The sequence below is a fragment of the Artibeus jamaicensis genome, unplaced genomic scaffold (genome assembly GCF_021234435.1).
Source record: "Artibeus jamaicensis isolate MK-2021 breed Jamaican fruit bat unplaced genomic scaffold, CSHL_Jam_final contig_240, whole genome shotgun sequence".
NCBI classification, from domain to species: domain Eukaryota; kingdom Metazoa; phylum Chordata; class Mammalia; order Chiroptera; family Phyllostomidae; genus Artibeus; species Artibeus jamaicensis.
In genome coordinates, this window is record NW_026521506.1 from 10,037,691 (window position 1) to 10,109,779 (window position 72,089).

General features: G+C 38.8%; 2 protein-coding genes and 1 pseudogene across 4 annotated transcripts; 2 read left to right on the forward strand and 1 right to left on the reverse strand.

Moving 5' to 3' along the window:
• Positions 1-5,246: 5,246 nt before the first annotated feature.
• ZDHHC9 (zinc finger DHHC-type palmitoyltransferase 9) lies at positions 5,247-41,193 on the reverse strand. 3 transcript variants are annotated; one of them, XM_053662329.1, is made up of 9 exons: positions 40,999-41,193; positions 39,121-39,421; positions 28,690-28,850; positions 24,222-24,380; positions 16,307-16,444; positions 14,255-14,349; positions 13,094-13,197; positions 12,603-12,699; positions 5,247-6,231 (listed from the first exon to the last, which is right to left on the reverse strand). In XM_053662329.1, the coding sequence occupies exons 2-9, from the start codon at positions 39,285-39,287 to the stop codon at positions 6,115-6,117; spliced, it is 1,038 nt and encodes a 345-aa protein (XP_053518304.1). In that variant the 5' UTR covers positions 39,288-39,421; positions 40,999-41,193; the 3' UTR covers positions 5,247-6,114. The 3 variants fall into 3 exon arrangements, with proteins under 3 accessions (XP_053518304.1, XP_037003018.1, XP_037003017.1); XM_037147123.2 differs by lacking the exon at positions 14,255-14,349 and adding an exon at positions 15,327-15,391; XM_037147122.2 differs by lacking the exon at positions 40,999-41,193 and adding an exon at positions 15,343-15,391 and having other exon boundaries at positions 14,255-14,357; positions 39,121-39,315.
• A 2,832-nt stretch (positions 41,194-44,025) lies between these two features.
• LOC119050696 (40S ribosomal protein S2-like) lies at positions 44,026-44,846 on the forward strand (annotated as a pseudogene).
• A 17,173-nt stretch (positions 44,847-62,019) lies between these two features.
• On the forward strand, positions 62,020-62,673 carry LOC119047539 (coiled-coil domain-containing protein 169-like; the record flags this gene model as incomplete). The annotated part of the gene is given in 1 exon segment (XM_037142982.2): positions 62,020-62,673. A coding segment is annotated over 1 exon segment (654 nt), but the record flags the coding sequence as incomplete, so codon positions are not given.
• Between the last annotated feature and the right edge of the window lie 9,416 nt (positions 62,674-72,089).

The following is a 72,089-nucleotide window of genomic DNA, read 5'->3' on the forward strand; positions in this document are numbered from 1 at the left end:
GTTTACAACTATCACATTACAGAATGTTTAAATGAGGTGTGTTTAAATGTTTAAGTGTTTCAATGAGACATGAAGCAAGCTCTATGAGACACTACTTGGCAGTACAAAGTGGGACAGTCTTCCTGTGAAGGAATTTGGCCATAGTTGTCAAAAGCCTTCCAAAGAACATCCCATTTGATTCAGTAACTCCACTTTTAGGAATCTATCCTAAGGAAATAATCACAGGCCCATAGATATAAAAGTTCATCACAACACTATTTACAATAATAAGAAATTGAGTACACAGGGCATGAAGTGGATTTATTAGTCTGGTACATAAAAATTTAAAACCCACTCAGGTAAGAACACTCACATGGAAGTTTTCAAGCATGAAAATTGTTCTTTGAAACTATCATCATTTTTCCTCTTTATAGAAGGCTGTTAATTGCATTTTGGTAGTTCTTACCTCAAGAGAACTTGAATTATTTGGGGGAAAGTGAATGCAAAAGAAAACATCTTTCATATTCAGGTTCAGAACCCAGCAACCTGGAGTACAATTTTCAGTATTTTAACTACCTCAATAATACTGTGAATGTAAGATATTGGGATGGAGATCCCAACTTGAAACAACAACTGGTGCCTATGGTAATTTAATGTATTGTCAAATGCTTTTATTGATTGGTTTAAATGTCACTCTTGTTACAGAATATGCCTTTTTAAAAAGTTTATAATAGTACTTTCCCAGTTTATATTTTTAAAAGCTATAGAACACTGAATTAGTTTTGGAGGGGGGTAAAATAAAACAATTAGTTACTATTGCTGCATTGCTGCATACCCAAGGTGGGGTGGGATGAGGTGTTTGGAGAACCAGAACTATTTTTTAAACATTAGTTCTTTGTATAAATACAACTCACAACTGCTAGCTTTGGGGGAGGCAAGTCGGGGGAGTTAATTCAAGTTTCATTTTATTTCATTTATTGATTAGTCTTTAAAGTAGGTCTTTTTTTTCTGAGATTGTGGGACCATCATTAAATGTGTACTGTGAAGAGATTAATCATATGTATAAAGGGCTTTACCAAAGTCCACTAACTAAACACTACTCAAATACAGACTGAAAACCAAACTGTATCTGTTACAACATTAATTGCAGATGGTGAGTAATGGCACTAAAGTCTACACCAATGCAATTAGATGAGTGCTATGCATTTAATTTTAAAATAAAACTAGTTTTCAGTAAAAATATAATAAATTGAAAACTTCAAAATGTCTGACAAGAGGGGAAGGGTTTTATACACATATTATGGAATCATTAAGAAATATTTTGAAATAATTTCTAGTGATATGAAAAATACTAAGTATAGAAGCCATATTATGAAACTATATTCATAGTTAAGTTCCAATTATGTTTAAAATATATACATGCACCAAAAAAGACAAGAAAGAAATATACCAAAACATTAGCCATGATTATTATACCTTACTAATGTGTTTATGGGTGATTTTTAAAGATTTTATTATTTTCCCAATTTTCAATAATAGGAATGTGTTACTTTTTAAAAGCACATTAAGGATGTGAAGAGAGGAAGAGGTTTGTTTATTTTATAAGTTTTCCAAATATTTAGAAGTAGAAAAGAATATTTGAGATAATCCAGTCCAATGGTTCTCAACTCTATCAGCCCAACCCTTAATGGGTATATGCAATATTTTGTAATGCACCCTTTGACACCCTAAAAGGAAATTCATAGTTAATATAACCTGCATATACATTTAATTTCCAGAAAAGCAATATAATACATTGATGATAATATAAAAAAGAAATAAATGGAAAGTGGTTTATAATAAAATAATATATATTTCAATATGTAAATGCTTGAGCAAGACTATACTTATAGATATAAGAAAGCAGTCAGATGTTTCCACTTATATATGTAGATTCACTGTGAATTCAACTGCTACCAAAAGAAGATTGATACAGGTACTATGTTGTACTGGCAACTTAAAAACCCATGAATGGCATTCCTATTGGTGACATGATATTCAAAAGTCACAACTCTTGGTAAAGTTTTGAACAAAATAAAGTACAATCGGCCCTCAATTTACCCAAAGATTGCATTCCTGGAAATTCGGTGTATAATTAAAACTGCAAAAATATAGTTTGTGTTTATCTGTGTAATAATTAGGCCCAGTTAATTACACTAGTTTTTTCCACTTACAATGATGCCTTATATGCCATTCAAAAGTTTACAGATACATATTTCCAGTTCCCATTCCTCTTTCATGTTTATTCAAAACATGAAATGTACAATTTCTTTTGTTGTGAGATGAGCTTGCATCCTTTAAAATTAATGATATTCACAGTATTAGTGTTTGATACTATTTGTAAAACCTATCACTTAAGAACAAGCAGACCTGGCTGGTGTGGCTCAGTGGATCGAATGCTGGCCTGCGAACCGAAGGGTCGCTGGTTCAATTCCTGGTCAGGGCACCATGCCTGGGCTGTGGACTGGGTCCCTGGTTGGGGGTGTGTGAGAGGCAGCCAATCAGTGTATCTCTAACACATCAATGTTTCTTTCCCTTTCTTTCTCCCTTCCCCTCTCTCTAAAAATAAATAAATAAAATCTTTTAAAAAGAAGAACAAGCAATTCTTAGAATGTAGTCTCAAAACTGACACAAGTGCTTTTTGAATGATTAGAAACATTGCTCTTCTTTAATAGCACCAAGGCATGGGAGCAAATTATCATTTTTAAACACCACTTACTGTGATCCCTTGATGATTTTCTCTCACCTGGCTCCAGCCTCAGGGGTATAAAATCAACTGAGCTGGAAGAAAAGGACTAACAGGGCCAGGCCATGGGGAGAGGAATGGGGGCTTGGCTGCTAGGTTACCCTTTGAGCCAATCCAAATGGTCCCAGAGGGGCACCAGATATAGGATAGGGCCTTCTCTCTGCCCCACTAGGCTGAGGGCCCTCTCAAAGTAAGGGGGTCAAAAGGTAGAGGACAGGGCCAGTCACTCATGCTAGGCACAAGTAAAGAAATGAGGCAGAAGCACAAAGAAGCAGACATCCCTGTATTTCTAAAACCATTCAAGTCTCCTTCGTTAATTGGTTCCCCCCCAAAAGAAAGATTTCTTTATTAGGAAATACCAGAGAGTGAAAAACCCACCACACATACATATTTGTAGGCTCACACATAAGTGCAGAGATTTACATATTAAATTGCATTTTAAGTTAGAAAATAGATTTAAAAACAAAATATTTTTTCTTTCTCCATCAAGGTAAAGCAATTTGGTCAATAGGAAAAGAGATTTAGGGGTAATGGCAGGAAGTTTAGGGCAGGAAGAATGGAATTTAGCTGCTATAGAATTAGAACCCACCACTTGCCACTGGGGGATAAAAGCAAAGGGGGATTGGATGCTGTCTGTTAGGGCGAGGAGGGCCCCAAAGCCAAATGGACATGAAGAAATAGCCATAAATAGCCAAAGCCCACCAACCCCCAGAGGCTTTGAACCTGTGCCAACCATCCATGAATGGGGAAGTAGAGAACTTAAGGAATGCAAAGGAAGGGAAGAGGTGGAGAGAATGTATGCCATTGAAAGGACCAATTCTCCAATCTCCCCTCTGATCAGAACTCAGATGAAGGACAGTCCAGGAGGGCCCACAGTATGAATGGAATAGATCTTCAGGCCAAGGTCTTAAATATAGAAGATTTATACAGGTAAAGAAAGAGGGCACGGAGTATAAAGCAGAAACCTAAAAAACATTATTTCTTACTAGAGATATGAGATTTGCATGTTGACCTTCACCTTAGGAAGAGAAAGCTTCTCTGACTGACCTAAGGGTCAGCAGAAGAGTGTTTGAGGTAAAGTAAGGGAGTAGAGAAATCCATCCTAATCCAGAAGAAGAGATGGGCTAAGAAGTGACAGAAAAGGGATTCATCTCAGTGATGGGTTAACTGGAAAAATCTAATAGCTTCCAAACTCTCCAGGCTCGGCCTTATTTTGAACTAACTAAAATGTAACTACAAGGACAAATTGAGAGAGCCAGAAATAGAATTTCTGGTAAAGTAGAGGCAGAGAAGAGAGGAATCCAAGTCAGAGTCGGTCTGTTTCTGTCTCTGTCTCTATATCTCTTTCAATTGCTAAACTCAAACTCTGCTATAAGGAAAATAGAAAGATGTAGAGAAAAATCTGGAAGCAGCCAAATTTCATTAATTCTGATTAACTGGAAAGAGTAAGAAATGGATTTGTAAGAAGTCTTGATTACAGACCATTTAAAATGAAATATATACAATCACTTATAAAAGATCACTAACAAAGTATTTCCCAGGGGAGGTCCTGATAAGCCTGCTTTAATAACCAAGATGTCTACAATTAACAGCATCCATCTGTATAACACAGTATCTCAATAAACAACTTGTTCTCTTAAGTTAATATATCTCCCAACACTCCCCATCTTGCTAACACTGTATATTGCCTTAAAGCCCTTTCTTTATAGTCCAGTATAAGGTAAAGCTTTGGCCCAGAATGTAGTAGTGATCAGTGGAGAGTTTGGGAGCTATTGGTCCAACCCAAGGGTCCTCCAGAAAAATGAAAGTATAGGTAGTAACTAGCAATCCCTTCAACCCCCACCCAACCCCACCATACCACACAAAGATACACACCCCTATGATGATTCTTGAAATATAAAGGGGAAGGAGGAGGCAGGCAGTTTACATTAGACACAGTTTAATCAACTTCAAATAGGTGAAAAGTTCTGATTTACACTTCTCCCTCCCCATAAGTCATCCAGACAGGACCCTGACTTAGAAAGAGAAAAACACAGGTGCTCTAGGAAATATAGCCACATATAATACATAAATCTTCTTCCCTGAAATAGAGCAGGTCCTGAGCAGAGCTGATGGGGGCAGTTCATAGAACACCCCCAGGGTGAAGTGGCTCTGGGACTCTGCAGGTGGAAGTGCTGGAAGAGTGAAGCTTGGCAGAAGCCCCCAGTGTGGTTATCAAGCCCGAGGTGGGCCAAGGCCTTGGAGTGGGTTACCCAGGAGGGCAACAGTGCTGGGCTTTCCCTCCTCACTCAGCCAAGGCCTAATGGAAGTACTAGTTGCCTTTTTGTTTTCTTTTTTGAGTGGACAGAGGGAGAGGAGAGGAGAGGAGAGCCTCTCTGTGCCTTGGTTTCCCCTTTTGTGCATTCAGGGCCTCTCCAGGCCTTACACAGGGAATCTAGAGGGGAGGGGTAGTGTTTAAATGAGCACTCGGAATCCCTCTGAGGAAAAGAATGGCCAAAGTGCAGACTTTTATTACTGCCATTCTTGCTCTTAATGGGAGCAAGAGTCAGAAGAAAAAAATGAAAAGGGGCTAATGAGAAAGGAGGAGCGATGAGACAGAGAGTGCAAAGGGTGATGCTGTTGGCAACTCATAAATTCTTATTGAAAATGGTACAGGTATTAAAAAGTTTCAGGGTAGTCTACAAGAAATGTAAATTGTTATCCATACTGCAAATACTTACATATATCTAATTGGGGAAGAGTGGGGCTTGGGAGTTAGAGAGTGGACAGGGGAAAAAGAAGAAACTACATGAATAAATACAAGTGGAAGCTACCTGATCCACTTCTAAAAGAATTTGTTGGCAATGGTGGCACTTTGTAGCCAGGAGAATCCTCCAGCCCTACTCACTATCCTCTTCAATTCTGAAGATTTCAAGAATCCAGTTAGGATTCCCTTGCCAGAGTTCTCTGTGATCACCTCCCGACTTATGTCATGCAGCAGCTGAAGAGGACTGAGTCAGCCTCAAGAGCCTTTAACCCCAGAATTGGACCAACCACCCCAAGCAGGAGAGCTAAGATCTGGAGGGAAGAAAGGGGAGTTCAAGGAGATTCCGTGGCTGAGGCTGTGAAAAACCAGTGTCAGGGCCCAAGAGACCCATCTGTCCAGTTACCAAGGTCACTGACATCTTCTGTGACTGCCTTGAGCTCATAATAATAAAAAAAAACTTGCAGCAAGAAAATGCCAGTGTTCCATTGGGTGATAAAGACCAAAGAAAAACACCTTACTTGTTCTCTGTCTCAGGTTTATCTTCTCCCTTTAAATCTCTCACAGCCCTAATTAAACACAAACAAAAGTCTGTTCCATAGACAGGCTACTTCTCAGCTTTAGCCACCTCTTGTGGTGGCTCTGGGGGTTCTGGGGGTGGCATCTCTTCAGGTGTGCTGGTGTCCTCCAGCATCTCATTTGAACTCAGATGTTCTGTTAGGGCCTGAGAAGTAAAAGACATCAAATTCAATATAAAGCTCATCCTCAAAATTCAAATAGAGATAATCAGTAGACACTGAGCCCTTCCTCTGAACCTATCAACCCACACTGATATTATAGGTATGCAACCACCAACACCAAACTCAGAACCAAGACCTGAATATTGATGTCTTCTCAGCAGAGTGCAACTGATGTTTGAGTTCTTAACTGTTGTGGAGAGATGCTTCCATTATTATTCATAATAATAACAATGACCACAAATAATTACACAAGCACTTCTCCTTCACAACAGAATGTTATAATGTACCACACTTGCCTAACAAGACCTGACCCAGTGGCTCTTAATTTTGTTTCTGCCCTAACACTCAGTTCTCTAGAACAGTAATTCTAAATCAAAGAGGGTAGAGTGGCAAATTTTTCAAAACATATATGTTATTTTAAAATGCCCCCAGAGTGACTCTAAAGTATCATCCTTCCCCACATTCAACTGAGAATCACTAATCTAAATTATGATAAGACCAGACTTATCAGAAACATGATATTCAAAATGAATATAATAATGTACAAAAATGGGTTTGCTGTAATTCAAAAAATAAAATTGAAAATTAGGAAAAGCACAGTAGAGAACAATTATCTACCTTACAAAAAGCACTCACTTAATGGCAAATATGAACCTAGAAGGGATTATGCTAACTGAAATAAGTCACACAGAGAAAAACATATATCATATGATTTCACTTACATGTGGAATCTAAAGAACAAAATAAACTAACAAAACAGAAACAGACTCATAGATACAGAGAACAGAACAATGGTTGCCAGAAGGAAGGGGTATTGGGGACTGTATGAAAAAGATGAAGTGATTACTAGGCACAAATTGTTAGTCACAAAAACTCACAGGGATGTAAAGTACAGCACTGGGAATATAGTAGTAATATTTAATAACTATGTACAGTGCTAGGTGGGTATTTGAAATATAGGGAGGATCACTTCATAAAGTATATGATTGTCTAATTACTATGTTGTACACCTGAAACCAATACAAAATAATAATGAATGTAAACTGTAATTGAGAAACAAAATAAAATTTTTCCCAGCTTTTGGTATTCAATAACTATGTTTAAAAAAACACTCACTTAAAAGTAAGATTCTTCTTTCTTTCTTTCTTTCATTTATTTATTTATTGAATGCATTGAGGAGACATTGGTTCACAAAACCATTCAGGTTGCAAGTGTACAACTCAAGAAAACATCATGTACACACTGCATTGTGCACCCATCACCCCAAGCAAAGTCTCTTTCCATTCCTATTTTCCCCCTTTTTGCCCACCTCCACCTACCCACAATCCGTCTTTTCCTCTGGTATCACCACACTGTTGTCTGTGTCACCACATCGTTTTCTGTGTCTATATGTTTATACACACACACACACACACACACACACACACACACACAGTCCAGCCACTGTTGATATAATGAGAATGGTTTGTGCAACACTGATGTACCCTGGCAGCCAAGGAGAGTGGACAGGAATGAGCCTGCATGAACAATGACAACTTCACTGTACTAGTCAGTGGGGGCAATAGATGCCGTTGGGTGAGCATATGTACTATGTGGTCATCATATTCACAATGACTAACTGAGTGCAGCAATGAATCTGCATCAAATTTTGTGTTAAGCTTGAATATTACTCCATAGAAACTATTTGGATGATTCAGAAGACCACAGCTATGGGCAACTGTTGATTGGCAGCTTTATCATGACAACATGCCTGCTCGTGCATCACGTCTCATGCAGAGTGTTTTGGCAAAACATCAAATCTCCCAGGTGATTTAGCCCCACTACAGTCCAGATTTGGTGCCCTGTGACTTCTGGCTTTTCCCAAAACTAAAGTCACCTTTGAAAGGGAAGAGATTTCAGACTGTCAATGAGATTCAGGAAAATATGACAGGGCAGTTGATGGTGATTGGGAGAACTGTGTGAGGTTCCAAGGTGCCTAGTTTGAAGGGGACTGAGGCATCATTGTCCTAATTGTCATATGTATAATGTTTCTTATATCTTCTTCAAATAAATGTCTCTATTTTTCATATTATATGGATGGGTACTTAACAGACTATATATATAAACTATATATAAGATATATATATATATATATATATATATATATATATAGTTTTTGCTTAATCCCTTCACCTTCTTTCACCCAATTCTTCAACCTCTCTGCCTTCTGACAGCTGTCAGTCTGTTCCATGTATCCACATCTCTGTTTCTATTTTGTTCATCAGCTTATTTTGTTCATTAGCTTCCACATATAAGTGAGATCATATGCTACTTGTCTTTCTCTGACTGGCTTATTTTACTTAACTTAATAATCTCCAGGTCCATTCATGTTGTTGTAACAAATAAGAGTTCCTTCTTTTTTATGAGCAAGTAGTATTCCATTATCTAAATGTGCCATTGCTTTTTTATCCACTCAGCTACTAATGGGCACTTGGGTTGTTATCACATATTGGCTATTGAAAATAATGCTGCAATGAACATAAGCATGCATATATTCTTTTGAATGAGTGTTTTGGGTTTCTTAGGATATATTCCCAGAATTGGGATCACTGGGTCAAAAGCCAGTTCCATTTTCAATTTTCTGAGGAAACTCTATACTGTTTTCCACAGTGGCTGCACCAGTCTGCATTCCTTCCAACAATGCAAAAGGGTTCCCTTTTCTCCGCATCCTTGCCAGCACTTGTTGATTTATTGATGGTAGCCATTCTGGCAGGGGTAAAGTGATATCTCATCATGGTTTTAATCTGCATTTCTCTAATAATTAGTCACAGTGAGAATTTTTTTCATATGTCTATGGATCATCTGTATGTCTTCTTCGGAGAAGTGCCTATTCAGGTCGTTTGCCCATTTTATTTTTTTATTTTTATTTTTTGGATAAGATTTGCATTTTTATTTATTTATTTTTTAAAATTTTATTTAGTTATTTTTCAAGTACAGTTTTTTTGTCTATTTCTCCCATCCCAGCCTCCTCCGCCCCCATTTTATTTTTTTAACTATTTTATTTATTTATTTTTAGAGAGAGGGAAAGGGAGGGAGGAAAGAGAGAGAAACATCAACTTATGGTTGCCTCTCACACACACCCTACTGGAGACCTGGCCCATAACCCAGTCATGTGCCTTGACTAGGAACTGAAGTAGTGACTCTTTGGTTCACAGGCCAGCACTCAGTCCACTGAGCCACACCGACAGGGGCTGAATGAATGAAGAATAAAGTTAGAGAACTCACAATTCTTAATTTCAAAACTGACCACAACACTATAATAACAAAGACAGCTTGGTACTGGCATAAGAATAGACATATTGATCAATGGAGTAAGATTAAGAGTCCAGAAACAAACTCACATTTACGGTCAATTGATTTTTGACAAGGGTGTCATGACAATTCATTGGAGAAAGAATAGTCTTTTCAGCAAATGGTGCTGAGACAACTGGATAGCCATATGCAAAGGAAAGAATTTGGATCCCCTTTCTCTCATCATATATAAAAATTAACTCAAAATGGATCAAAGATCTAAATGAAAAAGCTAAAACTATAAAACTTTTAGAAAAAAACAGAGGCATAAATCTTCAAGACCTTGGATTAGGCAACTTGTCTCTTAGATCTGACCCCCAAAGCATAGTAACAACAGTAAAAAAGAGAAATTGGACATCAAAATGTAAATCTTTTTTAAAAGATTTTATTTATCTTTAGAGAAAGACGAAGGTGATGTGGACACTGGCCCACAATGTCCGCAGCGTTATGGATGAAATGAGACAAATTCACACAGACTACCAAGTCCTGTGGAGGAAAAGGGATGGCACGGCCACTCTCTCAAACGGACAGCACTGACCCTTGCCTTGACAAGCTTTTATTGGCTTTCTAGTAGCATACATCAAAAAAGGTTTTCATTCATTATACTTAGGTTTACTTTAGATAATTAGTTTTTACAGATAGCAATAGAAACGATGTTACTGATTACTTCTTGCAGATTAACAAGGAAAAAATGTTGCAAATGCAAGGTAATGATAAGAGTAATTGGTCTGGTTACACTTTAGTCCTTGGGAGAATTAGCACAGACTTCAGGTTACTTTAAAGATATGCAGCAAGCATTTTCTGCCTCAACTCAGGGTGAGGACGTTTTAGCAAGAGCAAGTAATGAAGCAGCCTAGGTATAATGCAGGCCTAATTTCCCATAGGAGAACTGATCCATGGGCTTGGCTCCTGCATGCCACAACATGCCTATTGGGCTTTTCAATAGGGCTGAGCTACAATTGCCATTGCCAGACAGATTGGTTCCCTACAGGAAGGGAAGCAGAAAGAGAGGAAAACATCAATGAGTGGTTGCTTCTCATGCGCCCCTTACTGGGGACCTGGCCCACAACCCAGGCATGTGCCCTACCTGGGAATCGAAAATCAAACCCGCGACTCTTTTCATCATAGTCTGGCACTCAATCTACTGAGCCACACCAGCCAAGGCAAAATTTAAACCTTTTAAAGGGCACCATCCAAAAAGTGAACAGACAACCCACAGAATGGGAGAAAATATTTGCAAGTCATATATCTCATAAAAGACTTGTGTATAAAATATACAGTGTATTCTTACCATTCAATAATATAAAAAAACCCAAGCAACCCAAATGGACAAAGGATCTGAATAGACGCTTCTCCAAAGAAGATATATAAATGACTAATATGCTCATGGTAAGATATTCAACATCATTAGTCATCAGGGAAATGCAAATTAAAACCACTATGATATACTACTTCACACCCACTGAGATGGCTAAATGTCAGAAAATAAGTGATACCAAGGATATGGAAAATTTAACTTTCTTTTTTTTATTTTATTGTTCATATACAGTTGTCTGCATTTTTCCTCTAACACTCCCCTCACCCCAGCCATCTCAACCTCTCTCCCCTGATTCCAGCCCCCTTTGGTTTTGTCCATGTGTCCTTTATAGTTGTTCCTGAAATTAGAACCCTAATACACTACTGATGGGCATGTAAAATGATGCAGTCACTTTGGAAAAACAGTCTAGCAGTGCCTCAAAAGGTTAAACAGAGTCATCATATGGCCCAGTAATTGCACTCCCATGTGTATAGCAAAATGAAATGAAAGTATACATTTCTATGCAAAAACTTGCATGTGAATGGTCACAGCAGCATTATTCATAACAACTGAAAAGTCTGTATATTGGTGAATGGATAGATACAATGTATTCTATTCATATGATGAAATATTATTCAGACAGAGAGGTGGAAGTAGGCAAAGTGGGAATAAATGGAGATAGAAAGAGACTTGACTTAGGGTCGTGAGCTCATGATACAGTATGAAGATGGTGTTTCATTGATTTGTACAGTTGAAACCTGTATGGTTTTATTAACCAATGTCACCCCATTAAATTCAATAAAAAATATTATTCAGCTATATAAAATAATGAAGTACTGCTACATGCTACAACATGGATGAACCTTGAAAATATTATGCTAAATTAAAGAAACCAGTCATAAAGGACCACATGTTATGTGATTCCATTTTTACAAAATTTACAGAAGAGGTTAATTTACAGCAAAAAAAAAAAAAAAAGGAGATTAGTAGTTGCCCAGAGATGGGGCTAAGTGAACTAGGGGGAAAGAGAGAGTAACCGCTATTGGATACAGGGTTTTTTGAGGGGCTAATGAAATGTTTCTAAAATTAATTGTTGACATAACTGTATAACTATAAATATACTACAAACCAGTGAATCATACAGTTTAAATAGGGAATTTATGGTACATGAATTATATTTCAATAAAACTATTATTTAAATAGAGTTCAAATAATAAACTTTTACGAACATACTTTATTAAGTACATCTTGAGCAGGACAGCTGGGAGAGTTCCCACAACATTCTCATATTCCAGTAAGGAAGCCCACTTCTACCAGGGTATCTATACCACTAACTCCAGCCCGCTCCCCAACCCCTATCTTTTCTCTTATAGCATTTTATGCTTCCCTCATTAAGGCACTTTTCACAACATGGAGCAACAGCCTGTTCTGGCTCTCCTGTCCCTACTAAACAATGAGTTCCTTGAGAGCAGGGACATGGTTTGCCTTATGCACTGGCATATCCCACATCTAGCACAGTGACTGGCACAGAATGTCAAAGAAATAACTAAGTTCTAATCTACCTCAAGGGCACAAAGATGTGAGGCAATGTCAGAGTAGAAGCAGAGACAGGGAAGCTGGAGCGATTGAACACGAAACTGCCTAATTATATCTCTTCTAAGGTGTAAATTTAGCCTGTACCCTCCATCACCAGCTTAATCTTAAATTCTTCAAGTCAGGAACACTTACTGGGCTCTGTGGCAAGAGGCTGCTACTGGTCTCTTGAGTACTAGGAGGTCGACTTCCACTTTCCTCCAGTGGCAAAATACCCCTTCGATCCAGTACACTGAAGGAGATAGGACAGTTAATGAAACATTTCACATTCATCCCTCCAGCCACCAACCCACAGAACATTGCTGTGGTACTGGAAAACATAAACCTGCCCTTTGTCAATCTAGCCTGATCCTAGCACTTGGAAGATAGGAGTATCTTCCACAAATCAGGGAACATAAACAGGGGGTAGGGAAGGCAAATGAAATAAAAATGAAAGGTCATCCCTTCAAAACAACCAGCCTGTGGTCTATGCATGGTCCATGTAGATATAGCGTGAAGGGACAATCCCTGGGAAGACTGATTTGACACCAGGAGGTCATATTCAGAATAAGGCATCAAACCAGGTAAAAGGATTGGGTTGAGCTGCTTGTCCCAAGAGTGCCAGGACCTTCTAGTCCCCTGAGTACCTGGGAGGCAAGGGGCCACACAGCACTTCACAGCAGTTCTTCACAATGTTGCCATGGCTGTAAGGATTCTGGACACGATTCTTCCCTGTCCATGAGCCTTTGATCTGCAAGATAAAAGCCAAGGTTTACATTAAAAATTGTTGAAGAAATACATGCAGCATGGGAAGATGAAACAGTTCTAGAGATAGATGATGGTGATGGTTGCACAACATCATGAATGCACTTAATGCCCCTGAATTATAGACTTAAAAGTGGTTAAGATGGTACATTTTATATAATGAGTATCTTGCCACAATCTAAAAAAAAATACAATGTAGAGCCATGAGAAAATGTCCATAATAGAATGAAAAAAGCAGATAATTCATTTTCATTTAAAAATATGAAATATATTGATGAATAAAATAGGAAGAAAGTCATGGATACATGGAACAGACAGGCAACTGTCAGAGGGGAGAGGGGAGGGGAAAGGGGATGAAAGAAGGTGAAAAGATTGACCAAAGAACATATATGCATGACCCAGGGACACACACAATAGTGTGATGGTGGCTAAAGGGGGTGGGGCAAGGGCTGGGTGGAGCTGAGCAAGGGAAATGGGGAATGGGGATATCTGTAATAGTGTAAACAATAAAAATAAAGTAAAAATAATTAAAATATAAAAGATATATATATATCCACATAAACAAACATGGGAATAAGTCTAGAAGACTATAAATCATACCATTAACAATGGTGATGTATAGGAGGTAAAGTTACAGGGACTTATTTGCTATTTTTTACTTATCTGTATTTTCTGATTTTCTTCAGTGAACATGGATTAATTGGTAACTTTTAAAAAACAAGGATTAATTCAGTGTACCTGTTCTTGTCAATTTCAAATCCAGGGACATAAACTAGCCTTTAAAGATCTATTAATAGCTGAAGACTTTGTACCCCCTCCTCCCAACCATTCAACCTCTTCTTCATAATGCTCTACATGCACTCAGCTCCAAACAAAGCAGTCTACTTTCTCATCCACACACCAGATTTAACAATCTCCCACACCAGGTTTCTGCCTGCCTTGACCTCCTAGTCTTCAGAGACTCAGTTCTCTAGCAGGCAACAAGAGAATAGGTTTTGGGGGAAAGAAGAATATGTGATGAGGAGATGGGAAAGTTGACTCACGTCTTCATTGGTTGTCTGGTTGAGAGCCACAAGGAAAGTGTGAAATCCAGTCAGTCCCACGACGGACCAGAGTGTGAAGAAGCAAATGAGTACTTCTAGAACAGTGAGGTGATGTTAAGGAATGTTGAAGAAGCCACACAAGCAGACTCAATGCTTCAGCCCTTCTCATGGCATCTATCATACCATCTTTTCCTCTCAAAACATATATTACAAATGGCCAAGTATCCATATATAACAGATGAATTTTTAAAAATATTTTATTTATTTAATTTTTAGAGAGAAGGGAAGGGAGGGAGAGAAGGAGAGACATCAATGTGTGGTTGCCTCTCACATGTCCCCTACTGGGGACCTGGTCCACAACCCAGGCATGTGCCCTGACCAGGAATTGGACCAGCAATCCTTTGGTTCCCAGGCCGGTACTCAATCCACTAAGTCACACCAGCCAGGGCCTATAACAAGTGAGTTCTACACCCACTGAATACATCCCTTATGACAGGTAAAGGACTTCTGTCTATTCACTATGAGTAACTCTCTAACATCTCTAGTGTATTTAAGTGTTTCTTTGTTTTTTCATCATTAGCTTTTTCAAGGGGATGTTTAGGAGAGGGCCAAAGCTAAATGATGGCTGTCACTGTCAATGGTAAATGCATCAAAAAATAAACTTTATAAATGAAAACTTGGTGGGAAAAACAGGATGTGATTCATAGAAATCTCATCTGAATCTCCTTTTCAGAAATGCAACTGCTGTACAAAATAAGCCTTAGCTGTAACATGAAGGTAGACTTCCAGCAAGTTACATAAGAGGTATATTGAGGCAAAGACAGCACCCTAGATGAGGCAAGGCTGAGCATGGGATCGGAAGGAATTGGAAGGGAGGCAGTAGAGAATCTGGTAATAAAAGGTCTGCCCTTTAAGTCCTGGCCATCTTCCATTCTGGTTGTTACCACTAAGGCTACATTTTTTTAAATTTTAGGCTTTGCCACTCTCTGACATTTGAAAAATGAGATGATGGGAGAACTGCAGAGAGAAAGCATGCTGGAAAATAGGTTAAGAGGGATTTACAGGGACATACTGCCAGGGGAGGATATGTTCCAGGAGTTTCTTTCAACGTCTCCAGAAAGCCAATTTTCAAAGATTCTATGAAATTGGGAGGAGGAGTAGAGAAAAAAATTAGTGACTTTAGTTTTTTAAAAATGCACACTTATCCTAGTCTTTACTCACTTCCTTTCTTCCCTATCCCTTGTTACAAGCTAACAAGAGATAAGCCCTCATTCAGACAAAGGACTCACATTCCCAAGCAGGTTGTCTCTTGACTAAAGGAAGGGTTCACATCTCCAATGCAGGACTTGGCACTGGTCTAGACATTTGGGCAGGAACCAAGCATCTGGCTCCCCTCCCTTTTCCTTAGCTTGCAACCATGGGCATGGAGGGAGATATACATTCATACATGAAATAAATCAGAAATATCCAAGAAAAATCCTCTCTCCTCACTGATCCGTGTCCTCTCTTGTTCAAAAGTCAGCTGAGACCTCATCTCTTCCCAGGAAGCTGTATTGATCAAGACCACTTCTTTTATTCCACACCCTATCTGCCCTTATTTGTTATCTGCTTATTTTTGTGTGTTTACGTATGTGTGTGCACATGCACACACATGGGTGTGCATTTTCTGTCTCCCAAAGTAAACCATAAACTACTAAAAGGCATTTCTCTGGTATAAACTTCTACCACCTAGCACAGGGCAGGTTTTACAAGGCAGAAGAAGAGAGGATGCTGACAGCTGAAATACACCCCTAACCTTTGGGATCACCTCAAAAATGTTCAGTATTCTTGGTGTAGACCAGTTATTATGGTCCCGTTCCCCAGCAGAGATCCAGTAAGAAGGCCAAGATTACTCAGTAAATAATGACTGATGTGAACAGACGGTAGTGCTCATTTCTAGCTGGCCCGAAGGCACCTTTGCAATGGTAAACCCAACCACTCCCCTATGCTGTCTTCAAGTTTTCTCCCATGCCACCCGCCACTCCAACAACAGCCACTACCCTGCATACTCACTGAGAGCCACATAGACGATGTTGAAGGCGAAGACATAGATGGTGAGAAGGGAGAGAGAAAGGATGAAGAGGTAGAAGTAGCGGTAGTTCCTCTTTCCGACACAATTCCCCACCCAGGGGCAGTGATGGTCGAAGCGCTCTGTGGGGGGAAAGAGAGAATCTAGTGCCAATGCCTCCAAAACACAATATAATCCCACCATTCACATTTGAATAACTAATTCAAAGACCCCAGGATCACTGCCTACTTTAATTGTAAACCCCCCCACACACACACACACAACTTGGCTTCTATTTTTCACAATGTTTTCATAGCCATCTCATTTGATCCCTACAATCACCCTGGAAGTTGAGCAAAAGGAGATGTTATTTTTCCACATTTTACCAATGAGAAAACTAAGGAACTGAGGGGTTAAATGATCTGTCTCACTACCAGTTAACAGCAGAGACTTTTTTCCCCAAAGAAAAACCTTAGTAGGTGGGCCTACTAAGTTCGGGAAGAATAACTAGGTGAAAATAGCCAAGGAAATTTGGAAAAATTAATAGTGTGGTTTTTCTTTTCTAGTATTAAAAAAAACTATAAAACTACAATACTTGAAATCATGTGGCATAGCTTAATGGAATAGAAAGTGTCCAGAAACAGACTCTAGAATATATAAGAATTTCCTGTCTAATAAAGGCAACATTACAAATTCAGTGGTAGAAGGAAGTGTTTTTCTATAAACTACTCAGGCAATTGGCTATTTGGTGAAAAATATGGTTAGATTTTTTTCCCCTCACACTAGAGTGGTACCTCAATACTCATCATTAATTCATCCCAGAGCTCTTGACGAGTATGGAAACCGAGGCAAACCTAACAATAAAACATTTTTTTCTTGCAGGGTGGCATCATGAGTCGTACAAATTCTAGCACGTATGATGAGTCCCGAACAAGTGCCGAGTGCTGAAACATTTTTTTCTCATCAAAATGTGACAGGTGCAGGGTTTGATGAGCTCTGAAGCCAATGAGTGCTGAGATATGACTGCGCTTATAAAAATTAATTCCAGATGAATTAAAGAGTTAAATGTAAGAAAACAAAGTAAAGCCATAAAATAACCATAAAGAATAGATGAACATTTATCCCATGTATGGAGTACTTTCTGGACATAAAAGTAATGGGGAAAAAAACAAAGATGACAAAGAAAATTAAATTTAACTCCATAAACTTAAAAAAATATTTTACATGTCAAAAATACTATAAAAAATTAAAGAGAAAAAAACAGGAATGTATGTAAATTTCATATCTTACTATATGAAAAGTTCTTACAAATCAATAATAAAGTACAAATATTCCTTCAAAGATAGTCATAGGGCAAAAATAGATCGTTAATAAATGCTATATAAGTATATATTTAGCCATGCCGGGTAGCTCAGTTGGTTAGAACGTTGTCCCAATATGCCAAGATTGTGGGTTCAATCCCCAGTCAGGGCACATACAAGAATCAACCAATGAATACATAACTAAATGGAATAAAAAATCTCTCTCCCTCTTTCTCTCTTTCTCCCTTCCCCCTCTCCTTTACTCTAAAATCAATCATTAAAAAGTTTAAATAAAGAAATATGCTTTAATGTTTTCAGATTCAATAATAACTCAGTGTAAAAATAAGAACATAAAAGTAATATCCAGCACTAGGTAGAAAAAGGTACAACAGACACTCTAATACACTGTTGGTGGGAGTATAATTTGAGAGAATCTTTCTAGAAAGCAGTTTAGCAGAAATCAAGACTCTTAACAATGCTCACCCCCCTTCAGCACAATAAGTGAATTTTCAGTAATTTCTCATAAGGAAATAGAGATATGTACAGAAATTCAAGTTCAATTTTTTTTAAGTTCAAGATTTTTAATTAAAATTTTATTGTGGCAAAATATACATAATATACAATTTGCCATTTTAATCACTTTTTAAAGATTTTATTTATTTTTAGAGAGAGGGGAAGGGAGGAAGAAAGAGAGGGTGAGAAACATCAATGTGTGGTTGCCTCTCACGTGTCCCCTACTGGGGACCTGGCCCACAACCCAGGCATGTGCCCTGACTGGGAATCGAACCAGAGACCTTTTGGTTCACAGGCTGGCACTCAATCTACAGAGCCACACCAGCTAGGGTTGGTTTTTTAAAAAAATTATTTTAAGTGTACAATTAAGTGGCATTAACTATATTCACAATGTGCAACCATTACCACTAACTACTTCCAAAAATTTTTATCACCCCCCAAAGAGAAACTCTGTACCCATTAAACAGTAATTCTCCATTTTCCCCTGCCCCCAGGCCCTAGTAACTTCTAATCTTCTTTCTATCTTTATGAATTTTCCTACTTTTAGGTATTTCATATAAGTGGAATCATATAATATGTGCCCTTTTGTATGTGGCTTTTTTCACTTAGCATTATGTTTCACTCGAGGTTTATTCATGTTGTAGCACGTATCAGCACTTCATCCCTCCTTATGGCTGAATAATATTCCATTGTATAGATATATCACATTTCATTTATCCATTCATCTGTTGATGGACACTTGGGTTGTTTCTATCTTTTGGCTATTGTGAGCAATGCTGCTGCGAATACTGACATACAAAAATGTTTGAGTCTCTGTTTTCATTTTCTTTGGTATTGTTATGGACAGAATTTTGCACACTGTCCACCCCCCCATTTCATACACTGAAGCCCTAACTTCCAATGTGACTGTAGTTGGAGATAGGGCTTCTAAGGATGTACCTAAGATTAAATGAGAACATAAGGGTGGGGCCATAATCCTATTAGAGTAGTATCCTTAAAAGAAAAGGACAAGCTACCAGAAGTGCACAAGCACAGAAAAAAAGGACTTTTGAGGACACAGCAAGAAGGTGGCTGCCTCCTATAAGCCTAAGAGGGAGACCTCACCAGAAATCAATCCTGCCGATACCTTGCTCTTGGACTTTTAAACTCCAGAACTGTGAGAAAATTAATTTCTGTTATTTAAGCCACCTAGTCAGTGAATTTTTTTTATGGCACCACAAATAGGCTAATATAGGTATATACCCAAGAGTGGAATTGTAGGGTCATATGATAATTCTATACTTAACTTTTTGAAGAACTGTGAAACTTTTCCACAGTGGCTGAACTTATTCACATTGCCAACAGAAATGTATGAAGGCTATAATTTATTACATCTGTAAATTAAATACTTTTGAGACTTCCACCAAGATGAAGGTGTAGGTAGAGATACACTTTGTCTTCTCACACAACCAAATGAAGGAAAATGACAAATTTAAAAACAAAAAATAACCAGAACTGACAGAAAATAGAACTGTATGGAAGTCTGACAACCAAGGAGTTAAAGAAGAAACATTCATTCAGACAGGTAGGAGGGGCAGAGACAGGCAGCTGAGGCAGAGAGAACAGCATGTCAAGGCAGCAGCTTGAGGACCAGTCAGGCAAGGCAGTGGCTGGTAGACCTGGTAGTCTCACATTTGCATGTGGATAGCCAGGAAGAACAACTGGGGAATGAGACAGACCAGGCAACCTAGGGTTCTGGCTCAGGGAAATAAGGCTCTGGTGGTAAAAACCGAGGGGCTTGCAGCAGCAGAAGAAACTCCCAACCTCACAGGAGAGTTCATTAAAGAGACCCACAGGGTCCTAAAATGTACACAAACCCACCCATCAGGAATCAGCACCAGAAGGGCCCAATTTGTGAGTGGGAAGCAGGGGAAGTAACTGAAAGGCAGTGGTGAGCTGAATAAGTGGCATTGTTCCCTCTCAGAGCACTCCCACATTGACAGCACCATAAAGCTGTGATGTGGGTCACCCGACCCTGGCTAATATCTAAGGCTATGACCCTTACAATGTAACAGCTTCTCCAAGAGAAAAAAAATACAGCCCTAATGAAAAAACAGATCAAATATCTAAAAATAGAAGCAAGCAATGAAGAGATAGCCAACCTATCAGATGCACAGTTCAAAACACTGGTAATCAGGATGCTCACAGAACTGGTTGAGTATGGTCTCAAAATGGAGGAAAAAGTGAAGGCCATGAAAAGTGGAATAAAGAAAAATATACAGGGAACCAACACCAACAGTGAAGGCAGGGAAAACAGGACTCAAATCAACGATTTAAAGAAGAAGGAAGAAATAAATATTCAACCAGAACAGAATGAAGAAACAAGAATTCAAAAAAATGAGGAGATGCTTAGGGACCTCCAGGACAACTTTAAACATTCCAACATCCAAACCATAGGGATGCCAGAAGGAGAAGAGCAAGAAATTGAAAACTTACTAGAAAAAATAATGAAGGAGAACTTCCCTAATCTGGCAAAGGAAATAGACTTCCAGGATGTCCAGGAAGCTCAGAGTCCCAAAGAAGAAGGACCCAAGGAAACACACACCGAGGCACATCATAATTACATTAGCCAAAATTAAAGATAAGAAGGGAATCTTAAAAGCAGCAAAACAATGGAGAGAGTTACATACAAATGAGTTCCTATAAGACCATCAGCTGATTCTCAAAAGAAACCTTACAGGCAAGAAGGGGCTGGAAAGAAGTATTCCAAGTCTTGAAAGGCAAGGACCTATATCCAAGATTGTTCTATCCAGCAAAGCTTTCATTTAGAATAGAAGGGCAGATAAAGTGCTTCTCAGATAAGGTCAAGTTAAAGGAATTCATCATTACCAAGCCCTTATTATATGAAATGTTAAAGGGCTTATCTAAGAAAAAGAAGGAGATAAAAAGTATGAACAGTATGAACAGTAAAAGTATGAACAGAAAAAGAAGGAGATAAAAAGTATGAACAGTATTGTTGTCATGTTAATTCTGTAACATGACAACAAATTCACAACTATCAACAACTGAACCTAAAATAAAACAACAATACCAAAAATAAACTAAGCAAACAACTAGAATAGGAATAGAATCACAGAAATGGAGATCTCATTGAGGGTTATCAGTGGGGATGGAGAGGGAGAATGGGGGAAAAAATACAGGGAATAAGAGGCATAGATGGTAGGTAGAAAATAGACAGGAGGAACTTAAGAATAGTATGGGAAATGTAGAAGCCAAAGAACTTATGTGCATGACCCATAGACATGAACTAAGGGAGGGGTGCAGGGCAGAGGGGAATAAAGGGTAGAAAATGGGACAACTGTAACAGCATAATCAATAAAATATATTTTTAAAAATTAAGTAATTTTTATTAGAGTATTAAAATAGTGAATACAATGGAATTATGAATAATATCTAATGAAAGGGAACTGTCTAAATAAACTAGACTATAGCCATGATAGATTAGACAGTCACTGAACTAAAATATTTTAAAAACATGTATTAAAGATATAAAAACATGGTTAGGATATAATGTTAAGTAACAAAGCCAGCAATAAAAACTCTATCATGTGTGATCTAATTTTGAAAACAAGAGTGAGAATGGAAGGAAATACAGCAAAATGGAGAGTGAATTTGAGTTTAAGTTTTATTTATACTTTCTGTACTCCCCGTATTTTCTACATTGAAAATGTATTATTTTAATGAACCAAAAGGGCACAAATAATAAAATACAGGGTCTGGCACAAATAACACCCATTTTTATTACAAATTCTTTTATTACAAAATCATAAGTATGTAATTCTGTAACATAACAATGTCACACTCAAGCACACCATATGACATTTTAGGTGAAATGTTCAAATTAAAACTATAAATTTTTACACCCATATTATTACCCTACCAACTACACTCAAGCAGGCATTACATCTGCCGGACCCTATATATCATTTTTAAGGAACAATGAACTGTGTACTGTCAACAAAATAAGGCAGTAAGAATGATACATCTCCCAGTTAAAAGGCTACAATATATCTTTTCAGAAAAGTGAAGGAAACTGTAGAAAAGAATGGCATGTTCAAGCCTTACTCTAAGCAAACTTGCCATATAAAAACATTGGATATACAGATTTATATGGATGTACTTTTATTGCATATTAATCACACTTTTTTCTAATAATACAAGCAATATGTGCTCATTGTAGAAAACTTGAAAAAATTTAAATGAAGGAAATGATGTCATTCAAAATCCCACAGTCTACAGATAACAAGATAGGAGAATTCTAAAGTGTTTCCTTGAATATTTCTTTACACATATTTATATTTTTTAAATGTATAACTGAGATCACACTATACATGTACCCTATCTTTTGTTGTATTTAATTTCACTTTTAGGTATGTTTTTCCCATGAAAGTCCACTGTATAAATGCCCCACAATTTATTTGACCATTTGTCTACTGGTGGGCAATTATTCATTACTATAATAATACTGGGATAAATATTCCCATACCTAAATTTTTACCACATTCTTGATTATTTTAATAGGAATTTCTAGAAATATAATCACTGACATCAAAGGGTATACATGTCTTAAGGCTTTTATAAATCTTATTAGGTTGCCTTCCAAAATGTTTGTTCCAATTTACACTCCTATCAATGTAGCACTATTATCAGGATTTCCTTGCTTATTTTCTAGATTTAAAAAGATACAGTTTTAATTTTTATTTCAATATTTAGGAAGAATTTTTTAAATATTGTTTTAGATTATATTTATTTATTTTTAGAGAGAGAGGAAAGGAGAGAGAAGGAGAAGGAGAGAAACATCGCTCAATCACCTCCTGCACACCCCAAACTGGGATCCGGCTCACAACCCAGGCATGTGCCCCAACCAGGAATTAAACCAGCAACCTTTCAGTTCACAGGCTGGCACCCAATCCAATGGGTCACACCAGCCAGAACAAATTTTTTTGATGTTAAGTTGCTAATTGTATTTTTTGTTTTATAAAGTCCATATTTCTACTGAAATGTTAGTACTTTTTTTAAAAAAACTCAATTTGTATATGTTCTTTATATTTAAGAATTTGAGATGAAATTCTTTATGAAAACCCTCACATCAGATCTTCTTGAGATGTCAACTTTTCTGTCTCATTTTAAATGGGTTTCAATTTATAAAAATCCTATCTACATATAGTTTTTTGCCATATAAAATATGATATATCTTCTCAGCCTTTGTCTAAAGAACTGACTGGTAAGAGGAACGTAATGTACACAGGTGTGAGCCATGACATATATAAAGAATGCTGGAAGTATACCTATTGATAGATAATATAAGGAATTGTACACATATGCCTATTGATACACACAGTTACTGACTGTTTCTGATCTTTCTCAGGGCTCAGCACACAGTAGATAGAGATTAAAATTAAGCCACACACATGCAGATAAAGGTACAGATACATGCATTATGCATACACATATATCCGCCAACCTTACAACAGCAGCAAAGAAAGAAATGAGGATTTTGAAATCACACATGTTCCATCTTCATCTCTTATTATATAAGCCCACACAAAGGTGCTTCATCTATTTCCTTACCTGTAAAATGGGGGTAATACCTATCTCATGGAGTTCTTAAAAGTCTTAAATAAGAGAAAGGGAAAGCACTTCACACTGTGCTTAATGTATAGTAGGAACTCAATAAATGCTAGCAACTCTCTTCTTGGGAACACTACTTCTTACAAGGCCCTTCCTACCCCAATGCTGCCCTCCAGTGGACTAGGGTTCTTCTCCCACTATGTAAGGATGGTTATATTTGAAACAGATCCAGTAGAGGAACAATCTAGATTTGAAAATCAGGCCATTTATTTTCCCATTTACCAAAAAGGTTGTTTTTTTTTTTAATTTAGACTGGAAGATATTTAAATTCTAATTTGACCTATAGAAGTACAGTTGACACGGTTGTTCAGAAGCTTATTTCCTATCTAATTCTATGTTCCCTATCTATCCTATTGATTTTTTCAATAAAAATTACCTTGACCCTCCTCTTCAGCTCAGCCTTTCCCCCAGACAATGCCCTAGTGGTTTTACTCACCCACACAGTTGTCACAGATGCTGCAATGGGATGCCCGGGGAGGCCGGAAGATCTTGCATGTATAACAGTATTTCAGCTTCACAATCTGGTTGTTTATCTGGAAGTTCTTGATACGAGGGGGAGGTCGCTGGCCCTGAGGCACTGCACCGTTGGTAGCTTCTGTAGATCATTAAAGACAGTTAACATCACAGCTAGCCATTATTTGAACCCAAAATTCTCATCATTTTTCCAAAAGCAATGGGAGTAATCAAAGGTTCCTTAGGCCTACTGTCGTTTCCAGAATAGACTCTCAACATCAGAGTGTCCCCCACAAATTCCACTGAGTGCCACACAATTCTTTGTGTACGTGAAAAAGTATTTCTTCAAGTTTTTGGCCAATTACAAAGAAAAACATTCATAAGAGAAGAAATGAAAAGGCTAAAAAACATGAAATAAAACAGCCAACTCATAATGAAAGAAATAAAAATTAACACAAAGATATCCCCACCAACTGTATTAACAATATTCAGAAGAATAAAAATATTCAGTGTTGACAAAAATGAGGAGAAGATATTTTTATACATTACCCATAAGCAATGTGGCAATGGCTACCAAATTTTTTAACGTGTTTATTTTTTGACCCAGAAATTCTACTTCTAAGAACCAATCAAAATTACAAAGAGATATACAAAGGATGTTGACACAAGGACATTTGTCACAGAGTTCCTTTTAATAGTGAAAAACTGAAAATAACTTCAATGTCACAATAAGAGGTCAGTTAAGTAAATTATGATACATGCATAGGATGGAGTATTATGCAGCCATTTAAAATGGTGTAGGTAAGTGAATGATGAGAGGAAAATATTCACAATATATTACACAATGAAAATGTATGCTGAACAGCAACATGTATAAAAGGATATTACCTTGCAAAAATAAAATATATGCACAAAAAGGCTGCTAATACTTAGAATCAGAAAAACAATAATTTTAAAATAAGAGTAATACATGCTTATCATAAAATTTTTGGAAAAAACAGAAAATATAAATAAGAAGAAATAAAAACCACTGTCAGTCTCTGAACTCAAGGGTATTCATGAATTTTGGTGTGTTTTCATTTATCTTCTCTTAACAGATAAATATTCATAATTGTTTTAGATTTGAGATGTTATAAATGCAGTGTTGTACCCTGTATTATTCACTTAAGTTATACAGTAAACATTTTGTCCATGATTTTTAATTTTTTTGAAAACACTATTATTGGCAATATGATATACATTTTATACATGTATTATTATTTATGTAACCATTCCATACTGTTGGGCTGTTAAGTTGCCTCTGGTTTTTTACTATTTAAATTATACTGCATGCAAAAACTTAAAATATTACAAATAAAGCTAAATCTCCTTGATCATCACCCAATCCCCTCTCTTCCTGAAGAATATATTCATGTGTTAAAATTAACTTTTAAAACATACAGAAGAAAAAAGCATGTTGAAGTCTGAGCAGTAACAAGAAATTGCTGGCATTAAAATAGCTAGGCCCATATTAAAAAGAAAAGAGGAAAAGAGAAAAATGTTGCACTAAAAATTCTTCTACATTAATTTGTATAAATTTTTGCTTATTTTCTTTAGCTAAATCCTGAGAGAAGTGGAACTACTGGGTCAAAGGTTTTGAACTCTTAAAGCCCATATTACCATTGCCAAACTGCTTCCCAACAGATTGTATCAATTTAAACGCATGCCTATCTGCAACATATGAGAGTGCCTGTTTCATTGCACCCTTGCTATGCAGAATAATTCTAAAAACAGACTATTTTTCAATTCATTTTGATTTTAAAAATATCTGCCATATGGAACTTTTTCCCTTTTTTTTGCAGAGTCGAGTGGATGCTGTGAAATCAAACAATAAGTGTGTCACAAGTAAAAGGATGAGGACGGCTATTCCTTAGAGGATATGAGTACCAGCATACCACCTTAATATGTATACCACCTTATTCCTTTGTGTGTACTTTACATGAAGGCACCTGTAAGATAGAGTTCGTGGTTCACCCTCCCTATGAAGTGCTCTGATGCAAAGGAATCACCTATCTTCAATAGATTCTGTGACTTTAAGTGAAAGAACATATAATGAAACCAATTTTACCATAGGCTAATTAATATAAGCAAAAGTTAAGTTCCTATGGCATCTCATCCATGTTATAACAAAACTAAACTATGTTGAACAAAACAATGTTATTTGAAGACCTCCTATAGGGCTGAATGCTGAATATAAGTTGACAAAAACTTGCTAGCATACAAATAAACATATATATGAGTATTAACTTAAGACTGCACTCTTCTGTCAAGAAAAGCATGCTAACAGTAAATGAATGGATAAAAAAAAACTATGGTAAATTTACATGATGGATACTACATAGTAGAAAGAAGGAGCTCATACCCTTTGTTATGGCATGGATGGAACTGAAAAGCACTATGCTAAGTGAAATAAGCCAAACAGTAAAAATACCATATGATCTCACCTATAAGGGGAACCTAATCAACAAAACAAACAAGCAAGCAAAATATAACCAGAGACATTGAAATTAAGAGCAAACTGGCAGTAACCAGAGGGGAGGTGGGAGGGGATAATGAGGGCAAAGGAGTGAAGGGTTTCCAGGAACAAGTATAAAGAACACATAGACAAAAACCAAGGAGGGTGGGATAAGGGTTGGGAGGTGGGGATGGCTGGGATGGGGGGGAGTGGTGGGGGAAAATGGAGATAACTGTACTTGAACAACAATAAAAATACATACATACATACATACATACATACATACATACATAAGAAAAGCATGCTAAGTGCAGAGGTCACATGAAGAATGGCTCAAGCCTGGACCCCAGGCCCAGTGATTTGGCAAAACAGAGCTAACCTCCCTAGGGAAACTGCTGTGACATTCAAGAGACAAGTCAAGGCACTGCCTTGAACTTCACTTTCTCCATATGTTAATAGGAAGGGGATGATGAAAGAACAACCCAAGTGGAGAAAAGATAGCAGTCACAACACTCCTCCCAATCTTGCTCCTAACTACCTCAGCTATACTGGGTCTCCATGAACTCCAGCTACACCAACACACCTCTGCTTTCTTTCCACCACTCCTATCCACACCCAGAGAATGGGTGAAGAGGTGAGGGGATTAAGAAGTACAAAAAGATAGATACAGAATAGCCATGGAGATGTACAGCACAGTATAGGAAATGGAGTAGCCAAAGAATTTATGGGCCTGACCCATGGACATGAACAATAATAGTGTGGGGATTGCCTGAGAGAGTGGGGGGTGGAGAAGAGCATAAGGGGAAAATCAGAGCACAGTAATAGCATAACCAATAAAATATAATTAAAATAAAGAAAGTACAAAAACTAGACAAAGAAAACCATAAAAACTTTATTAATGGGTATAAAATTCAAACTGAAAATACAGAAAAACATACTATTTTCTTGGATAGGCAGATAATATTATAAGATGTAGATTTCCTCAAAAATAATTCATAAATGTAATGTAACACCTATTAGAACTCCAATAGGTTTGTGTTTTTAATTAAATAAAATATTAAAATCCAAAAAACAAACACCTTAAAAAAACTAAAGGCTAACCGCAGACTGGTGCTCAACTCTTGTAGCATTTAGTCTTATAAGTCCTGGGTTCCTTTCTTCTACTCTTTCTGGCTTGGATACTGACTCGAGCTACTTGGGTACATCAGACTTGAGAACAATTTAGGCAGTCACTGCTGTTGGGTTTTGTGGGCTCATAGTCCTTGCTAATACTGGCATCACAGCCTTCTTTCTGAATGTGAGCTCCCAAGACATCTCTCCTCTATCCCTGGGATGTTCTGCTTCAATTCACAAAGCCACCCTCACTCCTGAGTAGTGTAATACTTTATCTCTGTCCTGATGGGTCCTACCCTGAGCTGCAGACTACTCTGTAATGAACCTATAGCTGCTTCCTACCATTCCTAGAATTCTCAATTGTTCCTGGCACCACAACTGACTTCTGTCACCTTGTATATTTTCCTGAAGCAAGAATTCTTGGTCAAGGGCCTATGAATGTGCTTCAAAAGTTCTATGGATCCCTGAAATCCCATATATCCAAAATTATATGTCTGTGCATGCATGTAAGAATATTTTTACGAAGAGATGGTCTGCAGCTTTCATCAAGCAAAATCAAATGAGTTGATGACTCCCAAAGATTAAAAAAAATCCCACCCTCTTGGGGACAGTGCAGCAGACCTTGAAATGCTACCCAACACAGGGAAGAAGGAAGCATATGACTTTCAAACCTTACTATACCTATCTTAGCAAATTCACAAGATGGTTATGATCTCAGATTAAGGGTCTCAGAGGGAAAAGCCTAGAAATGATTGCTAATCTGCAACCACTATTATAATTCCAGTCTATTACTAATTAAAGCCACCCCCTGCACAGTGTGTTGCTGGCTAGTTAGAAAACTCACCTATCTCCATTTCTATGAAAGCTGCCTCATCTGGTAGGGCTCGAGGGATCACTCCAGGGTCACTAAAGCTGGTCCTCAACAAGGTAGCCATGGAGAACAGGAAGAGCATGGCGGCAAACACAGGGATGGCAGGAGACAGCTGGACAGCCAGGTAACGGCATCTGGAGAAAGGAGGCAATTGAACATTTAGTTATACCTACCCTATATCAACCATGAATCAATATGGTAACCACAATAAAATATGCAGTACCTTGAGGGCAGGGACCATGCTTTTTAGTTTGCTTAAATCACCAAAAACTCCTAACATATGGTTCTGTATATAGTGGGAGCTCAACAAATATTTAATTGATTGGTGCCACCTATAACATACAGAAGAGTCTCAAGAGACATCCCACACCCCTAAGTCCAGCCCCTCCTGTCAGCCTGCTGGGAGTTACATTTCCTCTGTGCCTCAGGAAAGGCTTACAACTGTTAGGGTGAGGGAAGCAACTGAGCCTGGACTTGTAAGTAAGACAGGTTGCTCTCACTCTGAGAGTGTCTTGAGTTTTTCGTACTCATCCATATGGCATTAGGCCTGAGCTCCCAGAGGAAGGAGGAAAGATGACCAGTCATGGAGCAAGGTCCCAGTGTCAGACACAGAATATGTCCAGCATGCTTCAAGGCCAATAAAAAGCTCCAGGGATGCTGACTGACTTTGTGACATCCATTCCTCTTCCATCCTCAATTAGCTCAGCTAGTAGATGACTAGTAGCCATAGGGAAATAAGGGAATTGTATCTCCTGAGCACCCTTCCCAACATCATATTTGCTCCCCTCTTTCATCTGAATTCACCTGAAAGGCCATACCTTTTCCTCTCTGGTCATCCCAGCCCTAAACATCTGGTAAATCTCAGAGACATCAATGCTATCATCGTCATCATTACAACCATAATTTACTGAGCACTCGCCATATGCCAGGCACAGCACTAAGCTCTTTATATGCATGAACTCATTCAACTTTCATATGAAATCTATGAAGTAGAGTCTATTATACCCGTTTGATAGATGAAGTCTCTGGGATTTGGAGAGGTCTTGCCTCCTCCAAAAGGCTTATCCTAATCTGCATTAATCTCTCCCTTCTCTGTCCCTGTTGGCCTCACTGCCAAAGCCTTGTATTGTTTCCTAGCTGTTTTTTTTACTATATTGACCTCACCTCCCCCAGTTGGACTTCATAAGAGCAAGAACCTTGTCTTTTTGTAGAAGGAATGCATGGGTTTAAATTTTGGCCTTACCAACTCCTAATTGGGTAAATTAGTTAACTTCAGTCCCCTTATTTGTGAAATGAGGATAGTAATAGTACTTCATGGGGTCATTCTGTGGATCAAGTGCATGAATATAAATAAAGTGCTTAGAACTGCACTTGACACAGGGTAAATGCTAAGTAAACGTCAACTACTAACATTATCATCATGGTTCTATAGCTCCAAGAGCCTAATACAAGTATAGGAATAAAGAATCTATAACAAATACTTGTTGAGTAAAACTGAATTTCAAACCAAATAGATTGGAGCATGTGATGACAGTTATCACTGACCTATGCAGAGACATGCTCTTGAAGGCAGACTATAAGTAGATAAGTAAGGGCCAGAGGAAGACCAGAGAAAGTAAGCTAAGGAACAAGTCTTACTTCATTGGCATGGGGATCAAGCCACTCTGAGCAAACATTTAATCACAGGTTGTACACACACTGCAGTTTGTACACCCCCATGTGATCCTCCCCTGACCCCTGCCACATACACAACTCCACAGGGTGGGTGGCAAACCAACTGTAATGTTAGGTTGAGCCATTTGTCATGAAGATGAACATATGTAGTGAACTTGCAAAATGATTTTTGTGGCTTTTTGTTTGTTTGCCTACTTATTTTTTTAAACAATCATTGGTCTTAGCTTGCTTTTGTATAATGTACTTTCTTCTCCTAAACACCAAAGGTAGGGGGAAATATTTGGAGAACTCAAGGATCTGGCCAACTGAGTTCAGGGTAATTAAGGTCTTTGAGTATCACAAGCTTGTGGAGTACCCTTTTTGCACTGTTCCCCTTCACTGATACAGATAATCAAGAAGTAAATTCAGAAATAAAAGTCATCCCAACTTGTCAGGGACACAAAGGCCACAGGAGAAACATAAGTCTCCATTTCATGAACAAGCCAAGTGAAATCACCACACTAACAGAAATCAGCCATCTTCCTAAGATTATTCTTGAAAACAAAAAAGTAATGTCTCCAGGACTCAAACTGCCCTGGTGTATAGTCTCCACCTCAGAGCCATCTGATTGGACACCAAAAGAAGTTTAAATTGTTTTATTACAGGGAAAAGCTACAGAGAGAATAGAATACACACATACACAGACGCACTGTCATGCATGCACATACACAAAATTAATGTTTCCCTCATGCAAAGAACTCACCCAAGTTTAACTAAGTCCTCTTTCAACAGCTGCTTGTCAATCAAACAAAGAACAACTTAGATTTGAATTACACTATACCATCACAGATAAAGGTCTCTGTAATCTCCACACAGACTATCTTCTGCACCTGCTAAAACAATCCACTTTGTATGTCAACAACTACACAACAGGTCCATTGTATGATTCTCCAGAGATGAGGCTACTAGCAGCCAGTTGTCACCAGTGAGTGTGGCTGGGAAGGCAGATGTGGAACCAGCAGGCCTTTCTACTCTGACTAAGGAGAAACTTAGAAAGCCAGCAGCTAAGACTATTTTGAACTATAACCCATCATGCCTGTCTTTAATAGTTAGGATTAAAAATATCCCCCTAGTTTAGTCACATCATGCCAGTAAGCTAGAGATCTATCTGTGACAGGAATAAGCTATGTGAAGATTTGGTAGTAATTTCTAACATTGACCTCAAAAGTCACAAATACCCTGAAACATCACTAATTTACATTAAAAAACTGAATCTGCCATTCACAAATATAAGCTAACTGGTTTTGAGACTCCCTAGTACTTTCCATCAGTATTGCTTCTTGGAATAATGATATCCACACACTTCTAGAAACAGAACTCTCCTTTGTCTTCAAAGTTTCAAGAGGCTTTCTCCTTTCTAGGGGCTTAGAAGTTGCTTTTCTCTCTTATGAATTTCATATATACAACCATGTCCCCCACCAAGTCTTCATTTCTGCCGCCTGAAGAGGCATCATCTTTTTAAGTCCTCCTCTACCAATTTCTTGATTGGCTTCAGGAAATAGCTGGGCTGGACAACTGGACTCTCACATCTGCCACAGACCACATGGTGGTATTGACCAGCAGTAACCAGCAGTGCCAGGCTGGGCTGGTGTTTCATGTACCATCCCCCATCCTTAGCATGCTACTTCATTAAAGGGACAATGATAATGACATAGACTTCAATTCACATGAAAAAAAATCAAAAGAGATTCATGAATGGAGCCAGTAAGGAACCAGACAGATTCCATGGCAGGGCTCTGCCTCACAGACTGGCAGTGTGGACTGATTATCTATAAAATACTCTGCTTCTAAGTCTCCCTAATAACTTTCATGCTATGTTCTTTATTGTTCTCTTTGATCAGTACACTCAATCAACATTTATGGGTCTAACAAATGTGGAACAAGAGAAATAGGAGTTAATTTTGTTGTGGAAAACATAACTAATGTATAAAACAGCTAAAGAATAAGACTAATAACCCCATGTTAAAATAGTATTTCAGACTCTAAGGACTATAAATGGTTAGGGAAGAGCTCTCTTGGGAAGCTGGTGGCTGATTGAAACTGCTCCCAAAGCAGCTATTAGGGTGACTTTAAGGAATAACTGTGCTGGCAACAGCAGGAAGCACCTGGGGATTACAGAGAGCCCCACAATGGCCCTTGGTCCCACCTAATAGAAATAAGCTTCTGCTATAAGTCCTTCTGATATGGACAGCTGTCTGTCCTCTTACATAGTGCCTAACTCTAGGGTACACTAAACATATAGAACTACCCATAAGACTGGTTCAAGTTTCTTCTGATGGCACTTAGAGTCTGCTGAGGGATGTTTCTTTGGATAGTAAGAACATAATTCAAGACCAGCCTCCAGACTTACTGCTATGTGAAAGTCAGAGGAAAATGCATAACCCTGTTTTGCTCCAGTAGCAACAGGGAAAATTAACCAAAGAGGATGTTTTCAATTCTGAGGCAATGAGCCATCATCCTCTTACTGAGGGGGATCAAAGTCCCTATTCAAACCTGCTAACTAGTCACCAAATTTCAGTTATAATAACAAACTTAACATTTCAATTATAACAAATCAACAAATAACAAATTTCAATTTTAATATACTCCTGCTCAAGAACTTATAACAATTTCCTGTTGCCTATTATATTACACCCTAAACTCTACACGTCAGTATTCCAAGACCGTCCATCAACTGGTCATATCTAATCATCATCATAAGATTCTTGTCTTCTTATTGCTCCATTCTAGAAGTATCCTCCTAATTACCCTGAATTCACTAGCTTCTTGCTCTTGCAAGAGGCATAAGGTGCCTCCTTTGTTCTTAAACACAATACCCTGTGAGGAGAAAGCGTTAGGCCTCCTCTCTTCCTCAGTAAACACCTCAACTGACTTCAGCATGCTGGAGGACACCCCTGTTCTTTGTGTTCACTTTTCCCAAAATAGAAAATCACTACACTCAATTAAGACTCATTCTGAAAAGATAGGAGATGAATTCAATGGGGATTGACAGCATGAAACTCATTACCACTAAAAGTAGTAGGGACTGAAATATACAGATAAATTCTGAATGACAGAACCACAAGGAATTGTTAAAGGAAAGCACACTATTCAGGAGACATAACCCAATCATTCTCTAGGAATGTGCTTTAACAGGAAAAAGGAGCTTAGCTAAGGACTATAACAAATTGATAACAAAGAAGCAAACACTCCTTTCTAAAACTGTCATTTGGTTGGCCAAATCACAGATAGAATCTTAGGCTAGATGAAGCACAAGATTGAACTCCTACAAATCAATTCTCTAGAGAATGTTCTCTTGGTTAGAGATCATGATAAAGTCACTTTATCTTCTTCCCAATCTCACCTAAGGAACTTCAGGAATCTGGGCCTTGCACTACAAACACAGATATTCTGTCATGCCAGAGTTTGGCTTTGGTTTGCATAGCCCCGTGTCTCCTCAAACCTGGTAACTTTGTGTTATCAGATTGCCTTTTCTCTTCCATTCTTTCCTCAGGACATAGTGTCCCTTTGATCAGGATCACCCACAGAATAACAAGGTAGGAAGGACTGCATTGCTTACATTTTTCTCTGAGCCATCCTCATCCTGGCCGCAGGTCTTAGGAATGGTCATGAGGTGATAACCCCTCAGAACTCACAAAAGTTACTTCCTAGGTTCACCCTCAGAGGTAGGCTTCCCTGATCTTGTAAGGCTATCAGAATACCATGCCAGAATGCTGTCAATATTTCACAAAGACAACTTCATTTTCTAGGAGCATGAGCTGGGGAAACCCAAATAACCTAGATGCCACTAGGTAACAAATGCTAGCTACCAAGAACCAGAAATATGCTGGTCTTGCATTCAGCACTATGTACAACTTTAGTAATCTGAATATCTTCAAGATTCCATACTCAAAAACTAGCAATGAAACAAAAGGCTAATCGATCTTGATGAAGAAACCTCGCTTACATGGGCCTGGTTTTCTCACCTGCTAGAAGGATGGTGACAGTCTCCAAGGTCCCTTCTACCTCTATTATTCTATGATCCCGTGAGTCAAAATTCAAGACTTAACATTTTAATTGCATCCAGGATGTATTAATTCTGTAACATTTACTGACTACCTACTTTACATAAGGCCTGAGGGAGGACACTATGGGGGTCACACAGACATAGAAAATAGTCCCCAATATTGAAAGAGCTCTAAGTGCAATAACCGTAGAATTCAGAAATATAAGAAATATCAGGGCAGTATCTTGGGAAGGAGTGGCAGGTCGCTACCACATCTCACCATGTCCAGCCACAAAGGTGGCAAGAAGAAGTGCCTGAAGAAGCCCAAGAAGCAGGCCAAGGAGATGGACGAGAAAGATAAGGAATTCACGAAGAAGCAAAGAGAGCAGCAGAAGAAACTTGAGGAGCTAAAAGGGAAGGCTTTGGGGAAGGGTCCCCTGCCCACAGGTAAAATAAAGAAATCTGGCAAAAAGTGAGCTGTTACTTGTGCCTGGGACAGTGGTGATCCTTCATTCCATTCCTGTTTCAACATCTGGATCCCCTGTCATAACATCTCTTACCACCTATAGGTAGAATGAAGTGTTGTCTTGGAGCCTGTTGTTGTAAATTTAAGAATAAACTTTTGTAAAAAAATTATAATAATATGCAGTGGCTCATCTCTTTAGTTCTTCTCACTCTGCCATTTCAACCTTAACTGTGTGGTCAGAGTAAACCCAGCCCAGAATCCTGTCAAAGTGTGTTCTTCAGTGTTTGTTACTTCCAGAATTCTGTATCAGAAATAAGTTGGAATTAAACCAACTCATTTGAAGTGGCAAAAAAGAGAAATTTCATATGATTACATGTTAAACGAGTGGTATGTACAATACAATTAGTCTCACAAATGCAGAAATTACTAAAAAGATTTCATAAAGGAGGGCTCAAGAAGGGACTTGAAAGAGAGGTTGAATTTGGGGAGAAGTGGGACAATTACTAAGCAGTGCTACAAAGTGTTTTTCAGCTCATCCAATTAAATGACTCCTCTGTACATCACAAGCAGCCATGAAGTTAAGTCCAATGAACTTTAATAGTGCCTTGATAAGATTTCTTCTATATACAGCACAGTGAGGCATAAGCACTTATCATAGCAGCAGACTGCTTCTACTTCAGTGGTGAAGAATCACACAGTCATTCTTACCACAAGAGAAGTCTGGGGACCTTGAACACACTAGCAATCTAGCCACAAAGTTACAAGAGGCATCTAAGAAGCCAATTCCAGAAGACAGTGCACTTGGTCCTTTCTCCAAGCTTTTGCAGGAAGTGGAGTTGGACAGAAATCCACAATCACCTTTCAGTTGCTGGACAGCTCACAGGTTTCCAGTGTCATTCTGTTCTAGTGTCCTGACATTTCTGGCCAAGCTGGTAGCTATGTGTTCATAATATGAGCTGAACAGTGTTTGGGCTAAAAGGACTGAGAAGGGTTCACATGCTCAAAGTTGAAACTGGCAGGCGCACTCACATTGCCTAGATATCTCATCCTAAGAATAAATTAGGAAATCTTTTTTTAAAAACACTGTACAATTTTCACTGGTTTTAAATTCAAATACACTTACCATAGAAATAATTATACTTAAGTACATAAACATATTTAAATATAGCTACCTACCTATAATTTTCTAGCCTCTCCTTTTCTATGTGTGTCTATTTGACTCTTCCAGACAGAAACAGGAGTTATACAGAATTTCAATAGCGCTACAAGAAGCTTAATGACAATCTAGTCCAATTGCCCATCCTGGGCAAAAATCCATTCTGTGACAGCAGCCCTCAGAGATGGCCACCCAGCTTCTTTAGAAACACTTCTAACAATACAGAGCTAACTAACTCCTGGAGGAGACACATGTTTTCATTCTGTGTATTCAACCCACTGTCTGTCCACTGAAAATTACAGGTCCCTCCTTTGACAAAACATGTAAAGACAAACGCCAAAAATAAAAAGATTTCCACTGACACTACCAGCACTGCATGTTTTTCATCAAGGGGCACCCACATCCCTGACCAGATTTCTCAAGCCATCTGGCCAACCCAGGACTGTGCCATGGGCAGTCATAAATCAACTCACACTTGTTCTTAAGCACCTGCTGCAAGCAGGACCTTGTTACTAAAATGCAGATCCAGATGTGCCTCAGAAAACAGACTCTCTTCCCCAAGGCAAAAATGCAGCAGCCAGAGGAAGTGGAGTCTCAGCTCCTGGATAGTCTCAGGATGAAAATAAACAGCCTTTGTCACCCTTACCTGCCTGAAGACAGAGAACTAGATCAGCTAACTTTCTGAGGTTTCCCTGAGTTCTAATACTAATGAAGGAGCCCATATTCTGTCCCCAGACTTTATCTGCCACTGTGTGGTTGGTAGTAAATTACAGACTCCAAAGAAGGCACAAGGCAGTCACCACCTAGAGCATCTGTGTGTCTGTATGTCACACACAAACACACATTTCACAAACACAGTGAAAAGGATTCCTCACCAGGGTCCTCTCCTCTTTGGTCAGAGTTATACTTCCCCATTCCACTCCTCGGTTAATACATTTACTTCCTTCTCCTCCCCCTTCTCCCTCCCTCAGCTCTAACCTCAAAAATATTTATCACACCCTGGCTAATGTGGCTAAGTGGATTGAGTGCCAGCCTGCAAACCAAAGGGTCACCAGTTCAATTCCCAGTCAGGGCACATGACTGGGATGCAGGTCAGGTCCTCAGTAGGGGGCATGCAAGAGGCAATTATGCATTGATGTTGCTCTTCTTCTCTTTCTCCCTCTCTTCCTCACTCTCTAAAAATAAATTTTTAAAAATAAACTTAAAAATATTTATTGCACAGACAGCTAGAACTCTGGGCAATTTACAAACAACCTTATCCTTCATATCTGAGGGCAAAGCACGAGAAATAACTTGGGGGAAAATCATCTTGGTAGAAAATTCAACCTGCCTCTGTCAAACTGTAACTTGGCTAATTATAAGCTTCATCCCACAGGCAGTTTTTTTTTCCAGAAGCCTCCAAGGTCTTAGTGGTATAGATCCAAATCAGATTCTGTGTGGTTCCCCAAAACAAAAAGGGCCAAATACCAATAGCTCCAAATTTCAAGTTCCCTTGGCCAGTCAAACCAGAGCTTTCTTGAGCCCAGAATTACCAGCTCTCTTAGGGTCTGGAAACAAATCTTGCTTCTTTTTTTAATTATTTCAATCACCAAAAAATTAAGTCCAAGGCAAAAAGGATGGAGGTGGGGGCAAAAAGAGCTAGTGATTCAGCAGGGGATGAAGTAAAAGACAGAGAGAATGATAGACAGCACAGTTCAGTTCTGCACTTCCAAAAAGAAGCAAGGCAGGAATAAAGCAAAGAAAACTTGGAGAGATAGGTCAAAAGAGAAGGAAATTTTGTGACATTATGTATATGCTTGCCTGACTGCACATGCTCACTTGTGTACACACACCCTTAGCCATGAAACTCGGACTGGAAAGCAGCTAAGAAACCATGATCAAACTGCCAGACTTTGCCAAATACCTCACAAAGTCGACAGCAGCAAAAATGCCTTTGACAAAGAGTTTTTCTGACCTTACTTTCTTAGTCCCATTATAAACTGGGTCCCCTTCCTCCCCTTGCTATTACTCAAGCCAGCTGCAACCATCAAGTCTAGCAAAACAACTGAAAAAAATTCTCTCTTGATGCACCAGGAAAGCCCAAAGCCCTTACAGAATGAGTCCCAAGAGTCCAGAGCTCATTTTAACTACCCACATAGGCTGGCCAAGGAGCTTCCTGCTCCCTGCCATGGCCACACCACAGCATAAGAACTCCACTTCCAGGTCACCCATGTGCATGAACTACAGCAGGCTCAAGTCAGGTGTCACTTGCAATCTATACACACTTCTTGGCTCTTCAAGGCCCTTCTCATAATAACCCCAAACCAATTAACATTGCTCCCATCCCCAGAGTGTATAGCATTCTCAGTACATTCAGCAATGCTGTAACAGTACCCTAGAATCCAACTAGCCACCTCCCTAGCTATGTGGCCTACACAGACTTTGAACACTGGCTCTACTACTGGCTATTATATCACAGAAAAATGGTAATCACGCACACACAAAATAGAGAGTTGTTTATGTTGAGTGATTCTGAGTAAAAGAAGGAGCAGCTCACACTTAATAAGCACATACGTGCCACACGCGCAGCTAGTTTCCAGCATAGCTGAGGCTGGAACCAATCTGCAGATTCCCCATTCAGTTGGCTCTTAAATTCAACAGCTAGCTTTTCAGTTCAACAGAGACCTGAGCCCTAAATCCACAGAACCCAGAGTAACAGAATAGGTGAGTATGGTAGAGTGGAGTTATGACCACAAGGGGTGCCCCTGGGCTTAAGAGGGGTGGGGAATCGGCAGTCTGTAAGTAAGTACCTAAGGAGACCACTGAAAGGGGGAGATGAGCAATAAATACAAATTCCTTTATTTCCCAAGTGTGCCAGGAGTAGCCCCATATCAGCGCCATAATATTGGTATCAAAGGTCTTTTTAGGCAACACATACTCTGCTATGAGTATAAAGTAATGAAACCAGTTGGCATGCTCTATAGACACTGTTCAAGAAGACAGTGACAACCATCCAAGCACCACCCATAAACTCCCCAGAAAAAAGGTTCTTCCCTTATATTCAAAATAGTCATTGTCAGGCAACTCTACCCAATGGGTACTCACTCGAAGGCGAAGAAGAGTGTACATGTCCCCAGAATGAGGAAGAGGGTCAAGTAGAAGATGCCCTTTTGCCGGGCCATCATGACGCGGCCATCGCAGCAGAAAGTGTTCCTGCCTGGGAGTTTCTCCCATTTCCGTGTCACTTTCTTTCTCACCACCATCACAGACATGATTGGAATTCCTGCTCCAAATGCACTTTGTGATTACAAGATAGAAGAGACGAAAGTTGAGCCCAGCTTTAAAATCACGTTGCCTGCTATTGCTGCTGCTGGGTCAAACATCATCAAAAGTCCAATTTGTAACCCTAAGAAAAAGGAGAAAGAATGAGGCAGGAATATTAAAATTAAGTTCAACCCTCTTTTCCCAGAGGCAGATGATAAGCCTAGAAGGTGCAGGGTAGGGAAATGGGAAAAGCTTATTTCCAATCTATGTTTAGCCTGTGAAAGGAGAAAATATTAAAGGTTCTCAAAAAAAGGAGGAGGTGGAAGTTAGTATATATTCTTAATAAATAAAGCCCCATGCTTCCAATATAATACTGATGATTTGTTCATCATAGAACCTTGGAGCTAGAAGGGTTTTAACAGGTAATAACCCAATTAATTGGTTAGAAATTAGCAAAGTGAAGACCAGTGAGAGAAAATAACTCATCCAGGGTCACACAACCACAAAGCTAAGCAAAGAAAACATGTCTGCAGACTTTCAGTCCAAGGCACTTTCCATAATACCACATTGTTCTATAATCATCATTAAGAGGACTAAAAATAATAGTATAGTTTTTGTCCTTAAAGAGCCATTCCCTCCCCTCCTCCATTTCTTCACCTTCTTTCTTCAATTAGCCACTCAAATATGAACCACGCCAGGGAACAAGTCACCCTCTAGGAAGATTAGGAGGTTTTGGACACTCTGGACACATTTCCAGGTTATATTTATTCAAAACAGATTTCCCCTGATCAAACCCTTGGTAACTTCCTGGGTCTGGGAAATGAAACAATCTTGTTGGTCTAGTCTAGCCTAACATTTGTGTGAATCTTGATGAAACCACATCACAGACCTGCAGGTGGAAGGCTAACTTAAGCAGGAGAGGTTCTGGAAGGGTTGGAGGTGGGGAGGTGGCAGCAGTTAAAAACTGTCATAAAGGTGTTTTCTGGGACATTTCATAAGTACCATCTCTACCTGGCATCCTGAATCCTCAGGCCAAGCGTTTCTCAACCACTGCCACCCTTCTCATACTCTCAAGTGTGGTGCTGTGGCCTCTGTTTACTGACACAACAAACCCCACGCTGGCAGGACTGAGGCGGAAGTCTGCAGCCCAACTGACTGATGAGAAACAAGCAACTTGAAATCATTCCCCATCTGGAAAGGGCAAGGGTCCAAATAGAGACTAGGCAATGAGTACAGCAATCAGAAAGTAGAAGGCTTCAGAAAGGGGAGGGGGCTCCAAGGTGCAAAGAACACTTCCTTTGTGTAAAACTAACCTGGAAAACAATCTCGTGATAACCTGGCCCAGCGGGAGAAGAGACCAGGAAGGGGATCCCGGCCTGGGAGAACAAAGATCAAAATCCATCCAGAACCAGCGACCGGCCCACCCACTGGGGGCCAAGGCCTGAGTCCAGGGCAGGCAGCGGGTGCGGCCTCAGGAGGCCTGCCCCGTCTCTGCCACGCAGCGGACCACCGCCCCAGGAGCTTGGGACGCGCGCCATCTCACACGCTCGTACACACTCACACACACGCCCCGCCACGTGTAGTCACCCTGGGTGAGGGCTCCACTGCTGGTGACCTGAGCGGGACAGTGCCAATGTCCACGCGTCACGATGCAGCGGAGGCGTTGGCAGCCCACCAGACAGCAGAGCCTAGGAGACCCCAACCCCCACCCCTTGTTACCTGAACCTGGGAGCCCAAACTCGGCCAGGGACTGACGGCAGAAAGTGGACACTCCCAGGGGACTGCACCGGCCGGCCGAGGTGGCAGCGACTTCTCCTCCCCAGCCAAGAGGCTGCCTCCTCCAGACAAGGAGCCCCTATGATCGGGCCCTAAAACAGCTGTGGCAACCGCCCACTGCTGGCGGAATGGAATGCTCCTCACGTCACCAAGTCGTTCCAGTAGTTGCTCGCCCTCCATTGGCTGATCAACCTCAATGTCTCTGCACTACCACTACCACCCCGAACCACCATTGGCTACTCCAAACGCCACTCAACGGTGCCTCCGCCCCACTCCCCCACCCATCTCCCGGCTACATGCCCACCTGCCAAGCATTGCTATCCTTCTTTTGGGGTCTAATCGCCAGTACATAAAGTATCACCTTCTATTAATACAGTTACACAGAGATGGAGGTAAAGAATAGTTCAAATAAAACAGGGGAGGACTGGGGACCAGCCTCCCCCCCACACACACAACGAGACGTTGAAGCCGCACTGGCTCCCAGATCCGGGTGCTCAACCCAAACTGGGTCCGCCCTGGGCCTCTCCTGCCCTACTTGTATGAAAGCAAAGGCGACTCGGAATTTTACTCCTTCGGAACAAAACAAACAAATATAAAAAGGAACTTGAAGGCGATAACTGTCCCCAAGAACATAGAATCATTTTTGCAGTACCGAGAACTAATATTGACAGTAAGGAAGTTGGAGAAAATCTACTCACAGGGCATAAATTCATCCAGGTAGGTAACTAAGTAAAGATTTCCAAAAGAGTTGGAAATTATTACTGTTTGCCAGAATCCAAGGCAGAATCACCACCCACCAAACACACTGATTCTTTTCTTCTGCCCCCCTCCTCTGTAGTTACTGCCACAATGAGCTACTGCTACTGATCCCAGGGAGTCACATGCTTTACAAGTTCAAGATTGGAGTAGGGAAAATAGTTCAGAATCATGGCCTTGACCTTATACAACTGGACTTTAAGAAGCACTGGGTCTCTTTCCCCTTGTATGGCTCTGGACTTCCAAATATAAGGGGAAATATGAAAAAGGTCTGAAGGTAGCCTCTTTTTCCCTGTCACACTGTTGGGGAGACTGTCTAGGTTTCCAGCTGTTTTCCTGAGCTTGAATAAGGTTTCTCTAGAGTGAAGATTTTTGCAAAGAATACAGAAGAGACTGCCAAAGGTCTTCCCAAGGCAGGTTTTTATGTTAGTTGAAGAACCATGTACATGGTCAAGAACTATTTCTCCTTTACACTATTAAGGTTCCACATGATATGAAGCAAAAGCCTGCTTAATGATAATTACATTTAGCACTTTCGTGGCACCCTTCCATGAAAATTTTAAAAGCATTAAAAAAATCACTAGGTCCTGGCTGGTGTGGCTCAGTTGGTTGGATCATCATCTCATAACTGAAACACTGAGGGTTCAGTCACTGGTCTGGGCTCATACAGGAGGCACTGATTGATGCTTCTCTCTCATATTGATGTTTCTCTCTCTCACCCTTCCTATCTCTCTAAAAGCAATAAAAATGTCCTCGAGTGAGGATTTAGAAAAAATCATTAGGTAATTTTATTATGACAGAAATATGGTATAATTAATTTCTAGGGGAAAGTATGTTTTTATAAAGCTTCTATTGCTCCTTAGCACTTGTGCTTGATAATAATCACTGGTTTATTTATGATAAACTATATGATCAATATCATTGTATCCAATTCTCCCCCCTTTGAATATTAGAGGGTGCTAATATTATATGCACTTGGTATGGAAGGAAGAAGAACTTCTTTGCCTTTTCGATCCCCTGGATTCCTAAGCCTGTGTACTCCAAACTCCCAGTCAAAAATAAACCTCTGTAGCACCCAAACATATTTTGTCCATAGATCAGATGCAGGTAAAGCCTGGGGAGTTCTGGAATTGATGTGTCATGGCAACACATTCCTGAGCTCTGCCCCTCCCTGTTCTGGTGCACATTCCCTCTGGGATTAACTGGCTGTGTAGGTCAGGCTTGTTTTAACACAATCTGTCATTATTTGTTTTCACCACTAAAAGAAAAATAAGGTAAATATATATCAACAAGAATCCCATAGGACTTCCTTCTATGTACTTACATCATTTTATAGAATCCTGAAAGTCTTAATACACATGCAACTAAATTGTGACTATAAACTGAGATTGTTTCTTTTCTGTTCTTTTATCTTTTCAATAAACTCCAGACTTTCTGCACCAAAATCAGCATTTGCTCCTTTCAAGGGGGGTACAGTCATATGGTGAACACTAGAAACACCACTGTAATAAAGGTACAGACTTCCATTGTGTGATGGCATAGATTCTAGTGTGCTTGTTTAAAATGTCTATCTCCTGGTGAAAGACAAATACCATATGATCTCACCTATAAAAGGAACCTAATGAACAAAACAAACAAGCGAGTGAAATAGAACCAGAGGCATGGAAACAAGGAACAGACTGACACTGACCAGAGGGGAAGGGGGAGGGGAATAAGAGGAGAAAGAAAAGGAAGGGTCTAGTCAAGGAACAGGTATAAATGACCCTTGGACATGGAAAACAGGGTAGGGATTGACTGTGGGAGCAGGGGCAGGGGAGAGCAAGGGGGGAAAATTGGGAGAACTGTAACAGAACAACAATATAGCCCTGACTGGCGTGGCTTAGTGAATCAAGTGCCCGACTGAGAACCAAAGGGTTGCTGGTTCGATTCCCAGTCAGGGCACATGCCTGGGTTGTGGGGGGCGGGTCCCTGGTGGGGGACTTGTAAGAGACAACCATACATTGATGTTTCTCTCCTCTTTCTCCGTCCGTTCCCCTCTCTCTAAAAATAAATAAATAAAATCTTAAAATAGAACAATAATATTAATTAATTGATTGATTGATTGAAATACCTGTCTCCAGCTTCTCCCAAGAAACACCAATTGATCAATGATGCTGGTGCTACAGGAGTGCTGGGAGGCCCTAGGGCCCTAGAATAGTAGGGTGAGGGCCTTCCATGGAGTATTTGGCAGTGGCATCTGGGGCTGAAGTCACAGCTGGCTGGGGTGGCAGCCCAGGACCAAGGCTAATGAGCTCAGGAGGCAAGGCCAAGGCCAAAAAGTATATCCCCATCACCAAACTGGGCCACCTGGTCAAGAACATGAAGATCAAGTCCCTGGAGGACATCTATCTCTTCTCTATGACCATCAAGGAATCTCAGATCATCGTCTTTTTTCTAAGGGCATCCCTCAAGGACGAGGTTTTGAAGATTTATGCTGGTGTAAAAACAGACTCATACTGGCCAGAGGACCTGGTTCAAGGCATTTGTCATAATGGGGGACTACAATAGACCTATAAGTCTGGGTGTTAAGTGCTCCAAGGTACTAGCCACTGCCAACCATAGGGCCATTATCCTGACCAAGCTCTCTATTGTCTCTGTGTGGCAATGCTACTGAGGGAACAAGATGGATAAGCCTCACACTATGTTTTGCTTTTCCTTGCAAGGTGACTGGCCACTGTGGCTCTGTGCTTGTGCACCTAGTCCTCACCCTAAGGGGGACTGGCATCATCTCAGCCTCTGTGCTCGAGAAGCTGCTGCTGATGGCCAGTGTCAATAATTGCTACACCTCAGACAGGGGCTGCACTGTCACCCTGGCTGACTTCACTAAGGCCACCTTCAATGCTGTCTCCAAGATCTAGAGCTGCCTTGCCCTTGACCTCTGGAAAGAGGTCATGTTCACAAAGTCTCCATATCAAGAATTCACTGACCATCTTGTAAAGACCTACTCCAGAGTTTCTGGGCAGAGGACCCAGGCTCCAGCTGTGGCCACCACATAATTGTATACAAGAAAAATAAAGTGAATTAAGCCTGTTAAAAAATGCTTTTCTCCATATTGATGGTTCCTGTGTGAGTGTGTGTTTGTTGATGTATAGATGCAGAGTGCTGTTTGAATGGTCTCAGATCCTGAGTGCTGCCACTGGATTGCAGCTTGCCAGCTAGTGTTGCTCCAGATGTCTCTTCTGCAAACACCCAAAGACCCATTCTATACTGCATATAAGACTCACAAAATCAGCCCCCATTCTGCATTCAAGCTCATGACAGCCCTTTTTTCTCAACATTTACTCTAACTTCAACCCTCCCATGTTCTCTTTCCCTTCTCCCCTGACACACATATCCCATCCCACCTCAACCTTCTTGACCTTCACTCCTCTCCCTACTTTCTGGCTATAAATAAATATATATCTGTAGAATGAATTGAAGAGCAAGAGAAAGTGGGTCAGTGGATTGAGTGCTGGCCTGCAAACCAAAGGGTTGCTGGGTTGATTCCCAGTCAGAGCACATGCCTGGGTTGCCAGCCAGGTCCTTATTTGCAGGCGCGTGAGAGGCAACCTTACAATGATGTTTCTTTTCCTCCCTTCCCCTCTCTCCAAAAATAAAATCTTTTTTTTTTTAAAAAAGAACCACAGGACACCATGCCAACACAAGACCAACTAGTATTCTTAAGCAACATCTGTTTCCCTGAGGCTCAGGCTGCAATCACTGACTTAAACGAAGCGGGATAGCATGCATAGCAGAAAATGCAAAAGCTTTATGGCCAGTCAGACCTAGGTTCAAATCCTAGCTCTGCTGCTTAGCAGCTTGTGTAAATTTCAGTAAGTAAATGATCCTTTCTGAGCCTATTTCCTCATCTGTAAAATAGAACTAATACCTACTTCTTATAGTTATAAAGAAGATTAGAGACAGTGCGTGCTAAATGTCAGGCATAGTTTAAAAACACAACCAATGCAGTACATTAGGATTCTGTCTATATGTAACTGCTCTCTTACACCTCCCTCCTTTATCTACACTGCTGACTTCGAGTAGAGAGGTAAAATGGAGACCCATTCTTCACATTGTTGAACCTGTGTCAGCCTTGTGCTGCCATGTTTTCATAACCTGTAAATTCGTCACTAACGCTAATCCTAATCTGATTAAACTCTTGATTTTCCAATCTCGGAGGCACCCTATTCCTGTTTGAACAATAATCTTGTTCTAGTTTAATGGCTCTTCTCTACCACCATCATCTCAAGTGAATCTTCAACCATTGCCACCATGCTATCTGTGTCAACAGGTGAGAGATGGATGAGATCTCTTTCATTACACATGTCTTGTGTTCACAGCACCATGCTGGAACTGTTTGCTCCTGTCAGGGACTGAGAAGCACCTTTAAGATGCTACCATGGGAAAGGTAAACATACAAAAAGCCCAATAAAAACTGCCTGATGTGGCAACAAAGATGATATCGCAATGGAACTGAACTGCTTAAACCAAGCCTCTCTTTCTGCCTCTATTGCCTGTCTGTTCCTAGTGTTTCTCAATTTTGTTTTGTCTCTGGACTGTGATTTTCCGACTCCATCCAGAATAGTTTTATGTACTGTGCCTGACCACTCAACACTAGCCATAAGACTACTAAGTAAGAGTCATCACAACACCATTTACTGAGGACCTCCTCTGAGTCAGAGATTATGCTACATGCTATATAAAGATTTGATTCATAGATTATGGTCTAAATTTGATGTCCAAGGGAAATCATCTGATACTGACCCAGTACAGCCCTAGTTTCTGATTCTGCCCAACCCTCTCATTCCAGGGGATGACCTCAAGGGTTTGTGTTGCACAAAAACATAAACTGGTTTACCAGTCAATCATTAAGTATGTAGTGATCACCCACAGTTTGTTAATCCTATATTAGGTTACTATGGTAAATACCAATAAAGTATTTGACATTCCCAGCCTCTAAGGAACTTAAATATTCTAAGGGAGAAAAGACCATCACATGTGAAGTCATTAAAGGTAGATTAAAAAAAAAACAGTGTAGAGTTCAGTTCTCCAATGTGCATAGCAGACTCTTTGATCTTTTAAGGAGAGCTTGCCTCAAACAGTGGTTACCTTTGGGAAGTAGGGATGATGAGCAAACAGTTAAGTTTTATTTTATGCACTTCTTTAATGTCTGAATTATTATAAGGAGCATTATTAATTTTAGGACTTAAAAATAGAGATTTAGGCCTGACTGGTGTGGCTCAGTGGGTTAGGCATCATCCCACAGATCAAAAGGTCACTGGTTAGATTCCCAGTCAGGGCACATTCCTGGGTTGTGGGCCAGGTCCCCAGTAGGGGTTGCAAGAGAGGCAACTGATCAATATTTCTCTCACATATCCTCTTCCTCTCTCTCACCCTCCCTTCCCCTCTCTCTAAAAATAAATAAATAAAATCTTTTTTTAAATAGATTTTGAAAATTATCATAAGACTCTATATCTTTTGTTCGATATGACAGAATCACCACACGCATTCATCTCTTCTCCTTCCTGACACCATCAAAATGATGGTAACGGGATTTAAAAACTGTAATCCCACAGCAAATAAGAAAGCAGTGACATCAGGTGGCAATATATTTCACTAATGTCTGGAAGATAGAAATTGGGTAGAAGGGTATTGACTGAATACACAAAGACTGAGATCAATTTTGGAGCAACTTGCCCCCAAAACACAATAAAGAACCAAAGACTCCAGAAAAAAATAAAGCAAAAGTGATAGTACAGTTAAGAGCTAGGAAAATTGAGAATACATTAAAGGTCAGAAGTGAGCCCTGACCAGGTAGCTCAGTTAATTGAAGAGCATTGTCCAGTACACCAAAAGTTTACAGGTTCAATTCCAAGTCAGGACACATACCTAAGTTGCCCGTTCAATCCCCTGTTGGGGTGTGTACAGGAGGCAACTGGTCAATGTTTCTCTCTCACATCTATGTTTCTCTCACATCTCCTTCTCTCTCTCTATGTCTCATCAATAAACATATCCTTAGGTAAGTTTTTTAAGGCCAAAACTGCAAAAATAGGCCAAATAGGGACAATAAAGAAATGCCAGGGAAAGCAAAAGCTGTACAAAAGTCCATGGATCAAATGTGAAGAATTAGTTCAAATTAACACAGCAAGTAGGCCTCGCGAAGAATAGAATTTATTTTGAGGAATAGACAAAATTATAAAGAAGCTGGAAGACAGCAGAGATATGGTAAAGAAGGCATATGCTTTATTTTACCCAGTGCAAAAAAAAAAAAAGACAATCAGAAATTCAAGGAAAATACTAAAGTGTTCAAAAATGCCATTTTCTAATAATGAAGGCAACTAGAACTTGGAATAATATAGAACAATTAGTGGAGGTTGTTACATTGGAACTAAAGTGAAGAAAATATAATTGAGGCCCATCCTTTGGCTTTATGCTGAAAAATATTTATATAAACATAACAATGTTAACACTACTTTTATTGGCTTTCAACTTTTGGAATCCAACCTAGGGACAAATCACAGGAAAATTAATTGTAATTACAAAGTATAAAGTAAATTTTAACAAACTTGATGTAAAAGCATAGTGTACAGAATTTGGAAAGTACACAAAGTTAGGGGAGGTACAAGGATGTGAAGAAGCACTTTAGAACATCTGAATCAAAAGGCACTATCTATAGATGATGGAACAAGAAATAGAGATTTGTATGTCTTATATAAAGGCACAAAGATAACCAAAAAGACACACAAACAAAAAGATACACATTAAAATGATTGCCTATGGCAGGGGTGTCAAACTCATTTTCATTAGGGACCACATCAGCCTTGAGGTTGCCTTCAAAGGGCCGAATGTAATTTTAGAACTGTATAGAACTGTAACTACTCCTTAACTGTTAAGTGAGAGCTCCGTGAGGTGCTGACTGCCCCAGTAGAAACAAGGTACCTGGCAGGATTAGGCCCTCGGGCCTTGTGTTTGCCACCTGTGGTCTATGGGGAGGGGGGAACTAAATAGGGGAAATGGCAAGGGTGGTGCTGCAGTGTAAGTAAGCTAACTTCCCATCTATTACAGTGAGAAGTCACTAGATGCTGTCAAGAGCTGGTAAACCAAGGAACTGAAGTATAGGCATATCATTTAGAGAAAATAGAGTATTACAATACTCTCTGTACTGGTCTTCTTGCTTCCACCTTTGTCCCTTTCAGTCTATTAACACAACAGCTAGAAAGAATCCTTTAACTGTTAACTCAGACCTTGCCACCCATGATATTCAATGGCTTCCCATCTGTGAAATAATATATAATCTGCCCTCAGTTCCTGGAACAAAGTTTCTAAAACTCTTGTAAATTCCTAACTGATAAGAGCACTAGAAACATCTTTTGTTCTTTTTTATTTATTTTTATTGTTGATGCTGTTACAGCTGCATCTTTTGTTACTACTTGGTCTTTGAACCTAGTTCCCGAAACAGGGCTCTTGAAACCCTTGCAATTTCCTGGGTAATAGGAGCATCTTTTTCTAATGAGGTGACTCTCTTAGATGTGGGCTGGTCACCTGGAAGACTAAGTCATGGGATTAGAACCCTGGAATATTCAGCTCCGCACTCCCATTCTCTTGAGAAGGGTTGTAAATGGAGATCATAACTGATCATGCCTATGTGATGAAACTTCCATAAAACCCCCAAAAGTGTGGGGTTCAGAGACGTTCCAGCTTGTGGAACACATCCATGTTCTTGGAGAGTAATACACTCCAACTCCACAGGGACAGAAGCTCTCACACTCCAGACCCTCTCATATTTCATCCTATGTATCTCTTCATGTGGCTATTCATCCGTATCCTTTATATCTTTTAACTGGTAAACCTAAGTAAGTTAGTTCTGCAAGTTCTGTTAGTTCTGCTAAGTGAGTTCTGTGAACTGTTCTAGAAAATTAATCAAACCCAAGAAGGAGGTCATGAAAATCTCAGATGGATAGCCAATTGGTCAGAAACATAGAGGATAGCCTGGATTTGCCACTGGCATATATAGTGGGATAGGAACAGTCTCATGAGATGAGTTCTTAACCTGTAGAATCTGATGCTATCTCCAGGTTCTTAGTGTCAGAATTGAGTTTAAGTGTACACACTCAGCTGTTTTCAGAGAACTGTTTGTTGTAGGGAAAATTCCTCATGTATTTGGTATCAAAAGTGTTGTGAGTGTGGTAGTAGTTCAGAGTCAGCAGGGAAGAATTAGGTTTTTCTAACACACCATCTCACTCAGAACAAAATACAAAGTCATTCCAATTGCTTACTAGACCTTACACCATCATCCATCCTACCATCCCCTAACTCGAGCTACCCCCTCCCCTTGCTCACTCCGCGTGAGCCCCAGTGACCTCCTTGCTGTTCATTGGACAAACTGGACATGTTCTCCCATGGGCCCTTTGTACCAGCTATTCTTTTTCCCTAGAATGAGCTCTCTCTCCCCCGATATCTGTATGGTTCATTTTACCATCTCCTTCAAGTCCTTAATCAAATGTCTTCTCAGAGAAGTTTGCCCAGGCTACACTTTGAAATTGCAGCTCCCCACCTAGAACTCCCTATCTCCTTTCTCTACTTAATTTGTCTCCATACATTCACCATCTTTTAACATACTATGTATTTTAATTATTTACCATGTTTATCGTTGCTCTGAATGTAAACTCAGTAAGGAAGATCTTTGTTGTTGTTTTTTTTTCACTGTTTTATCCCTGATGCTGAGAACAGTGACTAGCACAAGTAGGTGCTAATTTTGGGCTGAATTTCTTCCCCACTCCCAGATTCATATATTGACGTCCCAACTGCCAGCACCTCAGAATGTAACCATATTTACAAATAAAACCTTTAAAAAGGTGATTAAGTTAAAATGAGACCTTTGGGATGCCCTAATCCAGTATGACTGGTATCCTTATAAGAAGATGAAGAGATGTTTGGGGTGCTCTTGCACAGAAGGACAACCACGTGAAGACAGCAGGAGGATGGCCATCTGCAAACCAAGAAGAGAGGTCTGGAATGCTTTTCTGCACCGTGTCAGGCAGTGCCTTCAGAAAAATGTAGGGGTGGGAATTCGAGAAGTCTAGGGGATATTGGGGGAAGGACACAGGAGATGCCTGTGCACTGTGGCCTCCCAGCTATGCAGTCATAAAATATTTGTAATTAATACATATACAAAATTAAATGATGATGGAAAATTACAACTATAGAAGATTGGTTAAATATTAGAAGATTATATTAAGAAAAATGGAAGCCAGGTTTCTCACTGTTAATCCACTGAGAGGGCCTGGAAACAGCAGTACCCTTGTCTTAGCTCAGGCTGCTATACTAAAATGCCATAGACTGGGTGGTTTAAACAACAGAAATTTATTTCTCACAGTTCTGAAGGCTGGAAGTCCTACATCAGGGTGCCAGCATGATCAGGTTGTGGTGAGAGGTCTCTTTCTGGCTTACAGATAGCTACCTTCTCACTGTGACCTCAAGTTTTTAAGAGAGCTCTAGTCTCTTCCTCTTCTTTTTTTAAAATATATTTTATTGATTATGCCATTACAGTTCTATTTCCCCCTTCATTCCCCTCCACCCTGCACGCCCCTTCCCCACCACTCCCCCCTTTAGTTTATGACCACCTGTCTCAAGTTCTATATGTAGATTCTATATTTCCCATACTATTCTTGCCCCCCATCTATTTTCTACCTACTGTCTATGCTACTTATTTTCTGTACCTTCTCCCCCCTTCTCCTCCTCCCACTCCCCTGTTGCTAACCCTCCTTGAGATCTTCATTTCTATGTTTCCACCCCTGATCTAGCTGTCCTTTTAGTTTGCTTTTGTTTTAGGTGTGGTTGTTAATAACTGTGAGTTTGCTGTCCTTTCACTGTTCATCTTTTTATCTTCTTTTTCTTAGGTAAGTCCCTTTAACATTTCATATAATAAGGGCTTGGTGATGATGAACCCCTTGAATTTGATCTTATCTGAGAAGCACTTTATCTGTCCTTCCATTCTAAATGAAAGTTTTGCTGGATAGAGCAATCTTGGATGTAGGTCTTTGGTTTTTATGACTTGTAATACTTCTTTCCAGCCCCTTCTTGCCTGTAAGGTCTCTTTTGAGAAATCCACTGACAGTCTGATGGGAACTCCTTTGTAGGTGACTGTCCCCTTATCTCTTGCTGCTTCTAGGATTCTCTCCTTCATTTTAATCTTGGCTAATGTAATGATGATGTGCCTTGGTGTGTTCCTTCTTGGGTCCAACTTCTTTGGGACTCTCTGAGCTTCCTGGATTTCCTGGAAGTCTATTTCCTTTGCCAGACTGGGGAAGTTCTCCTTTATTATTTGTTCAAATAAGTTTTCTGCTTGTAGCTGTTCCTCTTCCCCTTCTGGTACCCCCATAATTCGGATGTTGGAACGTTTAACGATGTCCTGGAGGTTCCTAAGCCTCTCCTCATTTTTTTTGAATTCTTGTTTCTTCATCCTTTTCTGTTTGGTCATTTTTTTCCTCTTTCTGGTCCACTCCTTTGATTTGAGTCCCAGTTTCCTTTCCATTACTATTGGTTTCCTGTGTATTTCCATTCATTTCAATTAGTTTAGCATTCATATGTTCCTCTAATTTGTGACTATAATCAACCAATTCTGTGAGCATCCTGATCACCAGTGATTTGAACTGTGCATCTGAAAGTTTGGCTATTTCTTCATTGCTTAGATTTATCGGCTCTGGGGCTCTGAGTTGTTCCTGAGCCGTGTTTTGATCTGTTCGTGCCTGTTACATACGAGGAGGTATTCACCCAGGCGGGGCCACTCAGGTCGCTGGTTTGTGACGCTGTATGTGGGGGCGGGGTCAGAGAGGGACAATGGTGGTCCCCTCTTCCACTTTCCACCACTGGGGCCTGCACGGTCTGTCTCACCGCTCGCTCCTTCACCGGCTGCTTATGCTTATCTGCGCTCGAATGTGTGACCGTGATCAGCCCTCAGTGGGTCCACCACCTTGCGCCCTCAGTGGGTCCGCCCACTGTTCCACACCTAGGATCCCCCCACAGCTGCCAGCATGCTTGGCTTGCGCGCCCAGGTCGGTCCAGTGGATCTTTCCTGCCCGACACCCCTCTGCTGCTGGCTCTGCCCCTCTTACCACCGGTTTGGCTGAAGGGTTCATTGTCGTCAGACTTCTGTGTAGTTCAATTTTCTGAGGTTTGGCTGCATTTTTGTTGCTAAAACTTTGTTGTTTTTAAATTTGGTTGTGTGAGAAGGTGCAGTGCTTCCACCTACACCTCAATCTTGGCGGAAGTCTCTCTTCCTCTTCTTATAAGGGCTTTAATCCCATTATGGGACCTCGTCCTCATGACCTCATCTAAACCTAATTATCTCCAAAGGCCTCATCTCCAAAACCATCACAATGGGTATTAGGGCTACCACCTGAATTCTGTGGGGACACAATCATTTAGTCCATAACAACCCTAATAACAATGAGCAGCCATATCTTGGTTTATAAATACTATTCTCCGATAGAAGAAATCAGGGTTCCTTGGAAAAAAGTCTAATTCTGGGACTGGGGCAGAGAAAGTACAGTGGTACCTCAGTACTCGTCATTAATTAGTTCCAGAATTCATGATGAATGCCAAAAACAGGCAAGTACCAAACAAGTACCAAGCAAGCACAAGTGATGAGCATTTTTCTCTTGCGGGGCAAGGTCTTGACTCATACAAGTTCTAGAAAGTGCGACAAGTCCCAAGGAAGCACCAATTGCTGAAATTTTTTTTCTCATAAAAATGTAATGAGTACAGGGTTTGACAAGTTCTGAAGCTGACAAGTACGAAGGTATGACTGTGTAAGACGAACTTGAAATTTATTTTTGTCCTTAAAGAAATGCTCAAAGAATAATGGGAAAATGTCAAAAGCCAGCCTAAAAGTCCTCCCACTGGCAAAATTTTAGCATCACAGTAAGTAATAGTAGCAAATTTAAATCCACTGAATAAAGGAGAAAGTGATGACCCATACTTACATGAGTGAATGAAAGAGAAGTTAGTTGCAGAACTAGGGACAGATAGATGATAAGTAGATAAAAATAGATATAATTTCAAATATACATGCCCTGACTGGTGTAGCTCAGTGGATTGTGCATGGGCCTGTGAACAAAAGGATCATGGTTCGATTCCCAGTCAGGGCACATGCATGGGTTGCAGGCCAGTTCCCAGCAGGGGATGCATGAGAGGCAACCATACATTGATATTTCTCTCTCTCTTTCTCTCCTTCGCTTCCCCTCTAAAGATAAATAAATAAAATATTTTTTAAAAATCAAATATATCTCTCCACAAAACATTCATTCAGATATACCTCCCCACAAAATACTTATTAGTTACAAAGGGGAAAGAATAACCTTACAGTAATAAAGCCTAGAAGACATTACCTTAATGCAATGAAAGAACAAACTATCACTTCTGTTGTCTTCCTGCCAAAAACTTATAAACTAAATATAATTGTGAGGAAACATAAAATAAACCTAAGTTGTAGGATATTATACAAAACAGTTGAGCTGTAATCTTCAAGTGTCAAAATCATGGAAGTCAGGGAAAGATAGAGAAACTGTTGCAGATTAGAGAACACTAAATGGACGTGACAAGCAAATGCAGTATGTACTTGGTTATGAATTAAATTATTCGACTGTAAATGACATTATTGGCAAAATTGGCAAAATTTGAACAGGATCTGAGTATTAGATAGTAACAACTTTTCAGTGTTAATTTTATCATTGATAGCTATATTGTAGTTTTGTAAAAGAATGTCCTTTGTTTTGTTTTGTTTTGTTTTGTTTTAGGAATACACATGGAAATGTTTTAAAATGATAGGGCATCACATCAGTGACTTATTCATAAAATGTTTAGAGAAAAAGTTCTTTGTACCATACTTTAAAATTTCTGTAAGTTTGAGATTCTTTCAAGATTTTAAAAAAAATCTTATGAGGTTTAAAAAAACAAGATGCATTAAAATTCATGAAATTAACAGCATATGACAACAGTGCAATTTACAAGAGAATAAATTGAGTTAAAGTGTTGAAGGATCCTTACATTAAAAGGTAGTAAAAGTAATAATTGTAGGTAGGTTTTCATCAAGAAAACACATTTTAGTTTTCAGGGGAACAAATAAAATAATAATAAAAATGTGTTACTAGTAAGCTAAAATACAGAAAATAGAATAATAAAAAATGCACCATGTTTAGTGACTTGCTTCCAAAGTACAGAGTAAAGGAATGGGAAAAAAGCAAATTTACTATGTAGTAAACTGGCAGACACCACTTTAGTCAAGGTTTATATGACCAGTGATGTCATGTTTATAGCAGGTACCCTTGGATATGATGTGATGAGAAAGTTGCTTCATCTCTGTGGCATTGTTTCTCAAAACTCAATAACCCAATCTAATAATGAGAAAAACAGCAAATAAACCCAAATTGAAGGACATTATACAAAATACCTGACAAATTCTGGTCAAAGACTGAGAAAATGTCACAAATCAGAGGAGACTAAGGAGACAGGACAATTAAAAGCAATGTGATATTGTGGATAGAATCCTGAAGCAAAAAAAGAACATTAATGGAAAAACTAGTGAAACCTGAATAAAATCTGAAGTTTACTTAATAGTGATGTGGCAGTGTTGGTTTCTTAATTTCAACAAATAATTGCATTGAGGGGAATTGAAATTAAGGGAAATTGAAACTCTGTGTATGGGAACCCTCTGTATAATCTTTACAACTTTTCTGTAAATCTAAAATTATTCCAAAATAAAAAGTTTATTTGAAACAAACTTGGTAACACATCTACAGATACAGAGAGTAGACCAATGGTTGTCAGAATGGTGAGGGTTAGGGGGTTAGGTGAAAATGTTAAAAGTACAAATTGGTAGTTACAAAATAGTCATGGGGATGTAAAATACAGCATAAAGAATATAGTCAATATTATTGTCATAAGTATGTACAGTGCCAGGTGGGTACTTGAAATATTGGGAGAACCACTTTGTAAAGTATGTGATTGTCTAACCATCATGTTGTACACCTGAAACTAACACAAAATAACAGTGAATGTAAACTATAATTGAAAAATAAATTTTATTGCTGTTCAACTACAGTTTTCTTCCTTACCTCCCACCCCAGCCCAACACCCCAGCCCTCCCCACCTCCCTCCCATTTGCACCCTCCCTGTTATTGTCCAAGTGTCCTTTATCATTGTTTCTGCAAACCCTTCACCCTTTTCCCCTAAAATTTCCTCCCCTCTCCCCTTTGGTCACTGTCAGACTGTTCTCAATTTCAGTGTCTTTGGTTGTATTTTGCTTGTTTGTTTGTTTGCTTGTTTGTTTGCTTGCTTGTTTGTTTTATTGATTAGGTTCCTGTTAAAGGTGAGATCATATGGTATTTGTTTTTCACTGCCTGGCTTATTTTGCTTAGCATCATTCTTTCCAGTTCTATCTATGCTATCACAAAGGGTAGGAATTCCTTCTCTCTTTCTGCTACATAAAATTTCATTGTGTAAATGTACCATAGTTTTTGGATCCATTCATTTACTGATGGGCACTTAGGTTGCTTCCAGCACTTGGCTATTGTAAATTGTGCTGCTATGAACATTGGGGCGCATAGGTTCTTTTGGATTGGTGTTTCAGGGTCCTTGGGATATAATCCTAGCAGCGGAATTGCCAGGTCTAAATGCTGAAAAATAAAATTAAAATAAGAAAACATGCACTGTCCAGTGTGGCTCAGTTAGTTGGGCATTGTCCTGAAAAGCAAAATAAAATCTGTTCAATTCTGGGTCAGGACACATGCCTAGGTTGTGGGCCCAGTTCCCAGTTGGAGTTCTTGCAAGAGACAATGGATCGATGTTTCCACCTCATATTGATGTTTTTCTCTCTCTCTCTCTGTCTTCCCCTCTCTCTAAAAATATATACATACATACATATCTACACACATAAATTTTTAATATATAAAATTCTCACAAATTAAAAAAAATTTAGTTATTTTTCAAGTCCAGGTTTCTGTTTATTTCTCTCATCCAAGCCCACCCCTCCTCCATGCACCCCACCTCCCTCCCATTTCCACCCCCCTTAGTTATTGTCCCTGTGTCCTTTATACTTGTTCCTCTAAATCCCTCCCATTTTTCCCCTTACACACTTCTCACATATTTGTAGGAATATTAATATTAGAGAAAAAAATACATTGTTTCATTTCAAAGTAGAACACAAGCACACTTACATTTTTTATTGTTTTCTATTAAAATTCACAATCAATATTACTTTATCTTAGTTATAAGTGTACATTTGCATTTTGCTTTTGTGTCATTTTAACTACCTGCCCCAGGTATCATATGGAGCAGTCAACTTGACTGTCCTTTTAGATCTTCTCCAAGTCTTACATATCATCACATGTATTACCATGGTTTATACACAGAAAGGGAAAGGATAGGATTAAGCTATCTTATATGTTTCTCTGCTACTTGTCATTATCACAGAGATTTGCTAGGTCAGGTGTTATAGCTTCAATTGTGTTCATAATATCCCACTTTAAAAATAAAAGAAACTTCCTAAATCCAAAAGTAGACTACCAAAGGGGAAAATAAAACAAAGAGCAAATACCACAAATAGGAAACAGAGAGATGACAGATATAAATTTAAATGTGTTGATAATTACATTAAATGTAATTAGATTAATTCCTCAATTAAAGCAACATCCCAACTACATGAAAAAATCAACCATATGCTTCTTGCAAGTGACATATTTTAATTTTAAAACATGCATATACTGGTTTTATTATATTATGGTTGTTAGCTGAATGAAAACAAATAATAGCTAGAAAGCTTTCAAATAATAGAAGAACATTTGGGTAAGTTATGACACAATTTTTGAGTACTCAGGCAATAGAAATGTATTATATTTTTGTACGAATTGCAAATAAAAAGTGAAATGAGGGAGTTTAAAGTTCAAAAGGGTCCTCAAACACATTCCCTATTATTTAAATAAGTAGAACCTAATCAACAAAACAAACAATCAAGCAAAATATAACCAGAGACATTGAAATTAAAAACAAACTGACAGTAACCAGAGGGGAGGTGGGAGGGAATATTGGGGGATTAGGGAGAAGGGTTGTAAAGGAACATGTATAAAAGACACATGGACAAAGTCAAAGGGGGGGTAGGATCAAGGATGGGAGGTGAGGATGACTGGGGTAGGAGGGAGTGGGGGGGAATGGAGACAACTGTACTTGGACAACAATAAAAAAATTTTAAATTTAGACAAAGGAGCTGAGAATAGAAAAAAAACATGTACACCATAACAGATTTTTTAAATGACTTCCAATTTTAACACTTTTCTAAAGGCATTAATGACATTGAAACCTTTCTTTTACATTATGTATCATCTCCTCTTTGGCTATGAGATGTATAATTTTGTTAACTAGAGACATCAATGAGTTCAGTTTCTGAGACCAGTCATATAATAAATTATTTGGATCCTTGGATCTCTGGAAGTTGATAATTCCTGCAAACTTATCTACTTTAACAAAGATGGAAGAAACACATTTTATTTTCTTCTTAATTTTAATTTCAAGTTTTGATTTTAGAGAGAGGGAAGGGAGGGGAAAAGAGAGGGAGAAAAACATTGATATGAGAAAAACAACAAGTAGTTGCTTTCCATGCATGCCCCAACTTGGGGTCAAACCCACAACCCAGGCATGGGCCTTTCAAAATGGTTTCCTTTTGGTTCACAAGACAATGTCCAACCAACTGAGCCACACCAGCCATGGTGGAAGAGACACATTTTAAATGTAAGGATACAAAATGGTTAAAAATAAACAAATGGCAAAATGACATATCATGCAAGCAATAACAAATAAATCAGTATAACTACAGGGTCCAGCAAAAATAACAGCCCATTTTTATTATAAAATCATAAGCATGTTATTCTGTAACATAACAATATCACACTCAAGCACACTATATGACATTGTAAGTGAAATGTTCAAATTAAAGCTATAAATTATTACACTTATATTATTACCCTACCAACCACACTCAAGCAGGCATTACTTCTGTCAGACCCTGTATATAAATATCATGAAAATGTCACTTCCTAATTTCCTTTAGTTCTCTTACACTTCTGAGTCCATTTCATTTGTTGAGGGGAAAGGGAGGGGGAATGCAAAACTGTCTACTCTATAGGTACATTGTGAAATTTCATTGAGATAAAATGTGAAAGCACCTGGAACTTAATAGACATTCAACCAACTTCAGTACTTTGTCCCATTATTACATTTCTTATAGACGTAGGTGCTTGGCAACAGGTAATTTCTATCCTAGGTCCACTCATTTCACACCTGTTCTTCTTGGTGTGATCTATTCCCATGGTTTCCATTGCCTCCTACATGCAAGAACTGTACTTCCAGTTTCTTCCTTACTATTAATCTTCAGAATGTCTCTTAAGCTGTCCACTAAATATGCATAAGTCTGCCCTGGCTGGTGTGGCTCAGTGGATTGAATGCCAGCCTGTGAACCAAACAGTTGCTGGTTCAATTCCCAGATCAGGGCACATGCCTGGGTTGTGGGCCAGGTCCCCAGTAGGGGGTTTGTTAGAGGCAACCACACATTAATGTTTCTTTCCCTCTCTTTCTCTCTCCCTTCCTCTCTCTAAAAAAATAAGTAAATAAAATCTATTTTAAAAACATGCATAAGTCCATCTGGATGTCCCCTAAGCCTCTCATCAGACACCAACTACTTCATTTAAATTCCACTTGATACCCCTCAGTGGGTGAACTCTTTTCTTGCTGTATCCCCAGTGAGTAAAATAATGCCTGACACCCAGTAGATACCTACTCAAATCATGTATTTAATGAATTAGTCAGTCCTTTCCTCTTTGTCTTTACTGCCATGAATGTAATCCAAGCCTTCATTATCTTTCCAATTGGAGAATCATGTTCATAGCTACTAAACTAGTTTCTCTGCCTCTAGGAACTCCAGCTCCCATTGCCTTCTTTCCAACTCATCCTATACACTGCCTGCCACAAATTAAATGATGAACATTCTAAAAAACAGACTCCAAAGTTTCCCTGGTCCTTCATAATATAGCCTCAATTTACATTTTTAGCCTATTCTACCACTTCCTCACTCTCAAATTACCTATTTTCTCTGCTTTCAACACACATACTTTTTTAAAATTTCAAATTCCAAGTGTTCACATACATAATCAATTAACTTTTGTATATTAACCTTGTGTCCTGCGACTTTGCTATAATTTGCTTTTTTTTCTAGTTTCCTAAAGTGGAACCTTAGATTATTTATTTCAGATCTTCCTTCTTTTCTAATATATGCACAGTGGAAGCTTCCACAAAATCCTATAAAAGTAAGTACATAAATATCAGACAGAATAGACTTTAAGGAAATATCAGACAGAATAGACTTTTTAAAATCTGCATTACATACATAAACAGGGACATTTCATAATTAGAAAAGATTTTATTCAACAGGAAATTGTAATAATCTAAAATTTGCCTATACCTAATAACAGAAAATATATACAGTAAAAAAATGACAAAAGGAAGAGAATAAAGAAATTCACAATCGAGTTGGTAGATTTATATACATTTCTCCCAGTATTTGGTAGAAAAAGCAGATTAAAGAAGACCATTGAGCATATAGAAGAATTGAACAATATGATCAACAAAGCTGACCTGATGAATATAGAACACTATACACAGCAATTGAAGATTATATGTGTGCTCTATTCAAATGCAAATGAAACATTCACCAACATTTTCTGTACTATGGGCTATAAAGTAAGTCTTTTTTTAGGCTTTTATTTATTTACTTATTACAGAGAGAGAAAGGGAAGGAGGAAGAAAGAAAAAAACATCTATGTGTGAGAGATGCATCAGTCAGTTGCCTCTCATATGTCCCCACCTAGCCCACAACCCACGCATGTGCCCTGACTAGGAATCAAACCTGGGAACTTTTGGTTTCACAGGCTGGCGCTCAATCCACTGAGCCACACCAGCCAGGGCCAGTCCTTTTTAATTATATTTTTAAACTTCTTTTTAAGATTTTATTTATCTATTTTTACGGAGAAGGGAAGGGAGGGAGAAAGAGAGGAAGAGAAACACCAATTGGTTGCCTCTCGTAGACCCCCAGCTGGGGACCTGGACTGCAACCCAGGCATGTGCCCTGACTGGGAATCAAACCAGCAACCTTTGGTTCACAAACCAGCACTCAATCCACTGGGCCACACCAGCCAGGGTCAATTTGTAGTTCTTAATCCCTTCACCTTTTTTGCTCACTCCCCAGCCCCCTCCTATCTGGTAACCATCAAAACATTTTCTGTACCTATGATTTCTGTTCTGTTTGTTTGTTTTTTAGATTATATTGTTTACATACATTTATTGGTATTTATTGTCATATTTTGATCTTCTTAAAGAAGACCCTTTAATATATCTTTTTTAATATATTTTATTGATTATGCTATTACAGTTGTCTTATTTTTTTCTCCTTTATCCCCCTCTGCCCTGCACCCCCCTCCCACCCACATTCCTCATCCCCCTTAGTTCATGTCCATGGGTTGTACATATAAGTTCTTTGGCTTCTCCACTTCCTATACTATTCTTAACCTCCCCCTGTCTATTTTGTACCTACCATTTATGCTTCTTATTCCCTCATTCTCTCCTCTCCCCCTTCCCCTCCCCACTGGTAACCCTCCCTATGATCTTCATTTCTGTGATTCTTTTCCTGTTCTAGTTGTTTGCTTAGTTTGTTTTTGTTTTTATTAGGTTCAGTTGTTGATAGTTTTAAGTTTGTTGTCATTTTACTGTTCATAGTTTTGATCATCTTCTTTTTCTTATGTAAGTCCCTTCAACATTGCATATAATAAGGGCTTGGTGATAATGAACTCCTTTAAGTTGACCTTATCTGGGAAGCACTTTATCTCCCTTCCTGAATCTAAACTGTAATTTAAAAATAAAAATATATAACCAGTTACCTAAAAAAAAGAAAGAAACAAACAATGAAGAGAAGAGTCAGTGTTATGACATATACACAGTGCTGGGGGAAGGGACTTCAACCAAGAATTCTGGAATCCAGTTCACCATGGTAACAGCTCATGACAATACTTTCTCTCAACAGCTTTGGGTGCCCTTTCAGGTCTTCTGCTCTGAGAGGTGCTGAGGGGAAGGGTGTGAAGAGGTCTCTGAACTCACACTATTGGAGATGAAAGAGGTGACAACTTTGAAGGTATGGGCACTGAACAACTAAAACTGAAATTATTGGAAGAACTCTATGTGAAAGACTTAATACAACTCTCAATAATTGAACTATGACTCAAAATAATGGACCTGAAAGCCAAACTCACCATTGCTAATATCAGCAATGAACGGAAAATGTGTTATGAGGTACAACTTGAGGTGAATAATCAACTAAAAAAGCAAACTGTTACTCTCAAAGAGAAATTGGGAAAACTCCATGTAGATCCTTCAGACAGACTATCTTCTATTCATGTCTATGAGCGAATGCCAGTGAAATTCTTCACTGCATTACTTGAAAAGCTAGAAGGAGAGAAAAGATGTCTTGAACATCAAATGAAATACTATTTACTTAAACTGGAAGAAGAATCAAAGGCTCATCAAAAGGTTAAGGATGAACGCCAAATATACCTGGCTAAATTATCTCAGGTCTCTCGCTTAAACCAAATTTCTAGAAGGCAACAGATGAATGAACTTCACAGAATGAAAGAGAATACAGCAAAAATGGGAATATACAATACAGCTAATCAGAAAATAATAAATGCCAAGAGAGGATCAACCAAGAAGAGCACAAGATCAAGCCATGTTCCAAAATTCAACCCGTGATTGAAGAATTGGGTAGATCCATATTTCTTACCCTTTTCCATTCATTATACTTAACTTGTGAAATTAATGTTCAACACATTTTTAAGGAAATGAAATAGATAAAGAGCTATTAAACCTCTTTAGCTCCTCTTTCAGAAGTTTGTTCTTTTGTTTATGTGAAAGTAATTTTCTTAATAATTTGGTTTAGTTTCAAAAATTATTTTAGAAAGTAATTATGGTGATCCTAAAATTCTAATAGCAGTGTTTTAAGTCTTAAAACCTGAGAGGGAACATTTAAGATTATTTCAAGCATTGCAACAGTTTATTAGTTACACATCTTTTCATGGGGACTCCATCATATTTAAGTGTTAGTTCTACAGAATCTACTTTGGAATACTTTCCAGATGTTAGAAAATGTCTGTGTTAGAGTGATGGAATGTTGGTAGGATACTACAAAAAACAAAATGGGAGATTCTCTAAGATCTGTGTTTTAATATCAGTTTTACCACTTCTAAGCTTCTGTCTTTGAGTAAATCACTTTTCATTGTGTCACTTCTATCATTTATACAGTTGAGAATATTTACTTAACCACTTCCTTGAGATGTCTATGTAGATCAAAGACACTTATTAAATATTTATTTATTTACTTCTTTACATCAAAGAAAAAGTTTTACCTAGTTCTAAGCTCTGAAGATAATTTGTCATGTGAGGTTTTATAAGAAAATGAAGTTACTTATTGCAATAATAAAAAATGATAGTTTAGAATCCTTTTTTGTTTAATACTAAAATATGTATTAATATCAGTATTTTAGGGGGTAGAAATGGGAGGGAGGTGGGGAGCACAGGGCGGGGGGCTGGGATGGGAGAAATGGACAAAAAACTGTACTTGAAAAATAACTAAATAAAATTATTTTAAAAAATAAAAATATCAGTATTTTAAATTTAGAATTCATAAAGCAAAAATCAGTATAACAATACTTAACATGTTTGAGATTTTATTTCTTTTTTTAAATTTATTTAATTATTGTTCAAGTATAGTTTTCTGTTTTTTACTCCCATCCCAGCCCATCCCCCAGTGCTCCCCACCTCCCTCCCATTTTCACTCCTCTTAGTTGTTGTCCATGTATCCTTTATACTAGTTCCTGTAAATCCTTCCCCTTTTTCCCCTGAAATTCCCTCCCGAAATTTTATTTCATTTTTTAAAGATTTTATTTATTTATTTTTAGAGAGGGGGAAGGGAGGGAGGAGAGGGAGAGAAACACCAATGTGTGGTTGCCTGTCCTGTGCCCCCTACTGGGGACCCAGCCCACAACCCAGGCATGTGCCCTGACTGGGAATGGAACCAGTGACCCTTTGGTTTGCAGGCCAGCACTCATTCCACTGAGCCACATCATCTAGGGCTATGTTTGAAAATTTTAAATGTCTAAATATATTACAAAATATCAAGAAATACCATTTATAAAAACAAATGTGGCTATAATAAAAAAGATAATAAAGAGTGTTAGCAAGGATATAGAGTAATTGGAACATTCATACACTGCTGGTTGGGATGTAAAATGGTGCAGCCATTTTGGAAAACAGTCAGTCACTCAAAAAATTAAACATAGAGTTATCACATGACCCAGAAATTCCATTCATGTATTTAGCCAAGATAAATGAAAAGCTATGTCCACATAAAAACTTGCACACAAATGTTTATAGTGCCATTATTTATTCATAATAGCCAAACAGTGGAAACAACACAAATGTCCATCAACTGGTGAATGAATAAGCAAATTGTAGTATAACCAAACAATGGGTTATTATTCAGCAACAGAAAGAAATTATGTACTAATATATGCTATAATGTGAATGAACTTTGAAAATAATATCTTTAGTGAAAGAAGCTAGTCACAAAATACCACATATTGCATAATTCCATTTATATAAAATGTCCAGAGCAGGCAAATCTGTATGGACAGAAATTAGATGAGTAATTGCCTAGAGCAGGCAGGGCCAGGAGGAGGGTGGGTGATGGGGAGTGACTGCAAAGGGTACAGGATTTCTTTTGGGGGATGTTGAAAATGTTCTAAAATTTATTGTGGTGATGGTTGTGCAACTTTGTGAATATATTAAAAACCATTGAAATGGCTTAATCATATGTTATATGATTTATGTCTTAATAATGCTCTTTTTGTAAAAAAATCTATACCTAGCAAAATAACCCTTAAAAATTTAAAGTCCCCACAAAAAGTTATACCCAGAAAAAAAAAGCCTAGAGGAGCAATTGCTATCACACTTGTTTTACAGGAAATAAAAGAAAGTTCATTAGGCTGAATAGAAATTGTAACTCAAACATCAGTGAAAATAATTACATAGGAAAACCTAAAATACAATATAAATATACTTTTCTTTTTTCACAACTGATTTAAAAAGCATCTGCATAAAACAATAATTGTTAAAATATTGTTAGGTTTAGAATATATAAAGATATTTTGTCTATGATAATAATAGCACAAAGGAGGAGAGATGAAAGGGAGCTATATTGGAGCAGTTTCTGTAAACTACAAGAAATAAATTGGCATTAATGTGAAGTATATTGCCTTAAGATGTATATTTTAATACTCAGGGAAACAACTAAGAAAATAATTCAACAAATAGAGTAAATAAAGAGAATTAAAATGGCACACTAGAAAATATCTAATGCAAAAGTAAGCAATAAAGACATAGAGGAGAAAAAGGTAGGAGACATACATACAGAAAATTGCAGTTACAAGTAATTACATTTATATTATGACCAATAACTACATTAAATGTAAATGAAATAAGCACTACAATAAAAAAATTATCAGGTTCCATTCCCAGAGTGCATGCCTAGGTTTTGGGTTCAATCCCCAGTTTGGGCATGGGCGTTTGTGATCCCCAGTCCAGATGCATACGGGAGGGAACCAACCAATGTTTCTCTCTCTCCCTTCCTCTCTAAAAAACAATGAAAAAAAAGTCCTCAAGTGAGGATAAATAAATAAATAAATAAATAAATAAATAAATAAATATTATCAGACTAGATTAAAAACAGGATCTAACTGTATACTGTCTAGAGCATATATACTTTAGATTCAAGACACAAATAGGTTGAAAGTATGGAAATGGTATATTATACAAACAATAATGATAAGAGAGCTGAAGTAGCTCTCCCAATGCATTAGTTTTCTATTGTGTGTAACAAACTACCACAAATTTAGCAGCTTAAAACAATACCCATTTACTAGTTCACAGTTCTGTAGGTCACAAGACCAAGGCAGTTCCTCTGCCTAAGCTCTCAGAAAGCCAAAATCGAGGTGTTGGACAGGCTGCCCTCTTAATCCAGAAGTTTTAAGGAAGATCTCCTTGCCAACAAGCAAACAAACAAACAAAAATAATCTGTTTCAAAATTGAAAGGTTTCACGTTCAGGTTGTTGTAAAGTGTGTTAGAAATACACTCACATCAAGGTGGCAGGTCTGGCAGTTATGTTGTTAGAGGGTGTGAACTGAAACATATATGTAAGGATCAGTAATATTTATGTGTAATTAAAGTGAAGAAAGTGTGATGGCCAAGGTCAGAGACACAAGACAGGAGATTGTGAAGGAGAGTAGTAGAAGAAGGCACTGGGGAGTGAGTGGTTCTCTTCCCAAGGTGTCAAGGAGTTGACAGGTATAAGACAAGTGTCTCCTCAGGAAAGCAATAGTCTCCATTAATTTTTAGAATTACAGACTGTAGTAACCAGATTTCCCTTTATGCATAGGAGTGTAGGAATGTATGCTTTAGCAGAGATCAAGGAGTATATCAGGATCATGGACTAAGCAGACTGTGAGCTCAGGGAGTGTAATAGGATCCCTAATATCAAAGGATGAAAAGCAAAGATGACCTGTGTCCATTTTATGCCTTAGGAGAGGCAGTCTGTGGGCATTGTTTGGATGGAGGTCTGGTGCAGGGAGTCAAATGACTTCCAACGGTGAGGTCTTAGGTTGGGGCGATGTCCTCTGAGGTGATGTCATTTCCAGCAGCAAGCTCCCGGGCCAGGGCAATGTCACTTAGGATGTGGGACCTGGGATATCCTTTCTAAGGGGATACCCACTCAAGTTGATGTGAGTCTTAGCATTTGCCATGTTTGACTGAAACAATGGTTTACTTGAAGGGTTGGGCCTCTGCATTGTAATCAAGTGAAGAGCACCCAGACCAGTGGTAATAAGACCACAGTGACCAGAATGGTGTGCAGGTGCCCTTGACAAGTTTCAGAGTTTTGGTAGAACTTTAGATTCAAATGGGTCCTATATCAGATGAGCAACTTCCTGGCCTTTGTGACAGTGTATGGTTCATGGGTTCTAGGAAAATATGTACCCTCAATCTGGACTCCAGCCTTTATGGGATGGGCAAGATCAAAAAATTTTTAAGATAAGTTAAGGTGTGGGACAGGATATAGACCCATTTAAGAGTTTATTTAGACTGAAATTTGAAAAAGAATTGGAGAGATAATTTTATCTCTGTTAAATGAGCTATTTGAGACCCATTAAGGACATGAAAATTCTACTGAGTGTCTTTTCCAAGAGCCCAGCATGGTGTATTTTGAAAAGTGAAATGTGCACCTTGGTTACTGTTATATTAATAATATTTATAACTCTGAAGGTAACGAGCCCCTGTAAGACCTTATATTGTGACTAAATATATAGAAAGATGTATGATTTTGTATTTTGAGTATCTGTGAGGTAAGAGATTCCCACAGTTCTTTAATCTAAAAGAGACCATTTTTAGGCAATGCCCGCTAGTTTATAACAAATGTGAAAATGGTAGCATTTCTTGACTACAGTGTTAAGATGGCAGTGGCTGCATGGAAGTTGGCCAGGTGTGTTGTTTTGGGAGTCCCCCTCTTTGTTAGGCATATTTTGGCTAAGGGACAGAAAGCAGGAACATTCCTCTGAGCTCCATCATGTATAATGGTTAACAGTGCCATGACATAGTCTATGAACTCCCATTATTGTTCACTCAGTTAATCCCATGGACTTTCCCAAATAGTCAAGTCTGGAGGAGGGGTGACTTCCTCCAGCACCCTGGCATCTCACAAGGGGCTGAGGACAGGAGAAGCCACCCTCTCTTTCGAGAAGAATATGAGGAAGTACCAAGTTTGGTTGCATTCTGTTTTAAGAAGGCTTCTGTAGCCTGACTGGTGTAGCTCAATTGGTTGAGTGTCATTCTGCAGGGCGAAGCATCACCAGTTCAGTTCCTAGATAGGGCATATGTCTGGGTTGCAGGCCTGGTCCCTGGTCAGGCAGTTGAGGCCAATATGAAAGGAAGCCTATCGATGTTTCTTTCTTACATTGACATTTATTTCCCTCTCTTTCTCCCTCTCCTTCCCTTCTCTCTAAAAATAAATAAATAAAATCTTTAGAAAAGAAAAGAAGAAGAAGGCCTCTGTAGCCATGACAAGTTTATGTGGTGCTGCTTTCATGATTCAAAGCATAATGGGCAGCTGAATATGGACAGTCACAGACTCAGGGTATGGGAGAACTTCTATTCTTAAGAAAAACCAGCTCTGGCTGGTGTAGCTCAGTGGATTGGGCGTGGGCCTGTGAACCAAGGGGTTGTGATTCAATTCCCAGTCAGGGCACATGCCTGAGTTGCAGACCAGGTCCCCAGAGGGGTGGGGGGCTCATGAGAGGCAACCACACATTGATCTTTCTCTCCCTCTCTCTCCTTCTGTTCCCCTCTCTCTAAAAATAAATACATAAATTATTTTAATTTTTTAAAAGAAAAACCAGCAGGTAACTAGTCATTTTATTTGTTTGTTTGTTTGTTTGTTTGTTTTAATGGTGTATAGCATGAAGATGAGAGGGGCAGTTTTTTTGTATCAGAAGCCCTTGGGGAACATATAACCAGCAGAAGTGGTCCAGAGACTCTGGGAGGTATGAAGAGGTTACCAAAGTTTCTTTAGTGAAGGAATTTGGTGGGGGCCTAACAAGAGTACCTGCTGATTTTCATTTGGGAGTAATATTTGTAAGTGAGGAATATATTTTCATTAGAACCAAAAAAAGGACCAATAGATGTTGGGTTTGTATGCCCGTGTGTCTAATGAATCTCCTTAGAGGAGGAGATTATCCATGTAATGTCTTACCTGTGCTCCTTCAAGAAGGTAGATGGAGTTACTATCTTGTCTGTAAAGAGTTTGTGTAATAGCAACCTGTTGAGTGAGCTACACCATTGGTAACCTGAAAATATGTTATCTCCTTTCATAGGTAAAGGCAAATTGCAGCTGAGGGGCTATTGAAATAGATGCTGAACAAAAAATGATAGCCAAATCTATTAAGAGCAAAATATCCACCAGTTGTTGACTGAAGAGAGTCATTAATTTTAATAACATTGGCTATCTGGTATGGGGGCCTTGACTGATGGGACCACAGCATAAAGGCAGTAGTAATCCATTGAGAAGAGACAAGTACACACACACACACATACATTCATATTCTCCTCTTCTCTTCTCTTCTCTTCTCTTCTCTTCTCTTCTCTTCTCTTCTCTTCTCTTCTCTTCTCTTCTCTTCTCTTCCCTTCCCTTCCCTTCCCTTCCCTTCCCTTCCCTTCCCTTCCCTCCCCTCCCCTCCCCTCCCCTCCCCTCCCCTCCCCTCCCCTCCCCTCCTCTCCTCTCCTCTCCTCTCCTATCCTATCCTATCCTATCCTTTCTTCTCTTCTCCTCTCACTGTAGATTTAAGAACAGGCAAAATTAGGTTATCTAATAGAGGAAGCAATGGGGAATAATTACTCCTTTTTTAGTTAGATTTTATATAATCTAACTAAAGGTAAATAAATAAATACTTTTAAAAATCTTTTTAAAAAAGATCTTATTTATTTTTAGAGAAGGGGAAGGGAAGGAGAAAGAGAAGGAGAGAAACATCAATGTGCAGTTGCCTCTCACATGGCCCCCCACTGGGAACCTGGTCTGCAACCCAGGCCTGTGCCCTGACTGGGAATCGAACCAGTGACACTTTTGTTCACAGCCCGTGCTCAATCCACTGAGCTACACCAGCCAGGACTAATACAGAAGATTTTAGGGCAATGGATATTGTGACTTTGCAAAGGCTACAGTTAGCATGAGGCATACCCTTTTTCTTCATATTTTTAAAGTAAATCTTTATTTTATTTTTCCATTACCACTTAGTCCCTTTATACCTCCTTCCCCTCCAGCAATCACCACACTGTAGTTTGTGTCCTTGAGTCCTTTGTGTTTTTTGCTCAATCCTTCCATTGAGGAGGGAAAGTCTAGCTTTCGTCCTGCTCTCCATCTATGAGTCTGTCTGCATTTTCCTTGTTAACTCAGTTTGTTCACTAGATTCCACATATGAGTGAAATCATACGGTATTTGTCTTTGACTGACTTATTTCATTTAGCATAATGTTCTCTAGGTCCATCCATACTGTTGCAAAAGGTAAAATTTTCTCTTTTTTCTAGCCAAGTAGAATTTCATTGTGTAAATGTCTTATAGTTGTTTTATTCACTCATTTACTGATGGACGCTTGGGCTGCTTCCATACTGTGGCAATTGTAGCAGCAATGAACATAGGAGTGCTTATGTTCTTTCTAATTACTGTTTTAGATTCCTTCAGATATATTACCAGAAGGGGAATTGCTGGGTCAAAAGGTAGTTCCATTTTTAATTTTTTGAGGTACCTAAATACTTCTTTCCACAGTGGCACCAATCTGCCCCTTTCTTTACATCCTCACCAGCATTTGTTGCTTGTTGGTTTATTGATAATAGTCATTCTGACAGGTATGAGGTGATACTTCGCTGTGCTTTTAATTTGCATTTCTCAGATGATTAGTGATGTCGAATATCTTTTCATATGTCTATCGGTCTTCTGTATAGCCTCATTGGAGAAATGTCTATTCAGGTCTTTTGCCCATTTTTTAATTTGGTTGCTACGTTTTTTGGTGTTCAGTTTTGTAAGTACTTTATAAATTTGGGGTATTAATCCCTTATCAGATGTATTGGCGAATATGTTCTCCCATTCTGTAGTTGTCTTTTTATTTTGTTGATGATTTCCTTTGCTGTGCAAACAGATTTGAGTTTTGATGTACTCCAATATGTTTATTTTTTTTTCTGTTGTTTCCCTTGCCTGGAGAGATATATCCAATAAAAAAAGATTGCTGTGAGCAATATCTGAGGTTTTCCTGCTTATGTTTTCTTCTAGGTTTTTTATGGTCTTGGTTCTAACATTTAAGTCTTTGATTCTTTCGAATTTATTCTTTTGTGTGGTGTAAGTAGGTGGTCTAGTTTCATTTTTCTGCACATATCTGTCCAGTATTCCCAACACCATGTACTGAATAGATTATCTTTAGCCCATTTTATGTGCTTGCTTCTTCTGTTGAATATTAATTGATATAAAAGTGTGGGTTTATTTCTAGGATCTCTATTCTGCTCCCTAGATCCATGTGTCTGTTTTTATGCCAGTACTTTGTTGTTTTGATTACTATGACCTTATAGTATAGTTTGATATGAGGCAGTTCTTTGTTCTTTTTTCCCAGGATCTCTGTTGCTATGTGGGGCCTTTTGTGGTTTCATATAAAATTTTGAAATATTTGTTCTAGTTCTGTGAAATACTTCATTGGTATCTTGATAGGAATTTCATTGAATTTATAGATTACTTTGGGTAGAATGGACATTTTAATAATGTTAATTTTTCCTATCCATGAACATGATACATGTTTCCACTTATTTCTGTCTTCAGTTTCTTCAGTATAATTTTATGAGCACAGGTGTTTTACATTCCTGGTTAGGTTTATTCCTGGATATTTTATTATTTTTGAAGCAATTGTGAATAGGATGGTTTTCTTAATTTCTCTTTCTGTTGGCTCATTATTGGCATATATAAATGTAAGTGATTTCTGGATATTAATCTTGCATCCTATACTTTGCTGAATTCATTCATCAGTTCTAGTACTTTCTCACTGGAATCTTGGGATTCTGTATGTAGAGTATCATCTCCTCTGCAAATAAAGACAATTTTACTACTTTCCAATTTGGATGCCTTTTATTTCTTCTTCTTGTCTGATTGCTGTGGCTAGGACTACGTTGAATTAAAGAGGTGAGAGTGGACATCCCTGTCTTGTTGCAGATCATAAGAGGAACACTTGTAGTTTTTACTCACTGAGTACGATGTTGGCAATGGGCTTGTCATACATTGCCTTTATTACATTTAGGTGCGTTTCCTCTAACCCCACTTGACTAAGTGTTTTTATCATAAATGGGTGCCAGATTTTATCAAACACATTTTCTGTATCTATTGATATAATCATATGGTGTTGTCCTTCATTTTATTTATGCGACAAATCACATTTATTGATTTTTGAATGCTGTACCAACTTTCATTCCCAGCATAAATCCTACTAGATCGTGATGTATAATCTTTTGGATGCATTGCTGTATTCAGTTTGCT

Coding starts and splice junctions, on each gene's coding strand:
- ZDHHC9 (XM_037147122.2), bottom strand. CDS start 39,287: ATGTCTGTGATGGTGGTGAGAAAGAAAGTGACACGGAAATGGGAGAAA. Junction 14,358..15,342: donor TTGAAAGAAACTCCTGGAAC/ATATCCTCCCCT, acceptor ACATCACCTCAC/TGTTCTAGAAGTACTCATTT. Junction 6,232..12,602: donor GCCTCTTGCCACAGAGCCCA/GTAAGTGTTCCT, acceptor TTTACTTCTCAG/GCCCTAACAGAACATCTGAG.